Genomic DNA, 70,979 nt, shown 5'->3' with positions numbered 1-70,979 from the left:
ACATCCAAATCAGAGGAGGGCCAGCAGCAGAAGAGGAAGAGCAAGAAATTGGAAACTTATGTGAAAAAAATAATGAAGGAAAACTTTCCTCATTTGGTGAAGGAAATGGACATACAAGTCCAGGAAGCATACAGAGTCCCAAGCAAGCTAGGCCCAAAGAGGACCACACCAAGACGCATCATAATTAAAATGTCAAAGGTTAAAGATAAAGAGAGAATCTTAAAAGCAGCAAGAGAAAAGAACATAGTTACCTACAAAGGGGTCCCTATACACTATCAGGTGTTTTCTCCAAAGAAACTTTGCGAGCAATAATGGACTGGCAAGAAGTATCCAAAGTGATGAAAAGCAAGGACCTACAACCAAGATTATCCAGCAAAGCTGTCATTTAGAATGGAAGGGCAGATACAGTACTTTCCAGACAAGGTAAAGCTAAAGGAGTTCATCATCATCAAGCCATTATTATAGTAAATGTTAAAGAGACTTATTTAAGAAAAAGAAGAAGATCAAAACTATGAACATTAAAATGGCAACAAACTCACAACTATCAACAACAGGATCTGAGAAATAAGAACAAAAACAAGCTAAGCAAACAACCAGAATAGGAACATAATCGAAGATATGGGAATCAGTTGGAGGGCTATCAGCTGGGAAGGGGGAGGGGGAGAAATGGGGAAATGGTGCCGGGATTAAGAAGCATAATTGGTTGGTACAAAATAGGCCAGGGGATGTTAAGAGTTGTATAGGAAAGGCAATAGACAAAGAACATACAAGCATGACCCATGGACATGAACTAAGAGGGTTGGGACTGCTGGAGGGAAGGGGGGTACTGGGCAGAGGGGAGCAAAGGGAAAAGAAATGGGTACAACTGTAACAGCCTCATTAACGAGATGTAATTTTTTTTTTTTAAATTGTGAATCATGATTTTGGTATCATGTTTAAGAAAACTGTTAAACCCAAGTTTTGAAGATTTTATTTTATTCTAAAAGTTATATATTGAGTTAATTTTTGTTTAAAGTATAAGATATTAAGGTCAAGATTCATTAATTTATGTATGGAGTTCCAATTTCTGAACATCATTCGTAGAAATGAGTATCCTTTCTTCATTAAACTACTTTTCCACCTTTGTCAAAAGTTGTTGGCTATACTTGTTTGAGACATATTCTAAACTTTCCACTATGGTTGATTGAGCTAGGTTTTTGTTCCTATGCCAATATACACGATCTTGACAGTGAGTCTCATATCTATAACTATTAACTGTAAGTGTTAATGTAACTATATAATAAGTCCTAAAACCAGGTGGTACAAAAGAAGAGCTGTTGTGCACGGGCTGATCTATAGTGCAAGACTAATTTTAGTGATCCTCTGGTGCCATTGATGCCACCCTTCAGGCGTGTTGGCTTCAGAACTGGTTGATTAAAGCTCTGCTGCAGTCTGAAAGTGGTCATCTGTGTGTTGGGCCTGGAGACTCTTTGGAGCATCTCCAGTGCGGGTCAAACTTAGCTGGCACTTTGGCAGGCTTCGACCACTTTGTACAAGTTAAAAGGTGATCTGTGTTTGCTTGCTACTCGTGTTGGACTTGGAGGTACTTGGAAGAGGCTATACACTAAAAGCTGAGGCCAGCTGCCACTTTCCCTAGTCTTGTGGTTGCTTAGTTCAAGCTGTTACAGGACAAGACCGGTTGCCACTTATGCCAAGCTTGGGGCCACTTGGTGGGATTCACAATGCAAATCAAGCTTGGTCGCTGCTTGTGCTGGGCTTGAGGTCACTTGGCTGGAGCTACAATGTACATCGAGGCTGACTACTATTTGTGTGGAAGTTTTGTGGAACTTTGCTATTTGTGTGGGGGGTTTGTGGAACTTTGAGAGATTCTTTAGCATGAGTTGAGGGCAGCCACTCTTTGTCTGTGGCTTTTGGACTTCTCAGAGAGTCTGAAATGTGAGCCAAATGCAGCTGCCACTTGTGTGAGGTTTGCCGACCTTCAAGAGAGTCTGAGGCACTAGCTGATGGCAGCCACCAGTTATGCCAAACTTCAGAGCCACTTGGGAGATGCTACAAAGTAATCTTCAGTTGGTTGCCACTTAGGCTAGGTTTGGAAGTTCTTGGGAGAAGCTGCAGCGTGAACCGAGACGGGCTGGCATTTGTGCCAGGCTTGAGAGTCTTCAGTGGACACTACCATGCGAGAAGACTCCAGCTGCCAGTCGTGATGTGCTCAGATATGCTTGGTTAGAACTATACTCCAGGCCACGACTGGCTGCCTCTTACAACAAGCTGTGAGCTACTTGATGGGATTTACAATACAGGTTAAAACTGGTAGTTGGCTGTTCTGGGCTTTGGGACACTTGGCAGGAGCTAAAATACCTGCAATGGCTACTGCTTGTGTGGCATTTGTGGATCTTTGAGAGACTGTAGCATGAGCCCAGGGTAGCTATCATCTGTGCGAGGTTTGCAAACTTCTGAGAAAGTCTGCAGTGCAAACTGTAGGCAGCCACCACTTGTGTGAGGTTTGTAAATTTGGGAGAAAGTCCGCCTCATGGGCTAGGCAGGTTGCTTGTTTGGAGAAGTTGCCATGAAATGTTTGGCCAGGGGAGCAAGGAGGGTGGTGCAGAATCACAGGGAGTCGCCAGGGCAGGGAGAAGTGTTAACCAGGTTAGTGGAGAGAACACGTTTGGTACCCACCTGTGCAGGGCCAGCTGAGTGGCAAGAGAATTCAACCAAGTAACAATGACACATGCCAGAACTTCCTTCCTCGGAGATTTGCCCCAACCCCTGCCTTTTAAGTCCTCCCCTTGACATTCAATTAAGGTCTACCTCCTATGTTCCTGGCACTTTCTGAGCTGCACTGGAACTTAGAAGGAGTGAGTTTGTGCTTGGATCCTTTAAGAGCAGCGTATCTATCTCCCACAGCTTTTGTCTCTCAAATGCAATCTCTGCTGGTTTTCACAGACAGATATTATGGGGATTCCTCTTCATGTCACTGGTTACCTGGACTGGCGAGCTGGGTGTGGGCCTGGGATCCCCCACTTCTCATTGTGGGTGGGGGATTCACTATTGAGCTTCCTCTCCTGTTTTATAATCACCACCCTGTGGGTGTGGACCTGCAGGGTCCACTTATTTGCCTCTACTACCAGTTTCAACATGGCTTCTTCTTAATATTCTTAGTTACAGGAGTTCTGTGCAGCTCCTCTTCAAGTAGCTCTCAATGTCTGTTTTTCCATAATTTAGTTGCAATTTCAATGTGCTTATTGGAAGAGGTGAGCTCATAGTATACCTACTCTGCCGTCTTGTCCAAAATCAGGCTTATTCTTCTTAGTTTGCATGGAATTCTTTTTTCTACTATTTTATTTTTTACATATCTACATCATTATTTATGAAGTAAATTTCTCATAGAATATAGATGGGATGATTTTGGTTGGTATTAATTTGACAGTCTCTGTTAGATGGGCCATTTATATTAAATACAACTATTTACAACTTAAGATTTAATTATGCCACTTTACTATTACCTTTCTTTTAGTTGGCTCCTTTTTTGTTCTATTAAATCTCCTCTGCTTACCTGTGTGTTAGTTTAATTTTTAAAATATTTTCGTTTGAGATTGGCTCAAGAGAAATTAGCCATCTGAATACTACACCAAAAATATTCTAGAAATCGAACAGATTTTTAGGGACCTGGAAGACTGTAATAAAAGATCTAATGTTTTTGCACTTGGCTTATTTCTTCAAAGGGAGAGTAATGGAGAGTATCTGGGAAAGCATTCAAAAAATATTGTTTGAAAATTCTCCAAATTTGTTAAAAGACTTAAGTCTACGGACTAAAGAAGTTTAGGGAAATCCAAACAAGATAAACTTAATAAATCTATGATAAGTTACATCATAGGCAAAATTTTAAAAATTGAGGAGTGATGTCACCAAGATGGCAGAATAGCAGGTCACCAGCCCGCATCCCCCAAAGAAACAAATATTTCTCAGCCATCCATAGACCAAAATGACTTTGTGGTAGCTTTAAAATCTATGCAGAAGGTTGTGAAATCCCAGCGGAACCCAAGACTAAGGATGACTGCTTTATGAAGGGAAAGCACACAGCAATGGTAGGCCGAACCATGGACTCTGCTGTGGACAGAAAGAAGTCCTACCCTTCTCTTAACTCAGGTGTAGTTTTTCCCTTATGCGATCCCTTTGCCAACCAGGAGGAGCCGTGACCATCTGTACCATCGGAAATAGGCTTGAGAATCGTGGACCCAACTATGTTCATTAAAGCAGTTCATAACTTGAGTGTAATAGCACTCTCTCAGAATCACAAGTCAATACTGCATGCACAGTGGACCACCCAAGAGACCCAGTAGAAATCACAACTATAGGTGTTCCCATAACAGGGATGTAGACCTCAGACAGGGTTGTACATGAAGCAATCCTGTGAACAGGCTTCAGTCCTCTGGGACAGCAATTATGGAGGCAATCACTTCAATTTTGAGCAAGAGAGGTGTTCGCCAGCTACAATCATTCTGCGCAGACTGGATGATGTTTCAGTTCTTTCAAAGTTACATCAGCATAAGGCTCCCTGGATCTCAAACATCAGGCAACCATAATGCCCCAAGAATATTAATAAAGCTCCTGTAATCAATACTAAAATAAAATGGAGACCCATGAACTGCTTCAATAATGAAACAATACTTATAAAGGAGCTCAGTGAGCAGCAAAAGAACACAGGTAGATAACTAAAACTCAGGAAAACAAGATACACAAAATGAGAAAATTTCAAAAGAAACAGAAAATGTAAGATAGAATCAAAAATAAATCCTGGAGGGGAGCTGAACGAAAAATATACAACAGAGACCCACCTTGAGCTTCTGTCTCACCGAGGAGGGGTGTCAATAGAGGGGCCTGAAGCTAGAGCCCCAACTCCCCACCTCACAGCTCATCCCACACCCCTCCACCCTAGGAGTGCAGGACCCTGAGGAGCTTCATGTCCATGAACAAAATTTTAACAGGTTTGCAGGTCGTGCCAGTTTATCTCTTAAAAAAGATGTGGGAGAGACAAGAGAAAGATGGTGGCAGAGTAAATAGCAGTGTGGTCTGCCTGCTCCCATCGCGGAAGGACTTGGAGTATACACATGGAGCAGAGAGTGAGTGAGAGCAGCTTTCAGAGAGGGCGAACAGGGATGGGAGTGTGGGAACAGCGTGGGAGAGGCCAGTAACCATGGCCTGCACTCTCCAAGCAGAGTCACTGGGCTTCGTAGCCCAGCACCTCTGATGTACCAAAAGGGGCAGCTGCTGACCGGCTCATTAGCCGGGAGCTGCTTGGAAACTGCACTACCACCGTAGGCGTCCTGACCAGCGACATCCGGGAATGGAGTCAGCCAGAAGGTTTGGTGAAACAGTCGGAGGCACAGGAACACAGAGGCCAGCCCTGACTGCAAGGAACTGTGTGGATTAAGACTTGGTAGGGACCCCCGGGGCGGGCAGCCCTGCGCCCATGGGCGCATGCGCACAGAGGCTCTGCCAGACACAAATGCAGAACTGAGCTACAGAGAGGGATGCACATGGGGGAAACCTGAGGGACAACCTGGGATTTGGTAGGGACCATGGTCTGGCAGCCCTGTACCCACGAGCATGCACACACAAAGGTTCTGCCAGACAAAAACACAGACAGACCAGTGCTGCACTTTGGAAGCCACACAGAGACTTTTTTGGAAAAGGAGAGGAAAAAAGGCCCAAGACTGGGCAAGGACTATGGGCATGCACACCAGCTCATCGGCAGAGTAGAGTTGCTAAACAAAAATGAAGAGCACTACAGGGTACCACAGAACCAGTGGAGGGGGAGACCCCAACTCAGTGCAGGTCATAGCAGAGAGCTGTGGCAGACTCACGAGCGAGAGAATAGCAGCCCTAGAATTTAGCTATATCTCCTCACAGACAGAGAGCCGGAAAGGAAGATATGAAACCCATGGAACTCTGACCAGGGTCAGATCCAGAAAGAGATGAAAGCAGTAAAAACCAGATATTACTGGGGAAAATTCCACCATGGTATTTTTCGTGAGTTATTTTTTGTCCTCTCAGTTTATGCATTTTAAGTCACTATATCAGTTGTTATATTATAGTTTATTCCAAATATCATATGTTGCTCCCCCCTTGTATTACCCCACCTTAACCTCCGATCTCCTCTTCTTACTTTGGTCTTAAATTCTATCTTCTCTCCTATTTCTCTCATTCTGTAAGCTTAAATATGAAAAAAAATATTTTCCTCTCTTAGCCTGGTTTTCACTCCTCATTCTTAGTATATCATCTCAGATTCACTTCCCTCACCTTTGGGCATCTCTTAAACTTTTCTTTCTTTCTTTTTACCCTCTTAGTCCCATCCCACTTATATCAACCATAGCCCAAAGGTTGTACTGGGGGAAAGCTCTTTCTTTGGTCTGTTTCCTACCTTCTCTCCCTCTTATTCTTATTCTTCTTTATGGTTTTTGTTTGCCTTGTTCATGCTCCCTCTTGCACTAAATATATAACATATAACTTCTGTATAAACGTAATACTATACACTTCCACTCTCTCACTTCATTCTACCCTCTCTGTCCCTTTTTCAACATACAATGTAAATATTACTTACTGTCTCACATTGCCGTGTCCCTACTCACTACTATTATTACTCCTCCACTTTCCCTCTCAAAAGTCATCTTCCTTTCAGTTAGCCAACTCTTATCTGCTTTTCCTTTAGTATAATAGTCTTAATCTCTTTACATCTATGTTAATGCTACCTCATTTGCTGCTGCTACAGTGATTATGGGTGGGGGATCTTTGGAGGGCATGGGTTTCTTGCCAGGGTTGTTTGTTTGTGTTTTAACATCATCTCCACAAAAGAATTGAACATGTGGTGGGAAGAGTGACTCTCAACTAGTGAGAGGAAAGGTTCCCCAAAAGAGCAATAGAACAACCACAAACACTGAAATACCACCAGACAGCCTAAACACACAGCATAAAGGGAATTCCAAGAGCATCAAGCTCAGGAGATCAAAGAGACTGCAACACTGAATCCCCCAGGTCTCCTATTACAGAAGGTCATACCATGAAGGCAGGAAGTCAAAGCAGCCAAATCTAAGAAATAAAAACAAACAAGAAGAGGCACCTAAAATGGGGAGACAAAGAAACAAACCCCCAATGGGAACAAATAAAGGAGGAATAGCCAGAAAAAGAGCTAGATGAAACAGAGGCGAGCAAACTATCAGACATGGAATTCAAAAGAATGGTTATAAGGAAGCTCAATAAACTTGACAAACTCAGAGAAAACTACAACGAACTCCAAGGGAATTGCAGAAAAACTCCAGGGAAACTATAAAGAACTCCAGGGAAGCTATAAGGAACTTACTGAGAACTACGCCAGCATTAGAAAGGACATAGAAACTAGTTATCAGAGCCAGGAGGAAATGAAGAATACAAGTTATGAACTGAAGAACACAGTAGAAGGAATCAAAAGCAGGCTAGAGGAAGTAGAGGATTGGATCAGCGAGCTGGAGGACAAGGTAGAAAAAAATTCCCAGACAGTGCAACGGCAACAACAACAACAACAACAACAAAACACTGAAAAAGAATGAAGAAGGTATAAGAGAGCTTCAGGACAACATGAAACATAACACTATCCATATCATAGGGATACCAGAGGGAGAAGAAGGGGAGCAAGGGATAGAAAGCGTGTTTAAAAAGGGAATGACAGAAAACTTCCCTGACTTAAGGAGAGGAAGACATCATGCAAGTCCAAGAAGCACAGATGGTCCGAATGAAGATTAACCCAAAGAGGCTCACGCCAAGACTCATCGTAATTAAAATGGCAACATTCAAAGGCAAAGAGAGAATCCTAAAGGCAGCAAGAGAGAAACAGTCAATAACCCACAAAGGAGCTCCAATAAGACTATCAGTGGAATTCTCAACAGAAACACTACAAGCCAGAAAGGGATGGCAAAACATATTTCAAGCAATGAAAAACAAAGGCCTACAACCAAGACTGCTCTACCCAGCGAGGCTCTCAGTCAAGATGGAAGGTGAAATAAGGAGTTTCCCAGGCAAAAGAAAACTAAAAGAATAAACTTCCACCAAACTGGCATTGCAAGAGATGCTAAAGAGACTGCTTTAAGAAGGTGAAGAAAAAGAGAGAGAGAGAAGAAGAAAGGTACAAAGGGGGGGGAGCACAATGAATAAGTAACTATCTATAATAACCTTAAAATAAATAGATTAAATCTTCCAATAAAAAGGCATAGGGTAGCTGAATGGATAAGAAAACATGACCCACATATATACTGTCTACAAGAGACCCACCTCAGAACAAAAGATCTACACAGACTAAAAATGAAGGGATGGAAAAAAGTATTTCAAGAAAACAGACATGAAAAAAAAAAAAGCGGGGATAGCAATACTTATATCAGACAAAATAGATTTCACAACAAAGGCCATAAAGAGAGACAGAGAAGGACATTTCATAATACTTAAAGGAACAACACATCAAGGAGATATAACCCTGCTAAACATATATGCACCAACATAGGACCACCCAAATATATAAAGAAAATCTTGCAAGACTATGAGGAGAGTATCAACAGCAACACAGTCATAGTAGAGAATTTTAACACCTTGTTATCACCAGTGGACAGATCTTCAAGCAAAGAAGCACCAAGGATATTGAGGCATTGAACAACACTCTAGGTCAAATGAACTTTGTTGATATATATAGAGCCTTTCACACCAGAGAAGCAAAATATACATTCTTGTCAAGTGCACATGGAACATTTTCAAAGAGAGACCACATGGTAGGACACAAAACAAGCCTCAACAAATTCAAGAAAATTGAAATTATATCAAGCATCTTCTCAGATCACAATGGCTTAAAATTGGAAATCAATCTCAAGGGAAAAACTCAAAAACACTTAAACACGTGGAGAATGAATAACATGATATTAAGTAATGAATGGGTTAACAATGACATCAAGGAAGAAATCAAGAAGTTTCTGGAAACAAATGATGATGAATACACAACAGCCCCAAACCTATGGGACACAGCAAAATCAGTCCTGAGAGGGAAGTTCATAGCAATACAGGCTTACCGAAAAAGGACAGAGGAATCCCCAATAAAAAATCTAACCCTACACCTACAAGAACTAGAGGAACAACAACAAACAAAGCCCAGAGTGAGAAGAAGGAAGGAAAACATCAAGACCAGAGCAGAATTAAATGACATAAAGACTCAACAAACTATTCAAAACATCCATAAAACCAGGAGCTGGTTCTTTGAAAAGACAAACAAAATTGACAAACCTTTAACCAGGCTCATCAAGAAAAAAAGAGAGAGAACCCAAATGAACAAAATCAAAACTGAAAGAGGAAAAATCACAACTGATACCACAGAAATACAAAAGATTATAAGAAATTACTACAAACAACTATGTGAAAAGAGATAGGAATGATATGAAACCTGGATGAAATGGGCAAATGTCTGGAAACATATCATCTTCCAAAACTGAATCAAGAAGAAACAGGAAGCCTAAGTAGACCAATAACCAAGTGTGAAATTGAAGCAGTAATCCAAAAACTCCCGGCACACAAAAGCCTTGGACTGGATGGCTTTACAGGTAAGTTTTACAACACATTCAGGGGAGAACTAACTCCTATCCTTCTCAAACTACTCCCAAAAATCCAAGAAGAGGGAAGACTCCCAAAATCTTTCTATGAAGCCAGTACTACCCCAATTCCAAAACCAGGTCAAGACACAACAAAGGAAGAAAACTACAGGCCAATATCGCTGATGTACATCGATGCTAAAATCCTCAACAAAATATTGACAAACCGGATCCAGCAGCACATTAAAAAGGTCGTCCACCACGAGCAAGTGGGATTCATCCCAGGCATGCAAGGATAGTTTAATATTCACAAATCAATAAACATAATGCACCACATAAACAAAACGAAAGACAAAGAAAAGAATCACATGATCATATCCATAGATGCTGACAAAGCATTTGATAAAGTAAAACACCCATTTTGATGAAGACACTCAGAAAAATGGGAATTGAGGGAGCATACCTCGACATAAATAAAGGCCGTATACGAGAAACCTGAAGCCAACATCGTATTCAATGGGCAAAAACTGAAACATTCCCCCTAAGATCAGGAACAAGACAAGGATGTCCACTTTCTCCTCTCTTATTCAACATAGTTTTGGAAGTCCAAGTTACAGCAATCAGAGAAGAAAAATAAATAAAAGGCATCCAAACTGGAAAAGAGGAAGTAAAGTTATCATTATTTGCAGATGACATGATAGTGTACATAGAAAGCCTTATAGATTCCACCAAAAAACTACTCTGCCTAATAAGTGAATTTGGCAAAATAGCAGGGTACAAAGTCAATATTCAGAAATCAAAGGCATTTCTGTACACCAACAATAAAATGTTAGAAATAGAAACTAGAAAAAAACCCATTTGCTATAGCAACAAGGAAAATAAAGTACTTAGGAATAAACTTAACCAAGAAGGTAAAAGACCTGTACTCGGGAAACTACAGAACACTGAAGAAAGAAATTAAGGAAGATACTGATAAATGGAAGCATATACCATGTTCACGGATGGGAAGAATCAACATCATTAAAATGTCCATACTACCCAAAGCAATTTATAGATTTAACACAATCCCTATTAAAATATCAACGACATATTTCACACACCTAGAATAACTACTTCTAAAATTTATAGGGAACCAAAAAAGACCACGAATAGTTGCAGCAATCTTGAGGAAGAAGAACACAGTAGGAGGACTCACAATGCCTGATATCAAACTGTACTACAAAGCCACGGTGATCAAGACAGTCTGGTACTGGCATAAGAACAGAAATATAAATCAGTGGAACATAGAGAGCCCAGAAATAAACCCACGTCTCTATGGTCAACTAATATTTGACATATGGGGAAGAAACATAAAATGGAGTGAAAAGAGCCTCTCCAACAAATGGTGCTGGGAGAACTGGACAGGGACATACAAAAAAATGAAACTAGACCACCAACTTACACCACACACGAGAATAAACTCAGGATGGATCAAAGACTTAAATGTAAGCCGTGACACCATAAAAGTCCTAGAGGAAAACATAGGCAGGGAAATCTCAGATACTCAATGTAGCAACATTTTCACCAACATATTTCCTAGAGCAAAGAGTAAACAAATGGGAGCACATCAAACTAAAGAGTTTCTGCTCGGCAAAAGAAAACATCAGCAAGATGAAAAGTGAACCAACCATATGGGAAAACATACTTGCCAATGTTACCTCAGACAAGGGTTTGATCTCCAAAATATATAAAGAACTTATAAGGGTTGGTGAAATATGGGGTGGTCTTCGGGCTTCACTTTAAAACTGGATTCTCTTTTCTATCCTAATGGCTTGGACATAAAGGGCCCAGAGGTGTGTGTGTGTGTGGGGGGGACTAAAATACTCCCCTCAGCCCAAAATTAGTACAGTGGACAAAAGGGCTTCGGACAGGTGTGATGTGTCTTGCACACCCTCTGTGAAAAAAGCCTTTTTCTTTTTCCTAAAGTGGCACATGGAAAAATTGTCTTCGGTAAAGATTTATTTCATTTACTTACAGCACATGGGCATGAGGACTAAGGGAGTAGGAGGTGAGCAGATTGGAAAGGTGCCTGGCAAGCACACAGTAGGTCTGCAATAAATATTAGCCAAGCAGGATTTCTTGGGCTGTATCCTGAGCCCCATTCTCTCTCCTCCCTACACCCTTCCTCTCACTTCTATTCTCTCCCAGAACTTTGACTTCTTCTGTAATGATTCCCAAATGTATTTGCAGCATGGAACTCTTTCCTGAGTTTCACATTCCTGTAGCCATATGTCCCTTGTTAATAATAAATATAAAGTTTATGAATAAACCATGTTGATTGCTAATAAGCCCTCTTCCCTTAGAAGCAGCACTTACAAGAATGTTCTTGACTTTTTATTTGAGCCAGTCCAAGTTTATTTATTTGAACAGTCCACTTCAACACAGGTGTCCAGCTCTAGTTGTAAACTGGGAGAGGAACATGAAAGGTTGGGGAAGGAAATTAACAGTGTGTGTAGGACTGCCTCTGAATTTCTGCTTGTTATCCAAAGCAGGTGTATATTCAAAGATAGCTCTACCCTTCAACCCTTATCACCTTCCTACCACCAAGTCATGAACACTGGGATTGTTGAGAGTGTGGTCAAACATGTGATCTCAAGGACCCTGACAACAGGCTATAAATGCTCCAGAACAGGAGACATATTCTGGTGATAAATAGCTACCTGGCACTTTGTTAAGGCTCCACATGCCTTAACCCACTTAAACATCATTATCAACTCCAAGGTGAGTGCTGACAATAGTCACATTTTCAGGTGGGTTCACGCTGGAATAGTAAAAGTTGTTCAAGTTACACAGCTAGAAAGTAGAGGAACAAGAATATGAACACGTACTGTCATACTCCAGAGCCTCACTCTGTTCATCAAGGTTCCTTAACCCCAGCACGAGTGACATTTGGAGCCAGATACCTGTGCTGTGGAGGACCTCCTGTACACTGTAGGATGTTTAGCAACACCACTGGCCTCTACCCACTAAATGTCAAAAGCAAACCCCAAGTGGTGACAATCACAAATGTCTCCAACATTGCCCAATGCGTCCTAGGGAGTAAAATTACCTCCCATTGAGAATCCCTGCTATAGATAGGAGTGGGCTAGTTTAGAGATTAAATAAGTTGCCGATCCATGATAACTAGTAAAGAGTCCAACCTGTATTCAAACCTAGCATGACTTGATGCCATATATTATGGCATATTAATCAATATGGCAGAAAATACAAGAGCCTCCTCCACCACCACCCCCCAAAAAAAGAAAGAAAGGAGGAATAAAAGAAAATAAATAAGATGATTCTTTTCAAATGAGTTGCTTTTGTTTAAAGCAAAAGAAAGAGAACAGAAGTAGTCCCTAAAGACTGTTAAAGAAACAGACTGTCAAAGATTGTTTTAAGAAAAAGAGTCTCTAATGTACTTAAACTTAACTAAGAGTACGCAGGAACATTCTATGAAGCAGTGTTTCCCAGACTCAGCTGTGTATTATAACGTCCCAGGGAGCTTTAAAAATACTGATATGAGTCCCAGCCCCAGGAGATTCTCATTTAATTGGTCTAGGATGTGGCCAGTGTTTAGGGATTTTTAAAGCTCTCCATGTGTTGCCCGCATGAATCCAAAGCTAAGAACCACTGCTATAAACAATTAAACTAACCTTATCAATTATGCATATTAAATTGATTATATTTCTTTAGCTTAATAGAAAACCAAATGGTTACTTAATAAACTGACTATGTACACTATTCTCAACATCCATTGAGCTACTGATCATCAAATTTGTAGACATCCATAGCATTCTATAGCCAGAAGGGAAGTATTCTCTAGTTCCTAACCTTTGGGCCATCTAGCCTCCCATCATTATTTGCAATAGAAAATGAGCAAAAAAACTTGGAAAGGATATTTGTTATTTCATAATTTTTACAACATCGTAAAAACAAATTTTAGTTATTGGATAAAATCTGGTTTAGAATGGTTTTGAGGCTCTAAACATTCTTTTTATTATTCCAATATGTTTGACTGAGTGGTTTTTTCTAAAAGTTAACCTTGTCTCTACTATCATGAATAATCTAGAACTCAGTAGATGCATCAGTTTCTAATATGTGATTTATTCAGATGACAATAGGGCCTTATAGGTTTTCGTTAAGATAGTCTTCAAACTATGGAAATGATAACCATTTTTCTCAGCGAGCTTTCTGTCACAAAGACCAGGGAATCTTGTCTAATATGAACATAACCCTGCTGTTCACTCCAAGTATACTTCTTTTCCTTCCCTGGGCAATCTACACCTGCACATAAGCAATAAAACAGTGTGCGCGTTCTGATCATTTCTCCAATACCGATGACCTTTTCTAATCACACTGGACAAAAACTTGTCTAGCAATTTGCATTGATTCTTAGAAGACGGTCATTTCTCAAACACGCATCTAAATGTAGGTCATTTCTCACATACTGATCCATGGAATCTGCAAGGTTCTTCAGAATTAAACAAAAGAAACCAAAAATTATGTCCCGTTACAAGTTATCTTTCAATCACTACTCTGAAGATTAAGGGGTGGGTTTGCTTATTCTGTTTTGTGGTTTTTGCCCATTTTGTTGGGGCTTTTTTGGAGTAAGAAGAAGGCTGGGAAGTATAAAAACCTTTCCCCAGCCCTGTAAGTTTATAAATACCTTTCAAGAGTTGGATGGAGCTCAATAAGCTATGGTAGAAATGCTCTTCAAAAGAGTCTATACTTCCGTAATGGCTACCATTAGATTGGAGCCTTACTTTAGACACCAGAACTCAAAATAGCACTGACTCTGGGTAGCAGCAATATCTGAATTTATCTAACACCTAGATTCCCAGAGAGTTATGTGTAACTTAATTACATTTAATTCTGTTTTAATTATACAAACGGTCCACTATATCCTGCAGTTAACTCTTTCATTTAAAACAGATGAGGGCAGAGAGCACAAATGCTTACTTCTTTTGAGTCTCCATTGCATCTAGTAACCTGGTTTATGTTTAAAATATGCTTTTGTGTTCAAAATACGTGCTATTTCTTGGTTGTCAGAGGTAAATGATTCTTGCATCACAAATGATTATTCTCTAATTTCTGCTTTTCCTTGTTCCACTGCTCCTTCTATACTAGAGAGAAATTTAGACCAGGATAAAGTCTATGAATGGGAAGGATGAAGTGACCAGGAAAAAGAATGGTGCAGATGTGAGCGTGGGTTTTTTGATGACTGTTGATTACTTGACTCTGGCTTTCAGGTTCCATCGATTGGTTGGGGTCGACTGGATTGACTACCATTATGCTTTGTTTCTGAGAGTGAGCATTTTATTTTCCGTGCAGCAGCATGCCCCTCGTGCATAGGTCATTTCCCTGAGACCTCAAGTATCCAGGAAACAGCTAAGAGCTAGGAAATAAGTCTGAACACTTCTGAGCATCCAAAATAGATATGGCCATTTCCCCACTGTCCAAAACCTTACATAAAGTGGTAAGCCCTTTAGAGCTCCCTGCACGTAATTCTCGTAAACTGAACTGTGTGAGTTTCTAACAAGGCATGTTAGAAGCAGCACATTTGTTAGGAGGTTCGCAAAAATAAGGCTGCCAAAGCCTGAGACACTGGCAACCACGAAATGGCACCTGAGAGACAGCAAGAGAGAAAAAGACCAAACAACAGCAACAAGATAGAAGACCTGACAAAACAAGAACCAAGGAATCAAAACTCAGATATCTGATCATGCCTTGTAGAGGCAAATAACCCTATAGTTGGACTGCATGTAAGGGCAACATTGTATTCTAATGGGGAGAGATTGAGTCATGGTGACAAAACTGAGAAAGCCAAGAGTAAGATACACCCAGGAAACTGTTGGAGGGGGCAGAAAAGTATGCAATATGCTTTAGATCTATAGCCAACATCGTTTTGCAGTTGTTTTTGTGTTTAAGTGAGCGAAGATCATGGGGGGAAATGATATCCTAATTCTTAACCAGTTAACAGTTTTTAACAAAAAACCCATTCTTATTTAAATGATTTAAATAAGTCATTTAAATATGCCACATCCTTCGTAACATGCTGGATACATTAGGCATTACTGTATTTCGAGCAAAGCATGAAAATCTCTTTAGAAGTGTCGTGTTCTACGAAGTGTCACCATTACAGCAATGGAAGGAGAGACAGAGAGAGAAAGAGATACAGAGAGACAGAGATTCCAAGTTCTGTCAGGGTTATTACAGTTCCATCTTCCTTGCGTTTCTTTTCCAGCCACATGTGCTTTCCATTTTGACATAGTTACTAACACAATATTTAATTCATTCTGCTTTTATTTTATTTACTATCCACCAGACTTATCTTTCCATGTACCTCCATAATAGTCTCAATTTTCATTTTGATGGCTGCCATGTTCCTAAATTGCTTCCAACTTCACTAATTATCCATAAGAACTAGTGTAATAAATAAACATCTATACATATATAGCTATTATGTGCTTTTGTAGTTCTGAATTACAAATGTACCTAAGGTAGAGTAAGAAACGTACCTGAAGAGTGACCAGCTTTACAAGACTGTGGTAAAAATAAGGTCAAAACACTAATCAAAGCCCTCCTCCTAAGATTAGCAGTAATCTAATCCCGCGCGTAGGCACGCAGCGCCCAGAGGAACACGCGCTTTGCAGCGGCCCCTTGTCGCCTCTCCCAAGCGCCCGGGACCCACGTGCGTCCTGCTCCGCGGGCACAGGCTCCCAAGGCCGCGGGCGGCGGGGCTCACCTGCGAGCCCCTTCAGCCCGTCCGTGAACAGGGACTGGAACTCCGGGGACTGCAGCTTCATGGTGAACAGCTGTCGCTCCAGGGCGCGCAGTCCCGTCCGGCCACCGCCCCGCCACCAGCGCTGCAGGCACCTCAGCATCTGCGACACACGCGCGCGCGCACGGACGCGGGGCTTAGAAGCGGCGCTTGCAAGGGAAGGCGCGACCGCGGCCTCACGTACCGGCCGGAGCCGTGCTCTCCGCGCGGATGGGAAGGTGAAGCCGCCGGCGGGGGCCCGGACCTGCAGGGACACCGGTCCTCCCGGGGCCGGCTAGGGTTCGCCAGCCGCGCTCCGGCCTGGGGGCCTCCGAGGCCTCCCGAACCCGGCGAGTTCGCTGCCGCCGGGCCAAGCAGCTCCCCCGCCCCCGCCCGCAGCGCAGGGCTTCCCGCTCCGGGCGGCCTCCCTCGGGGCGGCCGAGAACCGCTCCTGTTGGCGGAAAGCAGGTGTCGGGGGCGGCGCTGCCCGCCCGGGACCAGGGACCGTCCCAGCCGCCGCGGGACGGGGCTCGGCCTCCGCCGCCTCCGCTCGGACCACCGGCGGGGACACGCCCGAAGCGGTGTCCCCACACCAGGCGCCGGACCGAGGCTCAGCGCGGCCCCGGGGCCGCAGCCGCACGGGACGGGAGGTGTCCGGGGACGCCCGGCAGCTCCGGCGGGTTCTGGGCCCCAGGACAGAGGGGTCTGTCGCCACCCGGGCCGCCGTCGGGAGCGCGGGCCCCGCGCGTGGATCCCCGCCCGCTCCGCTCACCCGCCTCGCGCAGCTCTGCACGCACTTCCTGGCGGCGGCCTCCGTGACGTCACTCACGCGCGCCGGCCACCGGCCAATGGGAAGGGCCAGAAGGGCGTGGGCGGGGCCGGGCATGCGCTGTGTCAGTGGCGGGTCCCCGCCCCGCCCGCCCCGCGCGGGGGTGGCTGTCCCCGTGTCCTGCGTACCTGAGTGACGCCCTCATCCCCGGGAGACGCGCCGCGCCCGCGTCCCCGCGTCTGCCGCTGCTCCGTAAACGCCGAGCTGCTGCGTTTGCCCGCTCCCGGGTTCGCACGGGGTCTGCGCGGGGACAACGCAGTTGTTAAAACAAGCGGAACCGGGGCGCAGCGTCGGGGCCGCGGCGGGGTGTTCACGGCGCGCGCTCCGCCGAGACCTGCAGGCCCTCGGTGTCCGGTCCCGGCCTGTGTGTCGCCGGCGCGGTCCCTGGGCCGCAGGCGTCTGCAGATGGAGAGGGAAGGGCTCGAATTTGACTCCGCTCGCTCGTTTCTTCCGAAGCAGGACCGGGGAGGGAGCGGCGACGGAGCCGGAGCCCAGCCCCGAGCCCTAGCCCGGGAGAGTTCCCGCGCGTCCCGCCGGTGACCCCAGGAGAGAAACACAGTCTGCAGCTCATGACGTCTCTCTTAACGCTTTTAAAGTTCTTTTCAATGAAACTTGAAGTTACCCAGTTTCTCTAAAACGCCCTAAAAAGCCTGTCAGCCGTGGCGTTCCTGTGGCTTCCGACGAGCAGACCCGTCGTCCTCAGGGTGTTAGGGACCCCATTCTGAGCCGCCACACAGACGAGCTCTGGTTCCACCCGACTTTCTTAACGCAGGAAAGAAGGCGTGCACCGCCCAGGCTGGCGTGGTGCAGCGGACGAGCGCCGGCCTGCGGACCGAAGGGTCGGGGTTCGATCCCCGGTCAGGGCACAGGCTCTGGGCTGCGGGCCGGTCCCCAGTGGGGGGCGTGCGAGAGGCAGCCACGCATCGGCGTTTCTCTCCGTCTCCCCGTCTCTCTAAAAATAAAATAAACAAAAACATTTTAAGAACAAAGAATGCAAATATCCTGTACTTACCCCAACTCGACTGACCAAGGAAAAAAACTAGAGAATTCAATGTAGAAGTTTGTCAGTGCAGCTCTGACAGATAAAAGGAGACATTGTGACGATTTTACACCAACCAATTCGACACTGTAGGTGAAGGACAAATTCTTAGAAAAATGCATCTTATCAGAACGGAAACAAGATGAAATTTAAAAATCTGAATAGCTCTTTACTATTAAAGAAATTGAACTTTGTTGAACAAACTTCCCACAAAGATAATTCTACAGCCGGACGGTTTCGGTGGTCAAATTTATCAACCACCTGAGGGAGAAATAGCACCAAACTTGCACAATTTTTGTTCAGAAAATAGAAGAGGGGACACGTTTCCTCTCGTCTGAGGTCAGCGTGGCGCCGATTACGACACTGAAATAAATATTATCAAAAATATACAGATCAATATCCACATGAACATAAACACAAGCGTCTCTAGTAAAATATGAGCGACCTGGGTTAATCGAGCTGAGTTCATTTTAGGAAAGCGAGATGGATCTAACATTTGAAAACCAATCTACGGGATTCACCATATTAACCGGCCAAACAGGGAAAACTCCATGACCATCCCAACAGGTGCAGAAAAGAGCACTTAACATTAAACACCGATTCCTGATAAAAAAAAAAACCTCAGGAAATAAGATTAGAGGAATTCCTATGCAATTCTATACAAACGTGTAGTTCATATACTTAATGGCAAAATGTGGACTTTCTCCCTAACAGCAGCAGTCAGACACGGCTGTCCAGCCTCAGCAATCCCTGTGCACAGTTCATACCCATTCCCATAAGGCAGGAAAAGAAAGGGTGCAAAATCGGGAAGGAAGCAAAAGTGCCTTTGTTGTACATGAAAATGGTCTACGCAGAAATCACAGAGATCAATTAAACAACGTTCGAACCAAGAAGTGAATTTAGCAAGGTCTTCGGATTCAAGGTTAATATATAAAAATCAATTGTATTTTTATATAGTAGCAGCAAATAGTTATAGATTCAAGTAACTAAAATGTATAGAGATATATAGATACAGAATACAGTATTCCCTCACTTGTTGCGGGTATTTTTTTTCTATCCATTAGCAAAAAACAACTAGACCATGAAAAAAATTTTAAATATATGTTTTAGCCCAGTCTGGGTACTACAGTGGTTAGTGTTGCCCTGATACGCCAAGGTTGCAGGTTCGATCCCCAGTCAGGGCAAACATGGCTGTACAAAAATTCACCAATTTTGATAAATTTTTTAAAAATGCACACTGTTAAAATGGGTTTCTCTTTTCTATCCTAATGGCTTGGACAGAAAAGGCCCAGAGGTCTGAGAGGGGGAAAAACCTAAACTATTTACCTCAGCCCAAACTAAGTATAATGGGCAAAAGGGTTTTGGACAGGCGAGATGTGCCTAGCACACCTTCTTACAAAGAAGCTTTTTTTTTTTTTTTCCCTAATATGGAACATTGAAAAATTAATCCCTGCCTTTTGTCATCTAGTAGTTATGGATTGAATGATGTCTTTTAACCTTTTACGCCAAATCTGTTGCCCTCAGAACACAACAAGGACACCAGCCTGTTAAACCAAGCACGCCGTTGTCCGGGGACAACCAACTGACCTGGAGTCTGCACGATCCTTCCCCTTGTGGGAAGCCCACCCTCCCCTCCACACCCCCACTCTTATTAGGGTTTTCTGGACCCCAGGGTAGGTAGGACGACGACCATGTCCAGCTTGAAGCAGCTAGAGGAGCTTGAGACCTTCGCCCATTGTCCTTTACAAGATTACAAAGCGTCCTAATATTTGAGAGGGGGGGGATAGTTAATTTTTACGAAGCAGGGGTATGGACTTGGGGGGGATTGCTGGGGGAGGGGTGTGCTGGGTGGAGGGGAACAAGGGGGAGAAAATTGGAACTGTTGTAACAATATAATCAATAAAAAACATTAAAAGAAAAAAATAAAAAATAAAAAAAATAAAAGGTTGGAAAAAAAAAATGCACACTGATAGGACAGCTGTCACAATACAATCTAACAAAATTGTTTCAGATGAAGTTAAAGACAACTAAGCACTGTAGAGTCATCGTATGAAAAAAACTAAACAAACTTTCTTGGCCAGCCCAATAGTCTCTGTGCCAGTCCCACACCAAGGGTGAGTGAGAACCAGGAACAGAAAGCGCAGTTAGGGCCGGGCCGGGCCTATTCTGCCGGGGACACCGCAGGGCCCGGCCCATTCTCAAGTCAGGAGGCCACATTTATGGGGAAGAAAAGGCAAGAGAATGAGGTTGATCCCGTTTAGAAATACACGTTGTCCTTCACTGTGTGCCGGCCGTAGGTCGTACAGTTACCGGTGCTGGTGTGAAACCTGGGGGTGCTGCCCGGGGCCCTCCTCGTGCCCCTTCAAGGTGCCATCAGGAGCGGACAGCTTTCCTCCTTCTTTGGGTAAAGGAGGCCTTGGGTCCGGCGTTTGTACGCGTCTGGTGTCCCTTCGTTCCTGTGCCTTTGGTGGAAAGCGCTCCCTCTCTGCAAACCGGAGAGGGCAGGGGCACGCACCCAGCAGTGGCGCCTGTCGCACGGCTTTCACCCCCGTCCCGCGCTCCTTCTGCAGATGATCGCTGGGCGCCACGGTGCGCCCCTGGCCCGTGGGTGCTCGCCGCGCCACGAGGCTCCCCGGGAGCTCCCCGCACCCAGGGCGGTGCCGCGCAGGGCGGTAACTCACCAGTCCCCGCCAACGCCGGGAAGCCCGCGTCCCCAGAAGGAGGCCGAAGCCCGGAGAGGCTCAGTGGCCTAGGGCCCCGCAGGGAGCAGGCAGGGCGGACAGACACGCAGACGCGCAGACTGAGCTGACGCTGGAGCAGGACGGGGAGCCTCCCGCGGGGCCGCCCACCGGGGGACGGCATTTGGATTTTATTTTCCTGGTAATGGGAAGACGGAGAAGGTTTCTCGGTGGGGGCTTCAGGAATCACTTGTGTCTCCGGCCAGTGGGCTGGTGGCAGCATGGACCCCGGGCAGCAGGGTGGTGGGACCGGACTTCTCCCTGTCGCAGGGCGGGAGGTCAGAGGTCAGAGTCTCTCCTGGGTTCACAGGCTGCGCACTTCTGCAGGCCCCTGGGGAGAGTCTCTTCTTGTTCGTTTTCCAGCTCCTAGAGCTGCCCGTCCTGCCCCCACTCCCCGCTCGCCCCCAACAACCCAGGACAGTCTTCCCATCAGGAGACCCTCCGCGGACTCACCGCCACAAAGACACATCCATGGGCTCTGGGAACTGGGGGCCGCCGCCGCGCTGCTGCAACCCCACGACCATGCTTTGCGGAGGTGGGGGTGGGGTGGGGTGGCACAGAGGCACTGAGGGCTGAGGTCACAGCACAAGCCGCCCGCCCCGTGGGCCGCCGGCCACGCCGACCTCCTCCACGTTCGCCTGCTGCTGGGTCGCAGGCAGACGGTTTGATTTCAGGAAAACGCAGAATGAATTGCTCAGACCCCAGGTCCTGGCCCCTCCGCCAGGACCGCACTCTCCGGGTCTCCAGCACCCGCTGTCCTGCTACATCGCTGCTCCCAGCAGCCCTTTCAGACAGGACAGAGCGGGGAGGGGAAGCCTCACCGAAAAGATACGAGTTTCCAGCGACGGATATCAGCCCCTTGGGGCTGAGCGCGGGGGCGATCTTCAGGGCCCACGGGAACATGGTGCGACCTAACTACAGTGTTCGGCCCGGGTGGGGGGCGGGGCCCTGTCCTGGAGGCCCTCACCCCCCCCTGTTCTTGTTCCTGGTGAGACCCAGTAATTTGTAGAGAAGAACTCGTCCCGTTTCAAGAACGGGTTCTTCCTTTGAAGCAACAAAAAGTACCCATTTGAAGGAAAAGGCACTCACGCGTCCTGTTCTCACAAAAGTTTAACAGGAGCCGGCTCCCGCCGAAGACCCCCGAGAGGCGGCGTGAAGCCCCTCCTGGCCCAGGGGGGCCGGGCGCTCGCTCGGGCTGGGGCATGTCACACACACACACACACACACGCACACACACACGCAACCTCATTTTCCATTCCAAAGGGGTAAGGGAAGAGACCAGCCCATTTCAGCGGCTCTGAAATGTCATCAGGGGCTGTTAACTTCAGCAGATGGGCCTCCGCTGGGAGTTACAAGGACAGCGGCCCCAGGGTGACGCCAGGGAAGAGTCACCTTCCCAGTTCTGGCTGGTCAGCAGCCTCGGGCCAGAAGCACCAGGGTCAGACCGACTTCACGGCTCCTTCCGCCTTCAGAGGCAGGTGGGCGGGGGACTCCCCATCAATAGGCACAGCTCCTCTCTGGACTGAAAACTGCACCGTCCGGTGGATTCTGACAAAGCCCAGCCGAATAAAATGAAGAGCCTCCCTGACATCTAGCAATGGGCACAGAGATGAACATAATGTTCGGTGTGGGATAAAAATAAACTAGAGACAAGAGCACACGCAGGGGAATGGGGGGGGTGGAGAGAGAGAGAGAGGGCTGCCCGCAGGAATGATGTTCAGGCTTCGTCTGAAATAACTTTAACTTTCTTACGAGGAACCCCACCCCCACCCGTTCGTACCTGTCAGATGGCTGCTTTTGGAACAGTTATGACCGTCCTAGAATTCATGTTTTCCACGCCGGGCGATGTGACGTGGGTGGCATCCTACAGAAGCTGTGCTGAGTTCTCTGAGCCTGTGGATTCATGAAAAAAATAAAAACATGCCCTGAATGGTCACTGGTTCCGAGTGAATGGCAGGCGCTGGGGACGACCCTGCGCCCAGTCTGCGACCCGGAGCCCCGCCATGAGGAGCTGCAGCCTCAGTCACAGCCTCAGTCACAGCTCAGCCCCTCGAGCCAGGACCCCGTGCACATCACCGGTCCCCACTCGGGGTTTGTGGCCGGCCGTTCTGTGGCGATAGCCAGAGAATCCACTGACCACTCAGAGATGCCCGGCCCTATCGGCTCGGCCATCTGATAAAAACTGAGATTATGAAAAAATTATACAGATGCGTCTTTGGACTCCGGTTGGTACTTACCATTTCCCCATAATACCTGGTGTTTTAAAGTCCTTGATAAACATTCATTCTGCACACATTTAAACCTTTCAGTTACACATTTCTCACAACCATTTCTATATCATCTTTACTATTACCAGTAAAAATAGGGTGAGTTTCACCCACGCTGCCTCTCTCACACAAGCCTCGGTCTGCATCTCTCTTATTTCCGCGGCGTGGGTTTCTGGAAGCAAACACCTTTATAAGCTTCTCGCCCAGAGGCCCAGGCGGACCCACCGAGTCCCCATCTCCCCGTTTTCCTCCTCCTGTTTCCATCTCTGTGATTCTGTTAAGCCCAGGCTGCTTTGCTTCTGAAGAAGTACAAGTCACGTTTGATTTCACTTTAATGAAAAACATTTTTGGGAGATCTGGCTGCTTGTTCCAAACCTGCCTTTGGACAGTTACAGGTTGTTCTAAAGAAGAAGATGGATGCCACAGAAAAACCCACTGTACAAAGCCCCAACCCTCTTGTTTTCCTGTGTGTGCGTGTGGCAGCCGGGCATGGGGACAGAGTGGGAGCTCACCGCTTTTGACACAAGTGTGGCTGATAAAGGACCCCGGTCCCGTCCCTATGGAAGATGGAAGCCGGGTCTCACCTCCGTACGTCCAGGAGAGCAGCCGGCACAGCGCAGAGGCGTATTCCGGGAGCACCTGCTGAGTAACGCAGTGGAGGAAATCTCTGGCCAGTGTCACTGCCCACACAATGATTAACAGCTATTTTTGAGGCTCCCGCAGTGACCGACATGCTCCGTCTAAAGCCCAATGTGTGGAACTCGAAAGAGGGGGCCAGGTGGCTTGCAGCAGTAAGCGGCTCTCTCTCTGTTCCTCCTTTCGTGCTCCCTTTCCCCGAGGGAGATCACATTTTCAGGGCATCTGATCATGATGGGTCGGGCTTCATTTTGGCGACTGTTAGACCGGTCACCGTGGGCAGCCCAGAACATGCACAGGACGTCCGCTCGGCCTTGCGGGAAGTCCCACTCGGGGTGCCCACGCTCTGCCAGCTTGCACACAGAACCTCCAATCCCAACCTGCGCCCTGCGTCTGCTCTCTGGGGACCCGGGTCCCCCAGCACCCATGTCTCAGCACTGGCTCTTAGGGGCTGGCATCGCTGAACCCTGGGCGAAGGCTGGAGCGCCCTTTCCAGAAGCAGTGACCACTCCCTGCCTCGGAGGCTCCCGCCAGCCTCCCCGGTCCACACCCAGCCCCAGTTCTTCACGAGTCAGCTTGGCTAGTCCATCGCCCTGAAATTCCCCAGACAGAAGTGGAACAAAGGGCAGGAAAGCCCACCAAGGTTTACTTAAATGGAAACATTACAGGGACCCCGGAGGCGTTCCGTCCAGTACAGGCCAGAAGGTCCAGGGTGTGGGCTGGAGCCCTGCCCGGCCACTGTCACCACGTGTATGGGACCGCCCGGGCCGCAGAGGCCACCGTTCACCCACCCAGACCCTGGGACGGGCGGGGGAGCCGAGCCTCTGGCAGCTGGGGCGGGGCGGGGGCGGCCGGCACCCTGGCAGGCACATGCCCCCCACATATTACCTCCAGGAGCCCCGGAGCCAGCCGGTCGCAAAGGCAGCTGCCAGCCCCTTTCCCCACAACAGCTGCGATGATGTAACCATGAAGAAGAACTGCCTCAAGTCCAAACGAGCCCCGAGATAAGGTTCAGGGTCAGTGCCCCGCAGCGGCGGCTGGGGCGTGGCCCCCACCCTGCTTCATAAGTGGGGTCCGGGCTGTCCCCGGCACAGAGCGCCCTGCCTTGCTTTGTAACCAGACCCTGGGCTCCCTTGACATGGGGGAGGGGGAGGGGGAGGAAAAGTAAGAAGTCATGATTTATGAATATATGGCAAGCTTTTAAAGCAAAAGGGGAAATAGAACCCATTAGCATTAGCCGGGACAGAGCTGATGATCACGGTGCTGTAACAGGCAGACCAGGCCGGCGACGGGGACTCTGGGCCGCGCATGGCCCTCCGCGGACTGGCTGATGGCCAAGGTGTGCAAATCCGTGCAAGGAGCACCTGCAGCTCGGCAGGGGCTCACGGAGGAGGCCCGCTTCCCACAGCCCCAGGCTCCCCGGGACGGACCGAGGGTCTAGCGCTGCCAGGATTTCTTAGAAAACGCATGCGTTTAGAAAACGGGGTACCGGACACGACCAAGTGCCCTGGTGAGGAAACGTCAGGGTTCACGAGGAAAGCTGCCAGTTAACCAGGTGCAGCACAGGTAAGAAGACGGCTGGGCATCTGCCTGAGGTTGCCCCTTGTCTGTTTCTCTCCGTGGGCGGCGGGGGGCGGCGGGGGTAGTCTTGGGATTGTTTGGTTTTATGTGACATGTACACAAGTGTGCTGACAGGTCTCCGTCAGCTCGAAGTTTACTCATTTAATTCTTTACTGAAGCCACGTAAACATATTTCCGTGGACAGAGAAGAAATGGATGAAAGGGGAAAGGACCAGGGCCCGAGGAAGAAGGAAAAAGACAGAAAGCGAGCCGTCAAGCTCTCTTAACACTCCCTGAGCCTAAAATCGTATGCACGGGGCGAGGGACTGCTTTGATGGGCACACTGATTAATCTGTCCGATAGCCAAGTCGATAAATGGTCACGTTGAAGATGTTATTACCTGGTACAGTTTCTGTTTCACGTGGAGGGTTATGCCCTGTTTCATAGTTACGGAAAAATATATTGACGCATGCAGCTGTGCATTAAAAGTTTGCCATTTCAAGACATAATCAAGTTTCGGGAATCAAACCCCCTCACCTGTTTCCGTTACCTGAAGCGCCGCTCGGGGGCGTTCCTAGGCCCGGCCGAGTGCCGGCCGAGTGTGCCGCATGGTGGCACGAGCAGACCTCTGGGCTTGTCCCCTGCTCCCAGCCTGCCCGGCTCCTATTGGACTCATCCCACACCGGGCGTGACCCCACGCAGCTGGTCTGGGTGACGGCTGCGCGTTCCCACGCCTCGTCTCTGCACAGGTCGGTCTTGCGGCTCGCACTGCGCTGGGCGCTGGGCTGCGGCGACGTCTCAGACAAGGACATGCTGGGCGCCCTGCTGACCGCTGGCTACTGAGTTCCGCCTGAGGACCCCCGGAGACAGGTATGTCCAGGACCCGGGGGCGTGGCCGCGGGGTGGCCATGAGCCCGAAGCCACTGAGCGGCCAGGAGGCTGCAGCACAACCCCACGCCCCTTTCCAAACGCACAGCGCGGTGGCCTCCTTGCTTCCCGGCTGACATGCCCGCCTGCCTCTGGCGACGCTTTGAGCCCAGGAGTTGTATTGTCAGAGCATTTCAGGAAATTAACCTGAAGTCTAGGGGTAACGAAACAAAACAAAACGTTGCATAAACCATACATGGTCCTCACTATGCGTGGCCATTCCTTGGCCTGTGCAATGTTTTTATTTGGGGCTGACCCGTATGCTTAGCTGAATGTGTCATTTCCATTTTACACCTTGGCTCCTTTATTTAGTCTTCACCCCCTCACCCCCAAGAGACAGGTTACATTGCTGACTCCACGGTGCAGGATAAAATGAGGAAGTTAAAGTCAATGCCTCCCTTCTAAGGGCCTAACGGAGCATGAATCCTCTTGGCTGCTTTTCGGTTGTGGTGCCCGGAGGCCGCGGCCGCAGGCAGCGCAGGCCGCCGCTGACTCAAAAAGACCCCGAGAGCTTCAGTGATACAACCAATGCCCCAGGCGGTGGAACACGCTGGGGAGGCGAACGCGGTGGGGCGGTGTTTGTGAGTCTGGGCTTCAGCAGAAGTTGCCCAGTTCTCAGGAACGCTGGGGAAATTCATCGCCACTTGTCAAGACTTTGCCCAACTTTCTAGCAACATCTGTAGGGAGAGAGAGCTGCTCCTACTTTCTCCCATGTTTTCAAAAACACATCTCACACCGGCCAGAAGCCAGATTCTCAGAGGGCACTCGAGGAATTGTAGACGGACCTGGTGAAAGGTCCCGTGAACCGGCAGCCCGCCCTCTAGGAAACGGAGGCCGGGCCTCTGACGATGGCGGGCGGGCGGCCTGCGTCTGGAGTCTTCTGCTCGCCTTGAATCTTAACAGTTCGATGGTTTTCTGCTGGATTTCCGTGGGGAGCCATGAGAAGCAGCAAAACACATTGTGCTTTTGATAGGATTTTAAGCTAATCTAGTAGTTCTATTCTTGCACAATGAGGGGCCACCATCTGACATCTCTAAAGAGATGGCCCCAAGACACGTGGGTTATTTTTCCAGCGGAGGCGATTGCCCTGCCCGGGGCCACACTGTGATGGGCCGTGGGCAAATGCTGGAGGGGCTTTGAGGGAACAGAGCAGAGGGAACAGAACCCTGGGGAACGTGTGGCCGGGTGCTGAAGCCCCAGGAACCCCCAGCCTTGGGCGGCACGTACCCGTCTTACCACTGGTCCCTCCCGGTAACACTTAGCCTCCTAGGTGAGTGTCCTGTGTTGTCTACAGCACGACCCTTTTTCTTTCAAGGGTAATACATTCTCCAAAACAAAATACCACAGTGATAGGGTGTGGGGGGGTATAAGGCTGTTTTATGGCAAAACAGATTAATTGTCAAAAAATGTTTGGATGATGAAATGTGGAATCTCACTTTATTTTCAGCAGCTGTAAAATAAGACGATGTGACAGATCCTAGAAGAGAGTGCTCGGTTAGGGACAATAGTCAATGTTCACCCCGCTGGGGGATTTGAGGGTCTCACTACTCACGTCAACACTTTAGTTGCCGAGGGTAAGCAGACACTTATTATTTTTACATGTGATTGTAACAGACGACTTCCTTTGCCAGGCAGCAAACGTCACTCGAGAATACCAGTTCTGCATTGTTCCTTTGTTCCGAGTTAGGATTCCTCGTGTTAATGAAAATTAGGGCAGAGACAGAGCACATATAACGTCCTTTCAGGAAGTGCTAACAGGACAGAGACATCAGCTTCTCATCTGGAAGAGGAAGCCGTCTTTGTTGCTGTTTGTCAGGGGTTTCCATCCTCACGTCTCAGGCTCAGTAAACACGAACGCGTCCCTGTGATTTATTACACATCTCACTTGCTGAAAACTTTTAAAATATTAAAATATATGCCTTTATTGCTGTTGGCATTGTTGATTTATAAATTCTTGTTCTACATGGCTTGGAATCATTAGAGAGAAAAAAACAAGATTATTTTTTATCAAAAGTGACATAATTTAAAAAAATAAAAAATAAAATCATGTCTCTAAGAACAATAAAAAAAAAGTGACATAGTTCTGATTAGCTATACTTGTTTATTTCAAAAAGAAATTGAGGGATTTGTATGCTGGTTCTGTCTTCTGTGCTGCGACATTTTGCTAGTTTCACCAGTAAGTTAAGTAGCAACAGTGGTCAGTTAAGTACTAAGTCAGGTCAGTAGTAAGTTAGGACGTAATAATGCAGAAAGGATGCTTTTTAGTATTTCCTGAATGTATCCATTTAGCCAGTGTCTAGCGTTTGTGGTTCTGCCAGGATGCTATTTAGGAAATAGTAAACCACTTAAATAAAATTTTAAACTGAAAGTGGTAAATCATTTAAATTAGTATAGAACCCAGGTTTTGCTGTTGGAAGATCCAAAATGGGGGTCGAAGTTTGATTCTGTACCAGCTGTTAGGTCTTTGCCGACGATGGTTGTAGGTTGGGTAACACCCCCACCCCCCACCCCCCAACATCAGGATGGACAGGGGAGCAGGAGAGGCAGCAGGACGGGCTGATTTGGAGAAGCTGGGGCGGCACGCGCCTGGTGGTTTGATCTTTAAAGTTAAGTTCCTATGGAAACCACCTTTCCAAATCTGCTGCGGAAGCACTCGGAATTTCTCATCTGCAGTTCCCAGCAGGAGACCCTCACCTGTCCCCCTGAACGTGGAAAAGCAGATACAGAAGTGACTGCCCCATGTTTTCACACTTCAGAGATTTCTGCTCTAGCTTCATTTTTACGGCCCAGTGGTCGCGAGCAGGTGGAGACACGTTTGCATCTTCTCTAGGCCCATAGCTAGGTTTTCAGTCCCTCTGGGGGTCTCTGCCCGCCGGGGTCGCTCGGCCTCCCTGAAGCTCGGAGCGTCACCCGTTTCTTCCAGGCTCCGACGCAGACTTCTCTTCCCACGTTACACTGTCCACGGCTTCAGCTTCTTGTCACGTGGGCTCGTCTTTGAATCTCATTAGTGGAAAGGGTAATGGGGTTTAGTCTGCACGTGACTCCCCATGCCGGGAATGTCTGCTGCTCCAAGGCCCGCCCTGGTCTCCCGCAGGCCACCGGCCGCCCCGACTTCCCGTGCCGTCCCTGGCGGTGCCCAGGCTGCGCCTGCCCCCGGGAGCTCCTCTGGGCGTCCGTCCTGAGGCCTCTCTGCTCCTGCTGTGCACACACACCTGTATCGGAGCCGTGACTGGGCCAGATGACAGCGAAAATCTCCATTTCATTCTGCGCTTAAGACAAGATTTGCTCATATGTGTGTCCCTAGCCCGTAACAGATCGTTCATAAGTGTTGGACTACATTTTACTTTGGAAAATAGCCGTTCCATTTTTCTTAAACACAGCCCCTGGGATCTTCTCTGTGTTTTCTGTAGGATTTGATGATGATGGCGCCCACGTTACTGATCCTTTTGGGGGCCACCATGACCCTGCGAGCAGATGGGATCCCTGATAAATGTAAGTGCCATCTATTAAACTCAATAATGTCTCTTAAAACCCTAAGCACATGACAAAGCTTCTGGCATTGTTTTCTGCTAAATGATCCCTACACTAGGAGATTATATGTGGATTTTTCTTAAAGGGGTAGAATATTTGTCCTTATCAGAATACCAACTCTTTAAACGTGCCGTGCTTTGAGAAGGCAAGGGGGACTGAAATGCAGATTGATGCTGCAACGGGGAATCGTTTTGCAAGCGTGGGTGTGTGGGCCCCACAAAATGAAGCCCCCGGAATTAAGCTGGTGGCAGTGGCCACGTGGGGACATCTGTCCTGCAAGGGAGAAGTTAGGAGGCCTCACGGCCAGAGGACAACTCTCTCCCACCGTGTTTGGCTGGGAAATTTGTTGATCTGTGGGTTGGGTGTGAAGACAGGGTCTAAGGAAACTATCACAGGGCCCCTGCTCAGTGATGGCTAAGAGAACTTCCTATGCAATGACATTGTTTTCTATCTGCGCTGCCTGACGCAGCCGCTTGTAGCCAAGGGCGACCGCCAAGTACTTGAAAGATGGCTCCTGCAGCTAGGGCAGTGAAGGCCGTGTGTTTTTTTTAGTTCGTTAGATTTTAATCGCCCCGCGTGGCCACTGGCAACCATACCGCGCGGTGCAGTGTGGGCAGGACCCTGGGAGTCTGCAGGGGCCCGGAGTGGAGGCTGTTAAATATCCAGGATCAGTGGAAATGTCTGAGCACATTGTCAACGAAGCAAAGGTGGTTTCGTAATTTTCCCACAATATTATCTTAATTTTAGGAAAAATGTAAAAGGGTTTAGTCCCATACGCCTGGGGATCAGGGACTGTGTCACATGGTGGCGCCGTTCTCAGCGGTAGGGTCATAGGTGATTTTTCTTTTGTCTTTTTCCTCTCATCTGTGCTTTCCAAAATTTCTAAAATGGCCACCATCGATTCTGTAATTGAAATAAATCTTCTATTTTGAAGGCAACGTTAGAGAGGGGTTAAGGAAAAAAATTTTTTTAAATTCTTTTCCCCCCAGAAATGACTATTTAAGTAGTTTGGCTTTGAATCATGATAAGAAATCCATTTGACATCACGAGCCAGTCCCCATACAAATACGTGAGTACGTTTATGTAATGGAAAGAAGTTCATGGAACAGAACTGTTATGGAATGTTTCCTTATGTCTGGTATACAAAGCTCTGCTTCCGTGTCTTCTCTGCCCTCTTTTCCTCTGGGTCAGTGAAAAATATTGCTAGCCACAAACCAATGCATCATCCCAGGCGCTACTGGATTAAGGCCCGCAGCTTGAAAACTATGGTTCTAAAAAATAATGATAGAGTCAAATATTCATAGTTCAATTAAAAAGCTGAAGGTGATCTAGGTAAACACCTGGGCAAAATCAGAAAAGATAATGAGTCAAAAGCAGCGGTAGCCCTGGCTGGAGTGGCTCAGTTGGCTGGGCAGCATCCCACAAACAGAAAGGTCGCTGGTTCAATTCCCGGGCAAGGCACATGCCCGAGCTGTGGATTTGGTCCCCGGTCAGGGCGCATGCAAGAGGCAACCAATCGATGTTTCTCTCTCATAGCGACGATTCTCTCTGTCTTTCTCCCTCCCTTCCCCTCTCTCTAGAATCAATGAAAGAAAAAACTTCTTCTAAGATGAGTTCGGTATTACACACTCAAACAGCCGTTACAGGGTCCCGGAGCGCACAGTGGAATATTTCAGACCTTTCTGAAGGGCTGCCTCTGTACAGCCTGGTGGAACCTGCGTTAACCTCTTCTTCCTCTTCCGGACAGGCTCCCTTCTCCCCCCTGTCAACTTCACCATTAAAGCTACCAGCGTGGCCCAAGTCCTCCTGAGCTGGGAACCGAATCCCCATCAGGAGCGGAGGGACGTTCAGCTCGGCTATCACGTGAGGGTCCACGCGGCACAGGACAGTGACGTAAGAGTCCATTCTGGTGGCCGTTGGGATTTGGACGGCACTTTCCTTCCCAGAGCAAATTCCCACGCAGCAGAACCGCGGGGGTGGCTGAGCGCAGGTGCGCGCCGGTCAGCGGCAGCCCAGACCTTTTAACTCTGGGACAATCCTCTGTCTTAAGAAAGAAAGTTTAGGAACTTCTGAGGTACAGTGGATTGGATATTGGTTTTGTTTTCTCTGAAGTAGTCAAACACACACACACACACACACACACACACACACAGAAAAGGTTGGCTAAGGAAAATGGAGGAAAGCAAATGGCCAAATCGCAGTTCCTGTGTCTGCGACCTTGGACCCAACGCGTCCCCCTCAGCAGCCCGGGCCACTGCAGGTTCCTGCTAAAGCACCTGGTGCCCAGCAGGTGCCCGATAAAATGGAGCAAAGGGCGAAGCAGTTGCATGGCACTAACTGCCTTTCGGTCAGTACGGAATTCTAGAGACGATTGTGTCCGAAAGTTCCCGGTGGGAAGGGACTGGGAGTAGAGACAGCGGTCAGAGGGGCTGGGGCCACATCTGTCAGCTTGTTTTTAGGAGAAGGATGCGTGTGTGGGAGGGAGAGAGGAATGGATTGTGATGTTTTCATTGTATCGGTTTTTTAAAAACAGGAAAAGCACGAGAATTGGGGGATTTGTTTATTCATTTTTAAAAACCACTTTATGGAGGGATGACCGGCCTGGAAAAGCTGTGCGTATCTAATACATACAACTCGTGAGTTTAGGGTTAATCCGTGGGTTTCATTCCTTAGCAAACCTATTTCATTGCCTGCTACGTGCCATTTAAGGATCGGAAGAAAAGGCGTATTTGTTTAAAACAGTCCTCTTCAGGCTATTTTCCTTCTATGCACCGTGACCCGTGGGTTTTATTTTTAGTATGAAACCAAGGACACGAAAAGGAAATATGAGGCCCCCCTTCATAAAGGCCTCTCGGCCAGCGTGAGGACCATCCCGTGGGAAGACCGCTCCGTCCCGGCCAGCGACTGGGTGTCCGCCGAGCTGAAGGCCCCGCCTGGTGAGACGGGGCTCCCACGTTCGGCCTTTGTCGGTCCGGGAGAGTCGGAACGCTGACAGCGTGCCCTCCTTGAGCCCACCACCAGGCCCTGCCCGGGGCTCTTCCCCGCCACAAATGCGTGGCCCAGGCTGTCCTCCCTGCTTCTTGTCCTAACCCATCGAAAGCCAGCCCCCAACATAGCTGGGGGGCTCTCCAATGTCAGAAACCAGCTTCCTGCCCCAGTAAGTGGCCCTTTGCACGTAGCAGGCTTCTGCAGATACATGATGCCAATCACTGTTTGGACACGGGTGGGACGCCCCTGGTCCCTGTAGTTTCAGAGGAAGCCCAAGACTCGGACGCTGTCGTGACGGTTTCTTGTTCTTTCATGGCTGACCATCCAGGGCCTCCCGGAAGCTCGGCTGAGAACTTGACGTGCACCACGAACACCGTGGCAGATAGCGCCGCAGCGCCCAGGCCGTACCGGGTCTCTCTGCACTGCGCCTGGCGCGCGGGCGCGGCGGCCCCGGCGGACACGCAGTATTTCCTCTCCTACAGGTCGGTGCCCGTTTCTGCCTCTGCAGCGGGGTTGTTTCTGCCAGGCTTGGCAGCTCACGAGTGTTCCGGCTTAGGTACGGCTCCCAGACCGAGGCGTGCCGGGAGTACCGCCAGGACGCGCGGCACAGGAACGCCGCGTGCCGGTTCCCCAGGACGGCCATCGACGGCAAAGGGCGGGACTCGCTGGCGGTGCTCGTTACCGGCTCCAGTGGGCGCTCCGCCATCCAGCCCTACGATCAGCTGTTCGAGCTTCATGAAATCGGTAAGGCAGGCGCTGCGCCGGAGCCACAGCGCCTCACACGCGCAGCCGAGGAGACGTCACCTCCCGGGACTCCTTGTCTGCTGCTGACACCACAGGGCCCAGGCTCTCGGCCTCGGCGCTGGGGACACCGGGGCCTGGGTAACCATGGCGTGCGGCTCTGCCGCGCTCCTGGCTCGTACCCACTGGACGCCGGTAGTGCCCCCGCCCCCAGCCAACTGTGGTGACAGGAATGTCTCCAGACTTTGTCAGACGTCCCCTGGGGGACCGAGTCTCCCCCAGTTGAACCCCATGACACCCTGCGGAAGGAAGTCACTCTGTCTCTCAGCAGCTGTGACTGGTGTTGAGAACTGTCTGCCCACGGGGCCTGGCGTGGATCGGTGACACCTCCGAGCAGTTCTGCTCCCCTTGCCCACAGGAAGGCCCTTGGCTCTCCACGGCGGCCAGGTGTCCCATCCCATGCCCACGCTGCCCGCCCCGATCTTACGACCTTTCTGCATCCTTTTCTGTCTCCTCTGGAGTCTCTGAGTTAAAAAGGTCTTTCTCAGCCTGTGATCCTCAGATACAAACATTTTACCTAAGGTTTCGCTTGCTTGGGTCTCAGGGAGGAGACAGTCTCCTGCCTGCTACACACACGCACGGGTGAAACCTGCCAGGAGCCCCTCACTCCGCCGTCTTGTGATGGACAGCCGGCCTTCAGCAGGGGGCGTGGGGGTGGGGGCCGGCCCCTCCGCTGACCACCTGGGGGGCCTCAGACAAGCTGCGCCTCAGTCTGACCTGAAAATGGGAGGAAGTAACGCTTCCTACAGGTTTTGTGAGAACTAAGTGTGTGAATTATAAAGTGCTTAGACAGCACCTTGTACGGGTATCCAAGAAATACACAAGATATTATTATTTACAGGACACGATTTGGCTGTGACCCACCTACATTAACTAGGATATAACTTTGTTTAAAGAATCACAGCATTTACTAAGGAGTAACATGACTGTCTTCAATAGCATGTTCCTTGGGTGACTTACACATGTCACTTTCATGGCAACAGGTAACAGCAATGCTGAGAAGGACTTGGGGAGTGATGAACTTAACAGGAAAGTAGCCAGAACCTGATACCAACCACAGGAATTCATTTGCTTTGTATGATCTCCAGTTCACCGAGACCAGTTCCTCAGATTCCTAAACCACGTAAACACTCGTTCAGTTAAAAGCTTTCCGGACAGGGAACGGCAGGCTCTGGAGCCAGTGGGCCCCCCTCGTGGGGCCGTCTTGTCCCCGTGACTCAGTAATTGTGAGATCTTAGTCACATAACCTAAGACAAGAACACTCACTTAAAAATAATTTCCACCCACATCACACGGCCAAAGACAGTCAAGTGACGTCTCAGGGGAAGGGACTCAGCGCTTGTTTTAAAGACAAGACCAGTTTAGCCCAGTGTGTTCTTCTGGTGGCAGAGTAGCGCGGAGCTTTCTACCGCATCCCGCAAAGGAACCAGAACAAGACCCGCTGACGAGATGGAACAAGAGCTGCAGCTGGTCGCGGCGGCGGTCCTCCCGGGGAGGCGGGGCCCGGCAGGTGCTCCGGGCAACTGCTCTTCGGGATCCGTTTCGCCTCCAGCTCCAGCAGTTAGAGCGGGTGGTGGGCTGGTCTTGCCATGAGCCGAAGGGGGAAGAGCGTCTACCCTTCAGTGCCCTTTGGAGCAGGAACCCCGGAGGGCTGCAGGTGGGGTCCCTTCTTCCGTGTGACGAGACAGGAGTCGTAGGTGAGCCGCCGGGTTCCTGTGGCGTGGAGATCAGTCAAGTACATCTTGAGGGCAGTCGCCTGAGAAGGTGGCTGGGATGCTCCCGCCTGCTCACGGCCCCTCCTTGTCTAACCTAGATCAAGTGAACCCTCCGGGCAACGTCACGGCGGCGATAGAAGGGACACGCCTCTCCGTCTGCTGGGACAAGCCGGTGTCTGCCTTTCCGACCCAGTGCTTCGATTACGAAGTGAAAATTCTCAACACACAGAAGGGCTACTTGCAGGTAATTCCTCAGGTCGTCCCAACCTGCGACGATCTCACTCTCCCAGCAGGGTCTTAAAAATGATCATCAGTGACCACTCTGGTCATAGCTTTGGACCAAAAAGGTCCCCGATAATTACATCCACCCAGACTTTACAAGAATAAACCAAACCTTACTGGCCTTTTGCCTCAAAAGGACGTACTTTTAGGTGAAAATAATGCAAAGTATCAGATAAAAACTCAGCACCACTGTGGTGGGCTTGCCCCAAGCCGCAGCCGCCGTGGGGAACAGCAGGGAGGTTTCTCAAAAATTAAACATCGAGTTACCAGACGACCCAGTGGTTCTGGGTCTGCATCCAAAACCGCCAGCAGGGCGTCAGGGAGAAATGTGGGCGCCGATGATCACCTCAGCTTCCCGTACAGCAGCTGAGGGGAGGCGACCCCCCAGGAGTCCAGACGAACGAATAGACAGAAGGAGGGATATGCATAAGACGCAACATTATTCAGTCTCGCCGAGGGAATTTGGACCCAGGCTACGACGTGGCCAGACCTTGAGGACAGCGAAGGGGACTAAGGTGGCCGCTGACAACAAATGCTGTACAGTTCCACTTAAGTGGCACCATGAGAGAGTTCACGTCCCAGAGACAGAAAGAAGTTGGTGGTTTCTAGGGGCTGAGGCTGAGCGTTTCGGTTTTGCAAGAAGAAAACCGTGCTGGAAATTGCGTGACCGTCCTTATCGCTGCTGAACTGCGCACTTAAAAATAGCGACGCCGGTAAATTGTATGTTGTGTGTGTTTTGCCGCAACTTAAAAACACTCATGAACACCCGGGGACGGAGAGTCCGAGGGCAAAGGAAGGGAGAAGGAGGCGGCCCTTGCTGAGTGCCAGCTGTGAGCCGCGCTCCACTCTGCTCGTCTACTCCGCCCTTCAGCCACTCCATAGGCGACTGTCACCCCGTTTTACAGGAAGGTGACGCACTGAGTGACCAGGAGACTTGCCTGAAGGCACAAAGCTAGAAAACCACAGCGCACTCAGGGTTCAAACTCATGTCCTACCAAACGTAGGCAAAGCCGGTTCAACGCAATTCCATTTGATTCAACACATGTGTACAAACTGACTTCTCCTGAGCGATGCTAAGGCTTTGTTTAAAAAAAAAAGAGGTTTGTTTTTCTTCTAAAACCATAGTCACAGGCATCGGAAGCGACGGAAGGGTTTTTACTCAACACTGAAATAGGAGCGCATCTGTAGGACCAAGGGACAATTTTGGTAGCGGCAGGAAAGCGGATGTGGGTGGGTGGGGGTCCCTTGGATGTAGGGATGCTGGCCAGCAGCTACTGCAGGAGTCCAAGCACAAGCTGCTTGGAGGTGAAAGGCTCAGGGCTGTGGGCCGGGGCGGAAGGGGAAACACTGCAAGGAGGAGTTAAGGAGTGGGAGGCGGGGTCAGGGACACATGCTGGTTTGGGGCCCTGGGGATCGGCTGGACTGCGGTGACACGGATCAGGAGGCGGGCGCAGGAGAAGCGCTTCTGTGAGAGCAGACGGCCCCGTTCCCGCACCAAAGTCACCAAGGTTGTCAGCGCCCACTGAGCGCAGACGATCAGACGGAGCCTTCCAAACTCGCTGTTTTGCCCATCAAAGGCTCACTGAATACTGGCTGTTTTCATGTGATTCAAGCGAATGTATCCTCAGGCTGGGGCTAGAAAAGGTCATTGCCTTTAACTCCGTGACCGGGAGTTAGGGGTTATTATTCCTGTATTATGGGGAGGGAACGGCGGCTCTGAGCGGTCAAGGAATTGTCTGTCCTGCGGGCAGTGGGGCGGAGAGCTAGAATGCAACCCGTCCTTGAGGTCCCTGCTCTTTCTGCTTCCCTGGGCACTCCCCAACCCCACCGCACCCCAGAGTTGTAGGGCAGGGATCAGCACACTTTTTTAGTAAAGGACCAGGTGTTTCAGGCTTCACGGTTCCGGCCACCACCCTCCCCTCTGTGCGCCGGGCAAACGCGGCCGCAGGCTGCACAGGCACGGCCGGGCCTGGGCCGGCGGGGCTTTGTTCGTGGGGCCTGAAATCCCAATTCCATGCAATGTCGTGTGTCGTGGAATAGTGTTCTTTTGACAGTTTTCAATCGTTGAAAGATGCAGAAAGCAGGCTTAGTCTGCAGGCCTGAGGGGCCGCGGGGTGTAGGATGGAGACCAGGTGACAGTGCGGGACATGTGAGTACAGATGGGGGGACGAGAAGAGGGACCATGCATCCTGCTCCCAGCCACGCCCGCCTTTCCATCTGGAAACACCATTCAGACCCAGACGGGTCCCCCCAAGCCCACACTTGCCCGTTTTATTTGTTTTGGTTACACGACAGCATTCCCCAGAGGGCGACCCCCACCGGTCCACCCGACGCAGCCTGAAATAAACCAGTCGCTCTGTGTCCTGTTGCTTGTCCATCAACCACCGGAAACAGCCCGTCCCTTAGGCGGCCCTCCCATTCTGCCAGGGGCATTACTTAAAGTAGGCATCTAGAGGTGACTACAATGCTATTTTCCCTCCTTTAGGTGGGGAAAACGATGACCAGTGAATTCACCGCCACGGTCAGTGACGTTTCTCGGTACTGCATCGCGGTGAGGGCCACGGTCAGCTCTACGTGCCGGGCGCCGGGGCTCTGGAGTGCGTGGAGCCGGCCCGTTTATGCAGGTGAGTATCCGGCTTCTACTTAAAAGCCAGGGAGCTCATTCCTGGTGAAAGCAGGTGCGCCTGGAGTGTGCGCTTTCACGCGTGGGCGCCGCCACTCAGGGCCATGCCCGCTGTGCCCCTTTGCCGCCGACCAGGGGTGGACTCACCCTGAAGCCGGTGACCCTCAAGCGTCCGAGCTCCTCGCTAGCGCCAGACTTTCCCAAACCCTGTACCTAATGTTTTTTTCAGATGGCCGGATTCTCTTTCTATGCGATTTTCTGTAACCACATTTTTTATTTTGGGAAAATTGCAGATTCACGGGCAGTTGTCAGACGTAAGGCAGCGGGGCTGGTGAAGCGCTCACCCAGGCTGGGCTCGGTCCTCGGACGGCGGCGGCCTTTCCTGTGGCCCCCGCGGGGGCGGAGTGGCGGCCAGCACGCAGGCTTGCGGCCCCTGATAGAGGCAGCCCTGCCTCCCCTCTCTGGGCCTCAGTTTCCTCACCTCTGCGTCCCCTCTGACTCTGCCGTTCACGCCGCCTCTTGCTCTACCACAAACGTGCAGGGAGGGAAACTGTGGTCCGTGTGGAGGGTTATTTCCAGCTTGTGTTTGGTTTCTTATTCACGCTCCACAGTGGCACTGCTGGGGATCTGGACACACTATGGCCTCCCCCAACTCTGCCAAGGGCACATTCTGCCATCATGTGGGCCTAACCCCATTTTCTTATGAAGATGAGCTGATCGATATTACTACTCAAATATAAGTCATTGATTCTGGCATTTATTGCCCTGCTCAGTGTAGGCTCATTAATGGATTTAATCAGTGCAGACTTTTCATTTTTGTCCTGCCCCTCAGAGACACTGGGGTGGGGAGGGGGGAGCATCTTTCCTGGAAGGACGGCAGTGATGACCTCAGCCTCCCGTCTGGCAGGGAGGAGATTCTTCTGCCACGTCCATTTCCTGTCCACAGGCTTCCTCTCCCCATTTCATCCTATTGGTGGCATCCCGGAGCCTTCCCCTTCCACTTTCACTGCAGTGCCCATCACAACTGTCCCCTCTTTCTTAGATATTATTGAGTTCCCCTCCTTTGTTCTAAGGTTGGGGAATGGAACCCCAGAGATGTCAATACATTCAGCAGTTATCAAATAGCCAAGCAGTGGCTACTCGTGGATAACTTTCTCCAGTAGGTGACATAGGAGTCAGTCAGTGGAGGGGAGCGGATTCAGTGGAGGGGAGCGGATTCACTGGAGGGGAGTGGATTTGGTGGAGGGGAGTGGATTTGGTGGAGGGGAGTGGATTCACTGGAGGGGAGTGGATTCAGTGAGCCCATCATAGGCCCAGGCTACTGAATAATGAGTGACTTGTGGGATGAGCAAGTTTTGATGGAGGAGCCGAACTGCAGCCCAGCTAGGGCTGGCAAAGTGCCAGTGGGCAGGAGGCTAGTAGGTGACCCTTGAGGGGGCAGTGAGCCATGTGTGCTCTTTGCCTGGCCTGAGACCCGGCAGGAGCTCTCTCCTCCTGTGCTAGGATTTCCAGAGCAGGGAGCAAATGTACTTTTTAAAAACAGAACAAGCAGTTTCACAGTATCAGTCCCTGTCATCAGCTGCCCTTCCCCAACCACTTCTAGGTCTTATCTCCAGAGCCAACTTCCCTCTTTGCATGTCTTTCTCTTTGCTGACCCTCCTTAACTTCCACATTCTCTGTCCCTTCACTGTCCTTGCTGCTGTTTACCAGCTCCTTGAGGTCCTGACCCGCAGTGGGACGCACCGCAGTGAGCAGAGCAAGGAAGTGGGGAAACGCAACTCCCTGCAGGCCTGTCCTTCCCCACGGAGCAGAGGGTGCCCTTCCTGTGCGTCCACCTGCGCTCATTTCCGGCCGAGTCATTGGTCCGGCTCAGGCGCTCCGAGCCCTGCTCCTCGGTGACCAGGCTCAGCCGCAACCTCAGGCTCTGCCTGACCACTGACGGCCCAGATCTGTGCCACGTGGTGCAGGTGCCAGTGAGACGGTCCCGCCAAGGAAGACTCAAGGGTGGGCTGTGCCCGGGCAGCACGCGGCTCACCAGAGCTTTCCGGTGGCTCAGCACACAGTCAAAGCCCAGAGGGGGCCCGCTGCCCTCAGGGACAGCTCCTTCCACCACAAGACAGCCACCCTCAGGGAACCCTGGCCCTGGCTGTCCTGCCGCTGTGTGGGCTGAGGACACGGTGCTCTTTGAGTCATGTGACGCAACCTAGACCCGTAAGGACTTGACGACAGGGGGTCGAGGCAAGAGATGGGGGGGCGTGTAGGATTTGGGCTGGGACGGAAGGAAGGTCCTGTAATACCAGTGAACGGGGAACACCACCTGTAACCCTCTGACTCGGCATTCCTGGCGGTGGCCGTGTGAGAGGACCCGGTCCCTCGGCCCCGGGCCCATGAGTCAAGAGCTGGAGGTCGGAGGCCGCTGTGAGACCTCTAACCCGCCTCCTCCCTGTACACGTCGGGGGTCCTGCCCCCGGCCCACAGCTCCGGTCTCTGCTCTCAGTCCAGCGCTGGTCCTTTCCTTCTGTTTTCTCTCTTTCTTCCCTGCTGCCGGGAGGCAAGGGCCTTGACCTGGGTCCTGGGTCCCAGAGGCAGAGCTGGGAGCAGGTCTGGGCCTGGGTGCCTCCGGACCTCGGTCTCTCCCTCGATCCCAGCCCAGTGCACACCCACGCGCCTCGCCATCTCCCCGGGCTAGTACAGCAATAGGACCTCCATGAGTTGGGTGTCAGGGTCGACGGGAGCCGACGTGACCACAAACCAGACAGCTGGACCCTGAGCTGGCGCCCAGGAAGGAGGGCTCAGGACGGGCTCGGTGGCTCCCTCCTCCTAGGGCTCACCTCTGCGTGACCACAGAGCAGTGCCCACCGGCTTCCTGGAAGGAAACATCTTTGAGTTTCTCCCTGAGTCAGAGAAAAAGTTCAGCTTATCTGGAAATATTTGTTCTTAAGAAATTCTCCAAGGCCAGAGACTCCAGAATTCAGCCCCTGCCATCGCTCTCTCCGCGGGTCCCCTCCGGCTCGCTCTCCGCACAGCTTCTGTTCCGCGTGCGTATCTCCCCGGAACGTGTTCCTGGTGTTGCCCACGGATTTCTGAGAACTTGCTTTATAACTTGGAGCAAGAAGCACGTCTGCCTTACATTTTCCAACTGGACAATATACCCCTTAGCTGTGCACGCGGGAGTGTTCCGACAGGGCCCGTGGGCACTGCGCGCGTGCGTGAGGTCGCAGATGCCGGCCGGGCTGCCGGTGGGCTCGCGGTTGAGTGACCTGGGCTCCACGGGCCTGCGCGTGGCGACGGAAGGCAGCCTCTGCTGAGTCACAGTCCTTTAAGGCGGCGTGACTTCGAGGCGTCTTTCCACAAGCGTGGGCCACACCCCACCTTCCGCAGAGTCAGATTTGCTTCGGGAACCCGTGAAGACGTCTGCGATTCACGCCTCAGCTCTGGGCGCATCGGACCGGCTTGTGCCCCACGGTTCGCGGTAAAACGACAACCTTCTCTCCCCGGAGAAGCTGGCAGTGGAAGCCGGTCATGAAACATACCACGTGGGTCCCCTAAACGCGTGCCAGCCGGTCCTGAGCCCCTTTTAGAGGGAGATGTGTCGGCGGCCTGGGAGGGATTTTTCATGCTTCCGAGCCATCCTGGAAGATTCTAGAATGTCTTTTCTCGACCTTCCTTGCAGACCGTAGTGTCCAGTACCGACGTTCTGTTCTGCACGACTCTGCCGCCCAGGCGCGAACGGTTCCACGTTGTGTCCGGGTCCCACGGCCGGTCGGCTGGAGCCCCTGCCCCCCTTCCTCCGCCGCCGGAACGGGGCGAAAAGAAACCTGCGCCGGGCTCCGTGCCCCCGCGAGGAACGCTCTCCGCAGACGCGGGGGCGCCGTTGTCCGCCGCGCTGTCTGTCTGTGCCGTCCTCGCCGCGAGCGTGCGTGGAGGTGCGCAGGGGCTCCCCCGTGGCGGCGCCGGGGGCTCCCACGGCCTCTGAACTCGGCGCTGACAGAAAAGAACGCGGCGCAGCAGGAGCGTCCTGGGGACACACAGGACACGCCGCGGCCGTCCCCGCCCTTGCCGTGGAAGCGGCAGAATCCGTCTCCAGTCCGCCCAAGCACGAGCGGAGGACAACGTGTCCGCCCCAGCAGAAGCGCCACGTGTGGGATTAGACCCCCCGGGGCCGCGGGCGGAGCCGACGGCCGGCAGATGCCGTCTCTCCCTCTTCGCAGCCGCTCTCCTCCGAGACGCACCGCCCGCTCCACGCTGAGCTTCGCGGGGCCTGGACCGCAGGGGGTTGCATCTCCCAGAGACTGGAACCCGCAGACGGGGCTCTCATTGGCCCGGTGTGACGCGGCTACATGTCCCTTGACCAATCACTTGCAAGAAGAAAAGAACAATCTGATTGACCAGGCTTGGGGCACATGCCCAGCCAATGAGCTGGATGCAAAGGAAAATGCCACCAGAGCCATATGCAGTATACTGAGAAGAAGTGACCGGTTCTGTCCCTAAAAGAAGGGAAGCTGGACAGACCGGTGATCTTTTGTCTATTTATTTATACACACACACACGCACACACGCACATGCATGTGCCCACATGTGCACACACCTGGAGCCACTGCCGCCGCTCCTGCGTGCAGCCTGGCCCGATTCCTGGAGTCAGCGGTGGAGTCTGGAGGTGTTTACGAAGAGTGCATGGAGGCCAGGTCCCATCTTTCCCAGGACCCCCGGCTCCCTAAGGGCCGCTCTTCCCACGGTAGTCGGACCGCGAGGCTCTGCTGAGGGACGGGAGGCAGACGTGAGGTTTGTGGCTCAGGTCGCTGCTCGATGACCCTCGCTTCTCACCTGCCACGAAGCAAAGCAGCGAGGCAGCAAAGACGTGGACGCCCGAGCTGGAGAGGGCAGGGGGCCAGGTGACCTGCTCGTCTGGGCTCCGCGCTCAGCGCTCCGATCCCTGGTCCAGGCACCTGTGCTTCCTGAGCCTGAGCCTTCTCAGCTGGAAAGTGGGATTGTCGGGAACCACCCGCAAAGGACAGACAGGAGAGCCCCGGCCAGGTTCTCAGGGGGTCAGAGTGAAGTTCCGCTACCCCAGGGCTGCGGGTTCAATCCCCCGTCAGGGCACACACAAGAATCAACCAGTGATGCATCAGCAGGTGGGACAGCAAATCAATGGTCCTCTCTCTCCCCTTCCTACCTCTCTCTCTTAAGAAAAAATCAATAAAGAAAATTTATTTTTCAAAAGGTGGGCACCAGGACTCAGCACTGACCTTGTGAACAATGAACTAACACCTGTGTGACAATGTTTGTCATTAACATAGCTCATGCTGGAGGTGGGAGATGGGCAGGGACATGAATGTATGTGCCCGCCTTGGGGAGCAGGACCGGCACCCCTTCAATGCTTCTGTGTGTGTGAACCCCACGCTGAAGTCCAGGTGAGCCGGGAGAGCAGACAGCTGCAGTTCTAGCAAGACCGTTTTATTTTTTACCTTGAGGGGTACATCTGATTAATTTCTGTGGTTAAAAAATACCCTTCCACACAAGTGCTGATCCATTTGGAAGACCCCATGCCAACCCTGTGGAGGCTGCACCCTAATAACAGATAAAATGCATGCAGACTGCTCGAAAGATCCTTCTATTCTACAGACATTCAGGAAAGACCAAGACGCCAAAGACCGCTCCCTCCTCCCTAAAACCCGCTCATAATTTCTCACGCGTGACCCGCTGTGTGGGACTCCGGTCCTGTTCCACACGAGAAGCTCCATCTCAGAAAGATTCCGAAACACCACAGTCTCAAAAGAGTAAACAGTGTGGAACCTTTGCAAAGGCCCAGGGAGGAAGAAAGCTAGTTCTGAATTTTAACGAGGAGAGGAGGCTGCTCTGCGCGCCAGTGAGCAGCGTGTTAATTATCATCTCGGGCGTCGCCTCTAAAGTACAGCATCAGAGGAAACGAGGGCACAGCTGCGGCGGGCTCTGCGGAAGGGGACCCCTCCCCCCACCCCGAGAAAGCCCCTCTCAGACCCACAGCAAGCTGGAGGGGGCGCGCGGGATTGTGCCGGGCAGTCTCCTGCTGACTGGTGGTCCCTGGTGAGGAGGGGGCTCCCAGCTACAGCCTCTAGGGCAGTCGCATGGCCAGGAGGGGGCAAAGGCATCTGAGAAAAGGGCAGTGCCCCTGGGAGACCCAGCCCTCACGGAGGGGGTGCCAGCCATGGGTTTCCATGGGGACCGTGGGGACACCTGGGAAGCCTGCAGCATGCTCATCACCTCCTGCGCTGAGCGGTCACCGCTGAACAGGTAAGTTTCCTTCTTCTTTGCAATGAAAGAAAACGCATCCTTTTTTTCTGGCTTTTCGTGAACCCCATACATTGCAAGGAGCACGGAGGTAGTTTGGGAGCCGAGGCAAAAGGCAGGAGCGATCACGCAAATCCCCACGAGGCCGGCCACCCTTGTTTCCCTTTTGAAAGGGTTTCCGGAGGAGAAGGTACGTAGATTTTGGAGAAGCAGGATCGTGACGTTGCAGAGAGGCATCCGCTGACTGTTCTTCCATGATGTGATGACTGACGGGTACAGAGCCGGCCGCGTGAGACGGCAGCCCCCACGGAGCGGGGTCACGACGTGGGGGAACATCCAGCCCTGCGGGCGAGCAATAGACTTGCACGGATTCCCAAGCCCACGTCTGTGCCTTGGTGCAGGCGACTCTCCAGTGTCAAGGGCGAATGTCAGCGCCAGAAGCACAGGAAGCATCGGGTCACTCCCCCCTGCGGCGTGGGGTGCGGACTCTGGCACAGGTAGGGGGATCGACCTGAGAGACTGAATAAGAAGGTGCGGCGGTCCCTCGTTATGTTGCGGGGCACTTAGCGCGGCCTCACTGTACTGCGGGATTTTGCGGTACTGTACCCGTGTGTTGTTAAAGTGACGTAGGTTTAAGAGTGTAGAATACCTGCAAGGTTCCTACTTCGCGGGGGTGGGGGGGTGGATCTGGAACGTAACACCCGCGATAAGGGAGGGAATGCTGTATAATCCCAGCCCGAACCTACTTCAGCATGAGCCCCAATCCGAAGACCAAGGTCACAGTGTGAGCAACGCCAGGTCGTGCTCAGAGAGCAGGCAAGGTGTGATCAGAGAATCGGTCAGAAAGTGTCCCCAAACACATTTCTCACCACTGCAGGCAGTTTTTCTCTGGGCGCTCCCCAATCGTGGGTCTTCTGAGGATCTTAAATGCGGTCTCATCAGGACAGAAACACCCTGAAGGGGGTCAGCAGCGTAGCGAGTGAGTACGGTGGCAGACCATCCCAGGACGTGGATGTCACTTCTAAAAGCAGGGCAGGTTGGTCACCGTGGCAGTGAGGGGACTCAAAACCACACCACAACGTGTCTCCCCAGGAGCACAGTGAAACCATGAACACAGATAACTACCGTTTGCTGCGCCCTCGCCAAGGTCTCTGTCCAGCGCTGCCGATGAATATTCTCAGGTGACCGTCACACGCATCGACACGGGGAGGAACCGAGGCCGACAGGGGCGGAGGGATCGCCCAAAGGCCCTCCTGGTGGGCGGCGAGACCCCCAGTGGAACTTGGCGGATGGATTCCAGAGCCACAGTCTTCAAGCCGTCAGACACTGTAAGGGGCACAGTAGCCCTTTGTCACCTGAAGGGCTGTCATGGGAGTAAGACTAGACTTATTTATAAAACCAAGGTGGGAGGAAACTGTCCAGAATGGAATATGCTACTCCAGGGGCGGAAAGAAAAAAAAAAAAAAAAAGAATTCCCTGAGCGTGGTAGAAATGCTTAGAAAAATTTCAACATTCACAATTGGCCTAATCTTGAAAGTATCTCCTAAAACTGAGGTGCTATTTTTTAAATTTATTTTTCTAGCAAAATCGAAGTTTGAGAAGGACTCCCCCACACATATCCACAAAACTGATGTTAAAAACGCAATGCAAAAGGCAAGTTATTTTATAACAGAACTTATAATTTATCATAAATCCCCATGCTTTTTAAATAAACACAGACGTGCCATCTGCCCCCTTCGGCTCAAATTTGAGTATAAATCGTAAAAAGTGCATAATCCAAAACGCTTCATTTGTTTTTATGATCACAGAAGGCTGTCCTGCCCTCCACGATTAATTTTTTCTGATGGCTCCCTCCAGATCTCAGAAAATAATTAAAACTAATGAGCAGTTCGCCCTGGCAGTAAAGCGAGGAGAATATGGTTCCCTCTCTGGGCTCCAAGCTGGATCAGAGGGAAGGCTCGGTGGGACACCCAGCAGTGTGTGTCCCCAACTTCCTCGCCACCCACCAACATCCCATGACAGCTTCAGGGAAAACCAGCGACTTCACAGAATCGAGTTTGCAGGAAATACGTGGAGTGTGTGCGACTGCCGGTCCCCGACAGAGAAGGATTCGCAGGTGCCCTCCTCTGACGTCCCCCTCTCGCACGCCCGAGGAACCAGCTTCCATTAACCCCATCTCCTGCCAGAGACGTCACATAAGACAGGAGATGCTGCAAAGCCAAGAAAAGAGGCATCTGCCAGCTCCCCTTCTGTGGTATTTTCCAAGTTTCATGATGTGTTTTCAACAGATACTTTAGAGACTATTTTCCTTAGGGGCTTATCCGGGCAAAGAAAAGAAGAAAGCAGAGCTGCCAGTGAAATCCATCCTTTTAGGGGTCGGGAAGAGGGAATTGTGAGGGGTCTTGTAGGAGGTCAGAGGTCAGAGGGAGGTGTGACTCTGGACTAGGGTTGGTTCCTTCCGCAGTTTTCCGCTGTCTGCTCCTACCTTCATGCAAGGGTGCCCGGCGTTTCAGGCTGACCTGGTCCTCATCTCCGTCTGACTAGGCCAGCAGGGAGCACATCCTCGTCCATCAAAACAGCAGCTTCGTCCTCTCCTGCTTTTCTTCTGCCAGTGACTTTTCCGAAACGAAATTGCACGCATTAACGATACAGCCAGAGCGAATCAGCTTTTCACATCCACCTCGAGGGGGATTTAGAGGGTGATAAACATGTAGTCGATCTGGAATGACTGTGAAGCTGATTACATTCGGGGCCTTTGCGAGCGCTTCTTCCTTCCTTCATTTCCTGTCTTTCTGTTTATTGGCTCCAATTTGGGAGGAAGGACTCACAGCTGCTGCAGAGACTGTGATGTGGAGGAGCTCCTGGGACAGGGTCAGATCTGTCAGCCGTGCGCACGCGCTGCCCCGTGGGCACAGCCACTGGGGAGTTGGCACCGCGGTTGCAGAACCCCGGTTAGGCAGCTCCTGTGGACGTGCCCCCGGCCCTGCGCAAGGCAAGGACAGAGCCAAGTTCTTCTGTCTGTGTTAGAGAATCTGCAGACCTGGGCTCTTCCCTCCCTAACCCCTCAGGTCAACACTCGCTCTCAGAAAAGGACCTCACACCTGCGGACTTTAAGATGGTTTTTTTTTTTTTTTAATTTTAAAAGATTTTATTTATTTATTTTTAGAGAGAGGGGAAGGGAGGGAGAAAGAGAGAGAGAAACATCAGTGTGTGGCTGCTTCTCACTCACGCCCCCAACTGGGGACCTGATGTGCAACCCAGGCCAGTGCCCTGACTGGGAATCGAACCAGCGACACTTGGCTCGCAGGCCGATGCTCAGTCCACTGAGCCCCAGCAGCCAGGGCTCAGATGGGTTTTTAAACCTGCTTTGTATTGTGGACTACAAGAGGTCACAGGTTGAAAAGAACAGCAAATACCTGTGAGTTGGCAGAGGGACACTCTTCGGGGATGGGGGACATTCAGAGCTGGAAGCCCCCTCATGTGCCGGAGTTTTGTTACTAAGAGTGTCCTCGTCCCTTAGACATCAGCAAGGGCAGAGTTCGTAACCAGGCTCTCAGGACAAAGGTCTAGCTCGGGCTCAGCAATCTGCGGTCCATGGGCTGCCATATCCAGCCCCCACCCGTTTTCACACGGCCCGTGAGCTAAGGAGGTATTTCACCTTTTAAAATGGATTTTAGAAAATTAAGATTTTTGTGACACGTGAAAATCAAATTTTAGCATCCGTGTTAAAGTTTTGTTGGAACGCAGCCATGAATTAATTTTTAAAAATGGCAATCTTGTTCAGAGTGAGCTGCCAGGAATTGCCATTTTAGGGCATTTGTACTTTCATCGTGCGGCAGTTGGGGTGCAGGAGCTCCCAGTGAAAATCCGCCCTCCGCTGCTGTCCTCGCCTGCGCCTTAACGCCTGTCAGGCCTCGGAGTTCACGGACTAGAAAAACGGCAAAGAAAAGAAAGCGGCTTTGATCTCCGCCCCCACACCGTGTGAGATTTCTTCGGACATTTTGCAACGAGATGTAATAGATCAGAGAGGTCCCTGTCACCACAACTCAGTTTAAATGTATTGTCAGATCAACGGACCCAGTTGTCCACGTCACCAAGGACGGTGAGAGGCCAGGCTTGACGTCATCCCTTCCTAGAAACACCCAAAAGGGTTAAAAAAGGTTTCGAAGTTGATGAGACGGTGAAGTGGGCAAGCTTTCGCCTGCGGCGAGTCCTTCCTTCCCCTTCCGGTGCGTGGATTACTTGCCCGCCGTCTCGCCCTCTGAACTCGCTGTCCTCGGGCCTTGGAACAGGCTTCGTTATCGTCACTAGGGACGCCCCCGTTTCTATGGCCCCAGGAGGGAGCACGTGGTGCAGCCTGAGCCAATCAGCGTCCCCCCGCTCCTGTGGGCACAGTGATTGGTCCGGGCGAGGCGTGTGAAGCAAGGTGAGCCAATCACAGTCCTTCTGTGCTTTTTTTTTTTTTTTTTTTTTTAAGTTGAAGCCAAAGAGGAAGGTTCTTCGCCTGCGGGAGTGCGGAGCCGCCTGCAGCCTCGGGGCAAGGGTCCCGCGCGCCCCAGCAGCGACCGGGGACGCCGGGACAGAGACAGCGGCGAGAGGCCGCGGGATGCGGAGGAGCCGCCCTGGCGCCTTTCGGGCGTGGGGCCCGTGGGGGCTGCGGCCGGCTCGGCCCCTGCGCCCCCAGGCGTGGGTCAGGCAGGTCCGGGGCGCTGTCCCCACCTCCTGAGATGGGGTCGCTGACGGATGGAGCAGGTGGGACCCCGGGAAGGCCGGGGCGCCCCGAGCAGCGCCCTCACCCCGCCTGGCCCCCTGGCGTGTACAGCGCGGACCGCTCAGCAAGGGCAGACGGCGCATCCCTCCGGGCGCGCGCGGGCCTTTCCCCACGACGTCCCCGCGCTGAGCCGTAAGATGCAGCTGAACCAGTTCACACGCGTCGTACACAGGACGGTCTCCGGCGACGGTGGAATTCCACTGGGAACCAGTCATGGAAGCTTAACTGAGAAAAAACAAAGTACCTTTAAAATTGAGCAGCACACTTCAAAATAGCGCACGCATCAAAGAGAAAGTGCCAAGACACAAATATTAAATGTTTTGAATTAAATGAAAATACAACTGACAGAATTATAGAATGCAGCATAGTAGTGCTTGAAATATAATATAAATGTATTTATAACATGAAATATGTATATTAAAAAAGAAGAAAGATATATAATCAATAAGCTAAGTTTCCACCCTGGGGATCTAAAGAAAAAAAGAGTAATTGCTATTCTTTTTTTCTTTTTTTTTTTGCCTCAGACACAACATGACCACAGGGTTGGTTCAGATGAAGAAATTCACAACCATCACTGGCAGTAATTGCTATTCTTAAAACGAGCAAAAGAAAAGAAATAATAAAAATTAGAGGAGAAATCAGTAAAAAGAAAATGAAATAAAAAAGGAAATCAACCAAACCAAAAGCTGGTTCTTTGGAAAGACAATGTCTCTAAAAAATCGATTGTCTTCTGTTACTTACAACCAAAAGTCCTGGAGAATCTACACACCACAGTTACTCCAGCTTCTAAATGCTGCGTTTTTGCCCTGGCCCGTGTGGCTCGGTTGGAGCATCGTCCCATGACAAAAGGTTGTGGGTTCAGTTCCCAGTCAGGACACATACCTAGGTTGTGGGTTTGATCCCTGGTCCTGGTGTGTATGGGAGGCAACCAACTGATGTTTCTCTCCCTCCTTTCCTCTGTCCTTCCCTCGCTCTCTCTAAAAACAATGGAAAAAATGTCCTCAGGTGTGGTTAAAAATATATATGTATAATTAAGTAGATGTTTGGCATTTTTTCTTTTTCCTACCTGTTTCTCTCTACCCGTTCTAGAGGAAATTTCTGGTAAATGGATTCACGCTAAGGCGCAAATGCGATACTTTGTGCCCTGAGGATTATTGAGCACGGCTGTATCAGTGCACCGGGTTTGAGGAGGGTGCTCAGTAAGGGTTGTTTCCCAGGATCAATGAATTACACGCATGTTAAACAGGAGCCGCCCCAAGTGATCAGAGCGTCTTCAATAAGAGGAAGTTGGAGGCTGCAGCGTCTGCACTGGGGAAGCTGCATGGGACAGATGTCTCCATTCGGATTGCATTGGGCCACCTCCTGAGACTAGCGTTCCGAAGTTAGATTCACGGGCTCCTCATCTTCGTGATTAACATTGGCTCCTTCTCCCTAATTCCGGGCTGGAGATGATGTGTAACGTCATCTGTGGTGAGCAAATGGGTAATGTAATTGCCAGCTGAGTTTGTCCAAGTCCAGGGTTGCGGGTTTGGGGCAAGAAGGGTGAGCTAGCCTTCGCCCATCCAGCGCGTCGCCACAAAAAGACGCCTGCACCTCGTGGCCAGGGACAGTGCTGTTTCCTGACCGGGGTCAGCTTTTGTTAGCCCGCGAGGCCCATCCAGGCTCTGGAATTTAGCTCAGAGGGCCCAGTGATTTCTCTCCCCTTATTCTGCCTAATGGTGTGACCTTGTCATTGCTCATATTTGCTTTTTTCTTTATTTAATTTGAGATATAAATGATAAATCTACTATTCTACCCTCGGAATCATGCACAGCAGTCCTCCTTATAGCCAAGTCAGCTTAGAAAATTGGCTCTCTAACCCGGAGCCCATCTGTTTTCCTTGAATAGCAATCATAGACTGTCTGGTGGAGTTAATTAATGAAGACAGCATTAGCATAGGAGGGCAAGTACGAACAGTACGCTTTCTGAGGGTTGCTTGCTCTGTCGCCAGCTGCTTTTAGTGTGTCTTTGATAAAGTTCCTTGTCTTCAACTGTTACCAGTGGAAGACTGAATCAAATATAAAAAAACTCCTTTCCCACCGCGTGGACTGCTAATGGCTACCACGCAAATTTGTGTGATTTTAAAAGGAGAAAATGCTATGTTGTCAAATTGCATTTATAATAAATCTGCACCGCCTTATCGTGCAGGGAGGTAGAGAAAAGTGATCGAATGTTCATGAAGCGTTGGCTGTGTGTCAGGCCCCAGGGTGAATGCCGAGGTACGACCGTTGGTAACAGAGACGTGGCCCCCACGTTGCTGTTGCCGTGGAGTTTAGGTAAATTGACCCAGTGCACAGGTAGGAGAACAGGGCGGCGCAAATCTCGCCACGCCAAGTGTCCAGAGGAGAGAATCTACTCCCATGCCTCTCTCCCTCCACCCCCCAGATACTGTTCTTTTTTATGTGACAAAAAAATGTGGGAATGTTATGTAGGAGGAAGGGCAAAGGAGGTGAAAATCCATTTCCATCCGGCAACAAGACGTGGGGAGACGAGCTGCTGACCGCCTGCCTCCCCGGCTGTGTCCGTCCGCTGCGGTGCAAACGTGAGCCCCCTCGTCTGCAGAGTCCGTTAATAAACAAGTCATGGCCCCTGGGGTGTGGGACAGTTCGTGGTGGGAGACGGAAGAACTTAGAGATTCTCAGTCCCTACAAAGCGGATGTGTTCCATCACTAAATTGGAATAATTGCTGGGTTTTTGCCATCTCCAGAAAATATAACTTAATGGAGAAAATTTTCTCAATTTGAAGCTTTTCCTGGCCAACATTTTTCTGCCTTTCGGCACCTGCTTCTGCACATCTGCTGGCGAGTCTCGCTGATAACAAATCGGATGACCGCCAGCCCCAGTGAATGCCACAGCCAATCCCTCTTAGCTCAGCAGCGTGTCTGTCTATGGCTGTGTGTTTGTGCTTATAATGTTATATTGTGACATGCAGTAGAGCTGTATTTCCTGCTGGAGAGTGTCTCTAGAATTAAATGTCTCGATATTTTGTGATGTTCTATGGAGAGTGTGATAACTTCCAGGTGTTCTGTCATTATGAACTCTTTGTAGAAGATGAGAAAGTATTGGTTTTGTGGGAGGGACAGCAGATATGCAAACCACACATAGAGAGAGACAGAGCGATCATCAGGGAACCCAACCCTCCCATAGGAAGAGCAGCCGTTCACAGGGTGGGGTGCGCATTTGGTCGTATTTTCCTAGTAAGCAGGGGTCTCAGTCAGCTCGGGCTGCCATAGCAAAGGACCGGAGACTCGGGGTTTAAACCAGAGACATTTCTCTCTCACGGCTCTGGGGCCAGGATCGCGGGCCGGCTGTTCGGCGCCTCGTGAGGGCCCGAGTCCCGGCTGGCAGGTGGCTGCCTCGTCTCCCTGTGCCCTCACACAGCAGAGAAAGAGCAAGAAAGCTCTCTACTCTCTTCTGGTGAAGACATTAATCTCATCATAAGACCCGGGCTCATCTAACTCGGGTCAACCCAAAGTCTCCATCCCCAAATATCATTACTCTGGAGTTAGGGCTTCAACTTATGAATTCGGGGGATCCCTGTACCTCATCAGGAAGGCAGCCACACCCCACCTCCCTCTCAGTTCCTGCCTCCATAACTTCTTGCTGCCGTAGGATAAAGATGGGGGGCTAAGTCCAAGAGATCGGCCAGATTTTCAGGTCCGTGACCCAACTTGATTTGATCAAAAAGGCCACCCATTGGAATTCAGTGTTTGCCAAGTGACTACTAAGTTCTTACCTTCATCCCCTCCTGTGAATTATCCTTCCTTGGACAATCCTGAAGAGAAAGAGGTACCAAGACTGGACGTGACTTCCTGAATTCTTAACACCAACCATTCACTTTCTCCCCTGCCAGAGTCTGTGATGTCATCACGCACCGGATCACGGCCACCAGCTTCATTTAGCTGCTTCTGTGCTCACGCTGCAGCGGGTGTTACCAGTGAGCCCCTAATCACTCAGTGCAGTGGGCTCCTTAGTCCTCTGTAGGGTTTGAATTTTCTTCATCATTTAGCGTTATGGACCATTCCCTTTCCTCCTCCTTTCCTTCCCACACAGCATTGCCCCTGGGACCTTCCTACTTCTGTGACCACAAGCATTTGTTTACTGGGTCCTCCCTCTCTGTGTTCCCTTCCAGGACACTGCCCATAGCTCCTGTGCTCTTCTTCCCCACCGCCCTCCCGGGGTGCTCTTACCCAGCCCCGCACCCCTCTCTCACCTGCGTGTACGTGGTTCCCAAACCATCCCAGCAGTCTGGGTGTCCCCTTGGAGCTCCACACCAGTTTTTCCATTTAGCTACTATATGTTCCTAACTGGGAGTCCTGTAGGTATCCCTAGTGAAGGTGTCCAAAGTGGGATCTTCAATAGTTTACCTACCTTCCGCTAAGTTTCTTCTCCTCCTGCACACTCAGTGAGGATGGTCATAATCGTGATCATGATGATGATGGTGATGATGGTGATGGTAGTGATGGTGGTGATGGCGGTGATGGTGATGACGGTGGTGATGGTGATGACGGTGATGATGGTGATGGTGGTGTTGGTTGTGATGATGGTGATAGTGGTGACGATAGTAATGATGGTGGCAATGGTGATGGTGATGTGGTGGTGATGGTGGTGATGGTGGTGATGATGATGATGATGGTGGTAATGATAGCAGTGGTGCTGATGATGATATTAATTAAGATGAATGAGGAGGAGAAGGAGCAAGGGGTCATAACCACTGTCTCCCAGCCCAGTTCTAAGTGCTCTGTGTGTGCTGAGTCACCTGACTGACAGCAGTTCTGTGAGCTGGAGGCCACCACTATCTTCACCTTCACGGGTAAAGACATGGAGGCAGAGAGCTGGAGTGACTCACCCAAAGTTGCACAACCAGAAGGGCAGTGTCGGGGTCCGGCCCAGAGAGGCCGGTGCTGGGCACCGTGATGAACACTCCTCCTCCTTATCTCACAACGTGACACCTGAGAATGAACCTGCATGGCCCCCCTCACCCCACATGTACAATTGTCCCCCAACAGGGCCTTGTTTGTGTGCTGAGGAGGGAGGGCTGCGGGAAGGAGAGAGGGAGGCCCAAGTTCCGCATGTCCCCGTCCAGGGTTTCACGTGCTATTTCTGAGCATCATTCCGACATGGATTCTACAAAGCATGACCGGCAGAGGCGGTGGCACGGTGGGCATCAGTAGCAGGGTGGGGTTCAGAGCTTGTGCTTATGGGAAGTGAGGGGTGTCCTTCTCATGGCCAAGGTTGTTTTCCATAGCACGGGAGGCAGACAGAGAATGGAGCCCTTGGGAGTCTTCAGACCCGTCACAGGCGAGCTCAGTGCAGAATTGTAATATGGGTAACACCGCCTCATTAATAAAACCCCGTGGGCACGTGAACGGTGAATTCCAGGAGGAGCCCATCTTAGGCTGAACCTTCCTCTGAATGAAGAGTGTAGGAAGGACGTCCAGTTTACAACACAATTTTCAAGACTGACTATTGAGAGCGTGTTCCAGACGTTGATTTTGCTAAGTAAATGTTACAGGTGAGTTTGTCTGAAAGTGAGTCTTTGTAGGGACTGTGTCATAAGTCTTCCCAATATTTGAGGAACAAACACAGTTGTTCCTTCTCACAACCTGAGCTGGTTTCCAGTCAAGCAGTACTGGCTGAGTGAAGGCACCGTGCCGGGCACCCCGCGGCTGCTGAGAGCCGAGCAGTGGGGGAAGGAGGGGCACAGGCAGGAGCCCGAACCTCAGATGCTGGGAGACAGAGGCAGGCAGGATCAAAGGAAACAGAAAAGCTGGATACTTACAAGCCAAAGGCGCGTCTCCCTTCTGCTCCCAGAACCGCCGCGCCCTGGGAATGCGCTCCGTGGCCCTTCAGCGGTCTCCCCGCCTCCCCCCACAGTCCCCCATTCCCTTCTGGAACAGCTTCTCCCCGTGGGAGCAGGGCAGACGTTTGATGAGTTGTAAACACACACGGGGAGCACCATTCACGCCTCGCCGTTTGAGGACAACTAAATTAGATGGCGCAACGCACTCCATGAAGCATTCTAAATGGTGCAATCAAGTAAGAGCTTTATGGTTCCAGAAGCACTCACGATGCATCTCTACTTGTTGAAAATTGTGGTTTTATGCAAAGGCTTTGTCGTACCAGCTGGCATCTTGGATGAAGTGCTTCTTTCTACCTCTGACCCAGGGATTTCAATCAGAGGGTCGTTCTGCCATAAACGGTGGCCGCCGCCTGCCAAGGGAGCTGGCGCAGCTCTGGAAAGTACGGGGAAGAAGAATCACTTGAGTCAGGCTTCTTTCGGTCCAGAAGTGCTGTGTTGACCGGGGTGAAGAGGCAAGGTCTTTGAATCTCCGCCGAGGCGCAGAGGTGTCAGAAAGCGGCGAGCACGTGCGGGAGTCAGACGTAGCTCCCCGGTCTCCTCGGCGAAGTGCAGAGCGGCCTGAGCACCGTGTCGTCACCGCTGACTGTAAACTGGAGCCCAGGGAGCCCCGCCGGTGTCAGGATCGAGAAGAGCCGCGTGGTGGAGAAGCTGCAGAGCAAACGTTCATGGTGCTCACAGACACCTGCACTCGAGGGACCGGGTAAAAGCGTCCTTCTGCGCCACCTGGCATGCTCCAGTGGCTTTGGGACAGTGAAGGGGCTCGGGGACAGGCCTCCATCATGAACTGCTTACTGCCAGAAGGTGGGGACCCACAGGAGCCGGAGGAGGCTGCCAACGCAGGGCTTCGGAGTCTGTGCCAAAGACAGGCTGACCTTGGGGACGTCAGGACCGCACTTCACAGATGCGTCCTGAAACCGACTCCCGGGGGAGGCCACGTGCCGGAGGACAGGCAGGGAAGGAGCGGGCAGGGGACAAAGGCCACGGCAGCCCTGAGAGTGTCTGGAGACAGGGGATACGTGGGAGCTGGAATGTGGAGGGAGGGGCCGGGCAGCGGGGGGCCTGGGAGGGTGTTCAGGAGGCACGTGTGAGGGTTGGCATTTGTCATTTTTCTCTCTTAAATTTTATTTATTGACTTTAGATGGGGGTGGGAGAAACACTGATTGGCTGTTCCACTTACAGATGCATTCATTGGCTGCCTCTTGTATGAGCCCCGACTGGGGATTGAACCTGCACCCTTGGCGCATCGGGAGGGCACTCTAACTGGAATGCAAGTCTGTGTGGACACTGGACCTGTGAGGCTCCCTCGTCTACTTAGGCTGCACGCTCCCTCTTACTCGTCCCCAGAGAGTAAACGTATTTGCCTTCCTCGTTCTCTTCCTCCCCACACATAACCCACTCATTCTCAGGGTGTGCAGATCCACATACCTTACTTACGTGGCCTGCGTGTGTGCGTGCATGTAACTTGTAGTTGTCCTTGTTCATGAATCATCATCGTTGTCACAGTTACTCCATCCATAATGACTTCCGCATCTTGTAAGACCTCAGAGTCAAGCCTCCCTTCTTGCCCTCTTGGCTCTTTCGGTTCTGATTCCTTATTTTTATTTCTTGGTCTTGTTCTGTTTTTGCTTCTTCTCAGCTCACACCGTCCGCTCGATCGAGTGGGCCTTTATTTTCTGATCACTAGTCCAAACTTCACGGCCCGTCGACACGTACGCTGGAGCCCACAAAAGCCGTCGGCGGGAAGGTGGAAACTGAGGTGCGCCGACCGAGCCCCAGCCCGCACGCCGTCCCGGGATTGCGTTCGCGTCTCCCTGCGCGGAGCTGTGCGGTCCTCTCGTCCACTTGTGCTGGGCCAATGGCGAGCGAGACTCCCAGCGTGGGTGGGCTTTCCCCTCTCGTGTATGTGCCTACGTGAGGCTCCAGCCCAGCGGCCACGGAGGGGGTTGCTTCACGGGGAAGCGGCGGGAGGACCGTGGCCAGTGGGCTCCCCGAGAGGCGCTCTGACGGCTTCCGGGCCACAGAGCAGCAGTGACTTCCGACCAGTAGGATTGTGTCTGTGTTTTACTGGTCAGTGGAGTCCTTGTGGTGGTGTGACTTATAATAAGAAATACCTATTTGGACTTCCTTCCTGTTTCTGGCCCGGAGTGCCTAAAACCATTACTTTTTTTTTCAGTGATGAGAGCCATAAAGTTGCCCTTTGTTATGTTAGTGAGGTGAGGCTTGGAGAAGCTCTCGGCCACCTAAGGAGGGGGGCTGGCTCCCAGGGGACCCAGCACATGGTTAGAGGGGACACTCAGCCCCACCCCTGACCTCTGGGAGCGGGGGCAGGGGGAGGTTGAGTCAATCATGCATCGGCGGCCAATGACTGGATCCGTCAGGCCTCTGTGCTGCGGCCTCCGTGAAGCCCGGAGGACGGGGTCCCAGCGCCTGGAGGCTCAGGACCTTCCGCGCCCCGGCTCCTCCGCTCCAGCCTTTGACAGTAAAGGGGTCAGTTAGCAAGTACACGTCTCTCTGCGTTCTCAGACTCGCGCTCGCAAACGAATGGAAAAGGAGTCTGGGTTCCTGAGAAAAGGTGTTTTTGGACTGAAGGTAATTAGTCTTGGTCGTAACCGCCTCCAGGAGAGACCGGGGTGGTGAACTCATTAATTTCAAGTGGTCGTGGCTGCGAAGGGATTTTACTCTTCACAAGATCTCGAAGAGGAGAGGCGGAGGGTGGGTTTCAGGTGCCCCTTGCTCGCTGTCTGCCCGCCAGGGTGCCGTCTCCAGGCAACGTCAGGCCCGCGGTGGGTTTCATCGCCTGTGAGTATTTAACCCTCACACTTGGCCTCCGACGGCTGTGGATGAGGCAGCCACGTGCACACCACGGGGCTTGGCCTCTCGTGGTTCTGATGCTGGGGACCGAGAGGCGCTGTGGTGGCCCCGCCAGAAGGCCAAGCCCTGTTGTCCCTGGGAAAAGGCGTTTCCCATCATGCTCGTGCTCATCGCGTACCTGGAGGCACTATAACCCCTCCCGTTTCTAAATTTGCCGCCTCCCTGGATGGCCGTGAAGAACCGTGGCGTTTTCTGGGTGGAAAGAGTCCTTTGGATTACAGGCCCATTAGTTTATAACTCAGATGAGGGGATGGAGAGGTACAGGCATTAATAAGGCACCCCTCAAGGTCACCAGATGCGGGAAAGAGCAGCTGCATCCGGGTCGCCCGCTCTCAGCTGCATCGAGGTAGGAGGGAACGCGGTCAGGGCTCGGCCATGACCTGTGGGATGGACATAAGCGCCACCCTTCTGCCACTTTTTTTAACCTCGAGGTGTCCCTGGTCCACAGAGACTGCACAGGAGTATTTCAAATCCCCTGTATAGATACCCCTTTAGGAGAGAGGGTTGGCTGCACATTTTATGGAACAAGTGGGTTAGGACTTATGCGATCTCACTCTGCCTACCCTGAGTTGCTGTGTGTTTTTAATTTTGTGTTCAAATCCTGGGTTGGTCAGGCCGAAAGATCTTGTCGGGCATATCGAGGGGCCTCCCCCAGAAGGAGGGACTTCAGGGTAGCCAGCAGCCGGGGTGAGGTGCCACGGGCTCTGGAAAAGAGGCACGTCCCTCCCAGACCAGGGGGGTTTCACTCTGGACCGTGACCCCCGATCCTCAGGCCGTGACTGAAATCATGCCAATTCAAAGGGAGGCTCCTACGAGGTTATTTCGCCGTTGTAAATGGGACACTCAATTTGGGCACAGAAGTTACAAGTCCCCCCGCCTCACCTTTCGTCACTGATCCTGGCCGCGACCTCGCTCCTGGGCAGCCGCATCTCAGCCAGAGAGGGCTGCAGTCCCGTGCCAGCCTCACCTCCAGCTGCAGAAGACGTCTCCACGGGACGTGCGTAACTGAACACCAGCCCGGAATCATGCAGCCTCTCTCAGGGTTGGTCGGCACAAAGGACCAAGTGGTTAAGCACAGAGAGCTGAGTAGCCTTTGGGGGCCGGTAACAGGTGCATGCACACAACACTGAAGAGTGGAGCTTGAGAGCTGGTCTCCCAGGGAAGTGCCACCCACCCGGGCTTCGGGCTTCGGGAGCTTGTGTTCAAAACCAATGATGAGGTCGGGGTCTGAGGCAGGCATCCCTGGACTCTTATGGGAAAGGCCATTGCCACGTCAGTGGATGCTCGAAGTCTTCTTCCTACTGGCCGCTCCGCACCGATAGAGCAAAGGCTGAAACGGAATGGCTGGTCACAGAAAGGTAACGTCAGAAGCTCGTTACAGCCACACCGATGCGATTTCAAGAATAGCTCTTCCCTGGGCTTGCTTCCCATGCTTTCATTCTCGGCCCGGGTGACGTCCCCAGAGTTACTCAGAGCCAGGTCTTGAGGACGGTCATGGAACTCCCAGGCTTCCGTGCGGGGAAGGCACAGGCTGGCAGGAAGCGGCCATCGGCCAGCTGGGCAGGGGCGGTCAAGGGCAGATCACACGTCCCAGTGAGGGGAGCGGTGGTTCCCAGCCCCGTGTCCCCAAGTGAAGTCACATACGCCGGGCGGACCCAGTGAACAATCCTTTAAACAAGAAGTTGTTTGCAGGTGCAAACAAGCATGAAATAGAATTCTGCTAATGGGTTTCCATCACTAACTGGGTACTTAATCAAACTATTTAGGTCCCACTCGTGACAGTGAGAAATCAATTATTCTTCATAAATCTGGGGATGCTATTGACCGTCTTGTAGGAGTCTCACGTGATCTGTAATGAATGCGTGTTTCAATGGCAATAGTATGTTATCATTAGCGCACCGGCAATGAAGAATCACAGGCAGCTGAGAAGTTCTGAAGCGAAATGCTGGCATGTGCTCCTTCAACTTTCTTTTAAATAAAAGAAATAGAGGGAGGCAAAGATTAAATTTCTTCTTTTCAAGGAATGATGCTGGGACAATTGGTCACGCGTGTTCAAAAAGCAAACCTGAACCCGAAGCCACACCTTGGACCCGTGAAAGCCGAACACAAAAGGGACCCTACCCAACTGTAAAACCTAAACCTTGGTGGGTTGGCTTCAGCTGACCTGAGCTAGGCAGCTGGGAGTGACGGGAGAGTCCTGACGGATGGGAAACTCACAGAAGAAGAAATCACGTGTCGACACGTGTGTGAGACGTGCTGCGCCACCCCAAGGACTAAAGAAACGGAAGGGGGACAGTGACGTCATTCCTCTCTATCAGACCAAAGGTGAAAAGAGGCACAGCGTTGCTCAGGCCTGGCGAGGGCGAGGACATGCTTTCTCACATACGCTCCGTGGGCGCGTGCCTCAGAGAGCCACTTGGTCATACGTGTCCACACGTGACCTGTGCATTCCATATAATCTATCAATTCCTCCTCGAAAAATTGGTTCCAAAGCAATAATTAAATAATCTTATAAAAGCATAAGTACAAGAATATTTATTTTGGACTTTTCTATAATAACAAAAAAAATTAAAATAAGTCCAAATGAATAGGGGACTGGATTTTTAAATGACATGGTGATGAGATAGAATGCCACTTAGGGGTTATAATGATCATGGCAGATGCACACGAGGTGACACAGGACAGTGCCTACACTGTCATGTGATCAGAACTGGACATCGAGAAGCAAATACAATATTATCTGTTTTTTTAGTTAAGAGAAATGTGTTTATGGGCGAGCACAAAGGAATCTGAAGGGGCTGGGTATCCCGTGGGGACCCAGGATAATGAAGGAGATGTTTTCGTACTTTGGCTAAATTGTTTAAATACTTCACGAAACATTTGTGCTATTTAGAATTCAGAAATGTGTTGCCTCCTCTTCTGGGGAACAGGGTGTGGGAAGAGCAGACCAGTCGCCTAGGGGCCCCTGCATCGTGGGAGACGTGGGCCTCCTCAGGCTTTAGATCAGCTTTGCTTGAACGCAGAAAACGTACAGACGGACGGACAAGGTATCAAAGGACCCTGGCAGACGTTCCCTGGAGTGGGGCTGAGTCCCCACACCTGCCCCCCACGGGGGCCAAGCCCACTGTTGGAAGCCGCCCGCAGACCCCGCCCTGCTGCAGCCAGTGGCGGTTCGATGGACGGAACGCGGGGACATGACTCAGCCTTGGGGTCCCCAGAGCGCAGGCAGCAGCACTGCAGGGTCCCAGGGTTTGGGCGGACCCTCTGAACTTGCCACCACGGAGCCTTGGACCCACAGAAACACGAATGCCGGGGCTCTCCCCTAACCCGGTCTCGCAGAGGAGCTGCGGGCTGGCGTGATTTACCCGCAACGATGTCTCCGGCATCCTGTAACCGTGAATCGGGAACCGGCGTGTAGTATTCGGTCTGACGGGGGAGGGGGCCGCCCGGCCTGGGGGCGCAGAAGGCTGTGGGGACACAGAGTCGCGGCCATTGTCACAAAACCGCAGGTGCCAGCTCAGCCGAAAGCCCTGCTCCGCCCCGCGGCCGCACGGCCCCCCGGCCCCCCGGCCCCCCGGCCCCCTTCGTTCCCCCCGAGGGGCAGAAGCTTTCCGCAGCTCTCACTGTGGTTACTTCAGGGAACGAGGGGACACAGAGGGGAGGGTTCTGAGGCTGCCGTGCCCCCTCTCAGAGGGGGGAGGGCAAAGGCGAGAGAAGCGATGAGGACGGTCACGGTGACCTGCGCCGTCACGGCCAGGAGGGAAGGGAACTGGAAGCAGGGGAAGAAAGGTGCCGTCGACAGCCATCAGGACGACCGGCTTCGCCACCGGGACCGCCTGTCACGCGGGCGTTGAGTGGGGCACGTGGGGTGGGGGGACGCACTGGAAGCAGAGGGTTAGACCCGGCGCGTGGCGTGATGTGCAGTGAGGAGCCTCCGTTTCCGGGGCTGCCACGCGGGGGGCGCGGAGGGCTTATTAAGCACAAAATCACACTCGGGGTTGTGGCCCCTGCTAATGCGCGAGAAGCAAACTGACCATCGTCGTATGGTTACTTTTTAAGTTCTTGCTGCAGGTGCCTTATCAGACAGACGGACAAACACAGACGGAAGAAAACGCCGGCGCCGGCTTCAGGGCCCTGTTCGCGCTCTGCCGTAAGGGCTTCGTTCTGTGGCCATTCGCCCCGGCGCTGGTGTCGGGAGAACACGCCGCTCGTGCAGCCGTGGGGTGGGGGCTGAAGAGTCTGCCAGCGCCATTGCACAGGCAGAGACTAGGGACGTCACGAATCATCCCGCAGCGCCGAGGACCGTCCCTGCTCACAGCCCCGGCCACCCCGCACGTCCGCGGTGGCAGGCGGAGCGGCCCCGTGCTAGCCTGGGGGCTGCCGCTTCCCGGCTTTTGTCCTAGGGTTATTGGAGGGCAGCGCGTCTTGGAAGCCCAGAAACATTTACTAAGAGCTGTCCCCTTACCAAACCGGCCCCTTCCAGCCCAGACGCCAAGGCCGCTGTCTGTGCTGGGGGGCACCCCGTTGATCGTGTGTCAGTTCTGGGGTCAACTGTGCGACGCAGGTGCAAAGCGAGAAGGCCGATCTGGCTCCTCCGGCCCAGGACACACGGGCTCTCGTGGGCACGGGGCCACCGACACCGAGGATGGAGCGGCGCTGGGGGCTCAGCAGTCAGAGGAAGCCCACCAGGGTGGTCACGCGATACATGCTTCAGAAGAGAGACATGTAAAGGTCATGGATGACGCCTTCAAACCCAGTCGTGGATGGGGCCCTCCTGGTTATCACCTGGTGAATGTCACACAAGAGGTAAGGCCATCGGATCACTCTGCTGTTCAAAACAGTCAGGAAAAGAGTCTTCTCCCCACGAATAATCGACGCTCAATTCCCGCCGTGCTCATCCTGACATTTCACGCACAGTTGCATGTATGACTTAAAGATTGTTCGCTTTGGGAGAAAATAGTGTCATTTTGGTTTCCTTTTTCAAGATAATGCTCCAATTGAACATCACACTATTCACCATGGATTTTGGTCCCCATTTTGATTGCGTTTATTTTATTTATTTTATTGTATATTTTATTGATTATGCTATTACAGTTGTCCCAGTTTTTTTCCCTTTGCTCCCCTCTGCCCAGCAACCCCCTTCCCTCCAGCAATCCCATCCCCCTTAGTTCATGTCCATGGGTCGTGCATATAAGTTCTTTGGCTTCACCCTTTCCTATATTATTCTTAACTTCCCCCTGTCTTTTTTGTACCAACCGATTATGCTTCTTAATCCCTGCACCATTTCCCCATTTCTCCCCCTCCCCACTCCCAGCTGATAACCCTCCAAGTGATCCCCGTACCTATGATTCTGTTCCTATCCTGGTTTGCTTACTTGGATTTTGTTTTTATTTTTTAGATTTAGTTGTTTATAGTTGTGAGTTTGTTGCCATTTTAATGTTCATAGTGTTGATCTTCTTTTTCTTAAGTAAGTCCCTTTGACGTTTCATGTAATAATGGCGTGGTGATGATGAGCTCCTTTAGCTTTACCTTGTCTGAGAAGCACTTCATCTGCCCTTCCATTCTAAATGATAGCTTCGCTGGAGAGAGTAATCTCAGCTGTAGGTCCTTGCTTTTCATCAACTTGAATACGTCTTGCCAGTCCTTTCTTGCCTACAAATTGTCTTTTGAGAAATCAGCTGATAGTCTTATAGGCAACCCTTTGTAGGTAATTCTCTGCTATTCTCCTGATGCTTTTAAGATTCTCTCTTTATCCTGAACCTTTGGCATTTTAATTATGATGTCTCTTGATGTGGTCCTTCTTGGGTTTAGCTTGTTTGGGACTCTGTGCTTCCTGGACTTGTATGTCCATTTCCTTCACCAAATTTGGGGGATTTTCCTTCATTATTTTTTTCACATAAGTTTTCAATTTCTTGTTCTTCCTCTTCTCCTTCCGGCACCCCTATGGTTCGAATGTTGGCACGTTTAAAGTTGTCCCAGAGGTTCCTAAGCCTCTCCTCATTTTTTTCAGTTCTTGTTTCCTCACTCTGCACTGGTTGATTACTTTTCTCTTTCTTACGTTCCAAATCATTGATTTGAACCCCGATTTCCTTTCCTTCACCATTAGTTTTGGGTGGATTTTCCTTCGTTTTATTTAGCATAGCCTTCACTTCTTCTCTTATGCATCTGCCATACTCAAACATATCTGTCAAGCCTGTGAGCATCTTTATCACCAGTGTTTTGAACTCTGCATCTGTTAGGTTGGCTATCTCCTTGTCACTTAGTTCTACCACTGGAACCTTGATCTGTTCCCCTTTTTTGGGCCACACTTCTCTGTCTCCTCATCTTGACAGGCTCCTGTATTTGTTTGCCTCTGTGTCTTAGGTAGAACTGTCACTCCTGTTATGTTTAAAGGGTGGAGACTTAGGTCTAATTGTGTTCATTTTAAATGCCCTTTTTCCAGTACCAATGACCTCTGGAGACTGTCACCTCTTGTAGTAGAATCTCACAAAATGGTAGAATTGGAAGAAGTTTCAGAATCTGTCAAATTCGCCGGCCTTTTCCAAATGAAGGAGTTGGGACTGAATGAGATTGTTACCTCTCCCCAGATTATAAACTCTACAAGACATTTTAATGGTGTATAGAATCACCATAAGCCAATAAAATCATTTCCAGATGAAGCATAACTTGAAGACCCTTTGGTGGGGCTTCTGAATTCAAAACCCTTTATTCCCGAAAAAGCAGTAAGTTTCCCCATTTCGCCCACATCTGTACAGCGCCGTCACGTTTTGCGCGAACGGTGAGGGAGCAGGAGCTGTGAATCCCACATCCAGCGCCTCCTCTGGGCCACTGGTTCTCTGCTCCTCCTGGGAATCTGTTTCCACTCGGTGTTTATTTTTGTTTTCTCCTTCCCATGGTGTAATCTGTGATGGATCCCTAGACAATTATTTCAAATTACCAACATGCCATTATGGTAATGATTTTAATTATCCTGCGGTGAATTTGGTCCTGACGTGACAAGTCCTCGCTGTGTGGAGGAGGAACCCACGTGGCTGCTGCATCCCCGTGTGCCCTGAGGATGCCAAGGTCACCATGTCCCACAGAGATCCTTCTCCCAGCGTCCACCTGCTCAGAGTCCCCTCCCCATCACCAGCTTCTTCAGCAGCTTTTTAAGCTGGTGATCCGTGAGCCAGACATGGCCCGCAGACATGTTTTTTCCCCAAACCTCTGAGACTTTTTTAAAAAATTGAATCAATGGCCAGCTTCAGAAACAGAGCTGTTTGCATCAAGCCAAGTCTCCAGCTTCTCTTGACAAAAGGGGCGGAGCCCGCAGTGTGGATTGGCGTCTGCAGCCGGCAGCTGAGACCTGGTAACGAGCGCCCCTTTTCATGGACGACCGTTGCAGAGCGCCGCCATCCCAGCCAGTCCTCTTGTCCCCGTACGAACAAACCGTCAGCGCTGGTCTGTATTCGCGCTTGTCTTTTTCGGTGGTGACATTGAGGTGAGGTGGTTCATGTACCCCTGTTCCTACAGAAGGTGTGCAAACGGAAGAGGCCCGTGTGTTTCACAGACGCTGGGCAGGAGCCCTCTCACGCTTACTCACGCAGAACTCCTGCGGGCCCGTGGCATGGCAGTCTCTGCATTAGCCTGCGGTTCTGCCGTCCTGCCGTGTTTGGAGGAGCCAGGGCTCTCCAGGAGCACAGAGCCATCGGGATCTGTATTGCAGGAAGGGCGCTCATTGGAAGGCAGTGGTGTCTTATGCAGTTGTGGGAGCTGAGAAGTGCCGTGGTCTGCCGTCTGCAGGCTGGAGACCCCGGGAGGCCAAGGGGCCAGGGAGCCACTGGTGAGCACGGCTGGCCACGTGGGCAGTCCTGAGCCCCAGGACCATCAAGGGCAGGAGATCCATGTTCCAGCTCAAGGAGTCAGGCAGCGCTAATTTGTCCTTCCTCCGCCTCCGAAGGCTGGACGCTGCCCACCCGCACTGGGGACAGCCATCTGGTGTATCCTGCCCACCAATTCAAGGCTCGGCCCACCTGGACACACGCTCAGAGACACGCCCAGCTGTCTGGGGACCGAGGGGCAAACACAGCTGCCCATGCCGGCGCTCTTGCTGCGGGGATGAGGAGGGCGGCCCCGTCCATGGATGGCAGCAGAAGAGGAGTGTGTGTCGCTTCACACAGCAATGTCGCTGTCATTGGGGACAGCCCACAGCGTTTGGGGGTGCACACCATGACTCTAACACCGAGAGCGCGTCATCCTGGACGCTGGGGCTGTGGGCTTCAGCTCGCTCACTCCCCGTCTGAGGCCTTTCCCAGGGACGCGTGGGCTCTGCCAGAACCTGCCTGCACAGAGGACAAAGCGGCACAGGAGTCGCTCCAGTGGCCGCGCTGCGCAGCCACCCTGGATTTATTTCCTCGTTCCCGACTGGCCTCCCACCTCCGCCTGGACGCCCCCTGCAAGGAGAGCGTTAGTCTGTCACAAACTGCTTTGGTGTCAGTGGAAATGCTCGCCTGCGTGTCATGATAAGAGCAGACTAATGTCTTTCTCTCCTTCCCGGAGAAACCTCAAGGCCACGTGAAGCTGTTGATTGCAGCTCCCGGCTCCCAGCAGACACACCGGACGCTTGCCTGACATCCTGCCTCTGGGGTCTGCGATAGGAGCCGAAAGGCCAAGTCCCTGATCAGAGCGCTGGTGGAATGTTCTCCAATCCAGCGGTGACCCGTGGGACGACAGCCGTCAGAGCGTGAGTGAGAAGCTCTCCAGCGTGTTCATGGCTGGCCTTCACCCGTCACCCTCCAGGAATGGTGATGACACTCGTCCTCAGAGCGATGGTATTATCTACTTCGGGAGAAATCTATATAATGAATAAGTAATAAGCACCTTTTTAAATAAAATGAAAGTCCTGGGGGCTCTTTGGAAAAATTTTTAAATTGCAGTTTGGGGATGTGTTTCCCTGCCACTGCGTAAATGGCCGTCAGCTCGCCGTCTTTGAGCCAAACGTCCCTTCCCGACTAAATAATGCGCCAGGGAGCGATCCAACCGCCGCTGCGCACGCCTGCCATGGCTGCCGTCGACTGACGGTGGGGTTCTAGAACCTCGTTGTAACCAGCTGCATGGAAGAGCCCTGTGACATCATCAAACCGCCTGAGGACACTTGGAAGGACTGGGGAAGAGGAAGAAATGAAACAGCTCTGATCAGAGCCCCTCTGCCCTGAGCCCTCCGTGGGATGGGGGAGGGGTGGGCGGTGATTCACGGGGGTGGGGGAGACTAATCTCTGTTCTCCACTGACACTGGGTCAGACGAATGAAGTGAGTTCATTAACACCTTGCTCAGCCCTGTGAATGCCCTCCCCTCCCCCAACAACGGCTTCCCCAGGAGAGGGGAACCCCCCCCCTGCCCCTGCATTCGAGGCCCTTCGCCATCTGTCTGGCTTCCCTTCTGTGTTCTCAGCAGAAGCCCCCTCCTCCCCGAGGACGCGTCCAGGCCTCGGGGTTACGGGTCTGACTTTCATTTCTGATTCCGTGCTAACGAGCTGTGGACTTTGGCTACGAGATCGCTTGGTTTCTCTTGGCCCGCACATCTCTGTCTGTCAAGGGGGCCATTTCTGGTGGGCTGCGAGGAGGACTGAATGAGGCCTTCCCCTTGACCTCAGGAGGCACACCAGGAATGTCAGCCAGCAGGAAGGGCCAAGTCCCTTCCCTCTGCCCCCTGCAGGTGACGGCCCTGCAGCTTCTACCTTTCCCTGCAGGCTCTTCCTTCCCTGTCTCCTCACGTTCCACTCCCCCCTTCAGGCACCTCCATAAAGCTCCTCCCCGCCCCATGGAGGTCGGGTTTCACCCCTCCCAACCCCTCGCCTTCCCTGGAAGACACACAGGCAGCAGGACAGCAGCTCCCTGCGCCCCAAAGCATGCCGGGTCACCTGCGTTGTGGTCACAGTGCCAGCCCAGTGTCCGCAGGGGCTGCCTCAGTACTGGGCAAGGAGAGAGGCCCAGAGCGGGAAGGAGGCACGGGGGCAGGAGTGAGAGCCGGAGACCCAGGCCGCGTGGGGGCTGAGGACACACAGCCAGAGCAGCGGGAGGCGAGGAAGGACTGGGAGCACTGGGAGGGGTCGGGCGCAGCGGCTGTGGGGTTCCCTCCTTGGCAGCCGCTGGCCCTGCAGAGGGGTCTGCTGGGACAAAGCCTGTCTGTGCAAACAGTGTCCCTGTGGGGTCATCGGAGAAAGGGGAGCCGGCCCTCTGAGGGCAGAAGCAGACGGAGCTGCTCCTGGGAGGTGCCGCCCGCCCCTGGCTGCGCGCTGTGCTCAGGAGCCGAAGGGCACGTTTGCACCAGGCCCTGCTGCTGGGGGGGTGGGGGGTGGGGGGACTGTCTTCCCAGGCTCCTGGATTCTAAACGCAACCCCCGTGCCCGCCCCTGCCCTGCCTGCAGCCAGCCTCCATCCATGCCCACAGCCATCATTCTCGCCATGACGCTGGTTCTTCCCACACCTGCGCTGTGGAGTCATGGCCGCTATTTCCCCTGAAAGGTAGGTTTGGGGGCATCCTATCTGCTTGCAGCCAGGGCGGCTCTGCCTGAGCTGTCTATTACTGGATGCCCAACCGGCCCTGGAGGGGTCTGGGTGAGGAAGGGGAGGCTGGGCCTGGCTGGGACGGGAGAGGAGCCAGGGCTCTGGCCTGGTCACAGGACGGCAGTGGCTTAGGAGTCAGGGACCCTGAGCTCTGCTCCTGAATCAGTAACTTGCAGGGAACAACAATAGACCTCGTATCTGGGGGTCTACTTCACTTATGTGTAAAAGGTCAAAACGAATTTTCAAAATTATTATTTGGGGCAGGGGCACGGGCCTCTCTGAAAGTCTTATAGAGGGTGTAGCCCAAACACGTGGACACACACCAGGAAGGTTCTGGGGCTCAGCTTCTTCATGGCTTTAGGGTTCAGACCCAATTCTAGAGAATGATGTACTAGGCCCTCCCCAACCTTGAACGTTATGATCCAACGGGACGGACCTGAGACGGAAAATAAAGAAGAAACGGTAAGAAAGGAGAGGCGTGCGGCCCCGGGAGGGGACACAACCTGCGCTCGCCACACACCTGTCCCCAGGCCGCGTCCTCGGCCTTTCGTCTGCGATAAAATTCCCCCAGAAGCGTTTTATCACGTCCCACGGGAACTGACCAAATGTAGAAAGATTTCAGGTGGGTTTGTTTGCCCGAATTCTCAATAAGTTTACAATCTCTTATTCTTAACTAAGATACGGTGTGGTTGATCCCATTTCACGGACAGGATGGTCCGCTGATGACAAGGGGCCGATGTCACAGGCTGGTGGCTGAGGCTGCGCCCTGTCTTCAGGGGCTAACGGGAGCCGGCTCCCCAGGAGGCCCGGATGCCTTAGAGCGGAGCGCAGAGCACCCCTGGACCGCAGAGTGAGCCCCGCTGGAGCCGATCACCCGCTTACGCCGTCCGCTGCTGGCTTGTGTCGCAGGAAAACGGGTCTCTGCCCCTCCCATTGAGACATTATTCTCAGGAAGCGAAGACAGCCGGTGGACCGCCCCGCAGGGTGGGGGACGGGGACGGGGAGACTAGCCTCACCCTGTGTTGTGGCCGGAGCTAAGACCCGTCCTTCGATGAAGATGCCCGAGGTGGATTTTGTGAAAGGGAATGGGTGGGGAAGTCTCCAGGTGTTGCCAGTCCCGGGATTTTTTTCCTTAAGGTGAAAGGACATGTCTGATTGGGCATCTTCGCACTGAAGGGTTTGTTCCTTCCCTCTTGAAAGGATGCCTCTGAAGTACCCAGAGTGCATCGGGTCTTGTTCGGAGGGGCCCCCTAAATCTAAAATCTCCTGAGCCGTGTCCTCCCGGCTGGTCCCCGGAGGTCAGACAGACAGTCGGCGCGGCCTTCGCCCTGGACGGGAAGCCTGGCTCGCTGTGGGGGTGGCGGCGGGGCGCACGGCCCCCGCTGGTGTGCGCTGCCCGATGGGTGCTTCCCGGGGATGTGGGATGATGGGCAACTCAGAAACAGCCCCGGGCCCCGACGCTTCTTACGTCCCAAGGCCCCTCTCGGCGAGGGCTGGTCCTCCGGACCCCCTGCTGGGAGGGTGCTGGGTGGCGTTTCTGGGGGGCCCCGCTCGTCTGCGCGCTCCGGAACGAGGCGCTGTCTCCCTCGCGGTTTCGTGGGACAGCAGCGGACCCCTACGAAAGCGTGCGCCCCCCGCGGACCCATGGCGGTTTCCTCTTGGCTGCGGGTCCTTCCAGGACCAGTCATGTGAACGAGGTGGAAGGCGGTCTGGAGGGGCCTGGGGGACCGGACTGACACACAGCGTGCTCACGCAATAGGAGCCACGCCGCGTGCAGAGCCAGGTCGGCCCGACCGCGGAGGAACAGCTGTCATGTGCGCTTTCTGCGGAAACCCTACGGTACCTGCAGCGGCTTTTCCTGGCGCCGTCCTCGCGCCCCTGCCTGCAGCAGCGGGGCCCGCGGGAGGGTCTCGTCAGGGCCCCCATCTCCTCCCTGGCTTTTCCTATCAGGGTGATTCAGCGTGCGGTGACTCAGCCATCCCAACTGTGCTTACCGTGGGAATTGCTGGGACAGAAGGAGAGGGGTTGTGGGGAAAATGACCGAGCATCTAAAACATTTAGTTCAAGCAACAGGAAGCAGAGGGCAGGGGCGGGGAACACAAAAGCCGTTAAGTACATGCACATTAATTCATGAAAATCCTTGAATGATCCTTCGCCATGAGAAATATCACACGTCCTGGACAGACAAGAGGGTGAAGGGGAGAGAACAGAAAGCTACCAGCTCGTCTGAGGTCACCTTTAACTTTGAACATTGCGATGACAAGCAGTCATATTCTACAGCATCACAGTGACCATCTGCAACCCCCAACCCCGT

The 70,979-nt window shown here is 51.7% G+C and overlaps 1 protein-coding gene and 1 pseudogene across 1 annotated transcript; one reads left to right on the top strand and one right to left on the bottom strand.

The window, feature by feature from the left end:
• Positions 1 to 29,792: 29,792 nt before the first annotated feature.
• On the top strand, positions 29,793 to 42,461 carry LOC149990078 (interleukin-5 receptor subunit alpha-like). The gene is made up of 9 exons (XM_090265677.1): positions 29,793 to 29,862; positions 31,649 to 31,794; positions 32,699 to 32,837; positions 33,218 to 33,371; positions 33,446 to 33,633; positions 35,504 to 35,649; positions 38,173 to 38,311; positions 41,692 to 41,775; positions 42,034 to 42,461. Exons 1-9 carry the CDS (start codon positions 29,793 to 29,795, stop codon positions 42,459 to 42,461), a joined length of 1,494 nt encoding a protein of 497 aa, XP_090121803.1.
• A 7,402-nt stretch (positions 42,462 to 49,863) lies between these two features.
• LOC149990077 (small nucleolar RNA SNORD36) lies at positions 49,864 to 49,928 on the bottom strand (annotated as a pseudogene).
• Positions 49,929 to 70,979: the final 21,051 nt, after the last annotated feature.

The sequence above is a fragment of the Furipterus horrens genome, unplaced genomic scaffold (genome assembly GCF_987537825.1).
Source record: "Furipterus horrens unplaced genomic scaffold, mFurHor1.1.pri manual_scaffold_29, whole genome shotgun sequence".
In the NCBI taxonomy this organism is placed as follows: Eukaryota; Metazoa; Chordata; class Mammalia; order Chiroptera; family Furipteridae; genus Furipterus; species Furipterus horrens.
This window is presented reverse-complemented; position numbering and strand designations above follow the sequence as displayed.

Excerpts from the sequence above, each read along its gene's own strand:
- LOC149990078 (XM_090265677.1), top strand. The coding sequence starts at position 29,793 with ATGGCGCCCACGTTACTGATCCTTTTGGGGGCCACCATGACCCTGCGA. Across the intron at positions 32,838-33,217 it reads CGAGCTGAAGGCCCCGCCTG|GGCCTCCCGGAAGCTCGGCT; the intron begins GTGAGACGGGGC and ends CTGACCATCCAG. Across the intron at positions 38,312-41,691 it reads GAGCCGGCCCGTTTATGCAG|AGTCAGATTTGCTTCGGGAA; the intron begins GTGAGTATCCGG and ends CACCTTCCGCAG.